The sequence below is a fragment of the Procambarus clarkii genome, chromosome 28 (genome assembly GCF_040958095.1).
Source record: "Procambarus clarkii isolate CNS0578487 chromosome 28, FALCON_Pclarkii_2.0, whole genome shotgun sequence".
Lineage (NCBI taxonomy): Eukaryota > Metazoa > Arthropoda > Malacostraca > Decapoda > Cambaridae > Procambarus > Procambarus clarkii.
Window position 1 is genome coordinate 8,924,438 of NC_091177.1, and position 70,541 is coordinate 8,994,978.

At 40.5% G+C, this 70,541-nt stretch overlaps 13 protein-coding genes across 13 annotated transcripts in view; 6 read left to right on the forward strand and 7 right to left on the reverse strand.

Annotated features, from left to right (window-relative positions):
* Window positions 1–2,430, reverse strand: part of LOC123754939 (cuticle protein AMP1A) — a 3,090-nt gene extending 660 nt beyond the window's left edge. The window contains exons 1-2 of the mRNA XM_045737282.2: window positions 2,396–2,430; window positions 1–206 (exon numbers count right to left, since the gene is read on the reverse strand). The exon at window positions 1–206 is cut by the window's left edge and continues 24 nt beyond it. Coding sequence (XP_045593238.1) covers window positions 1–206; window positions 2,396–2,404 — 215 coding nt within the window. The 5' untranslated portion in view covers window positions 2,405–2,430. The remainder of the gene's footprint in view (window positions 207–2,395) is intronic.
* A 10,050-nt stretch (window positions 2,431–12,480) lies between these two features.
* Window positions 12,481–13,688, reverse strand: LOC138369383 (cuticle protein CP14.6-like). The gene is made up of 3 exons (XM_069332625.1): window positions 13,634–13,688; window positions 13,033–13,268; window positions 12,481–12,941 (listed from the first exon to the last, which is right to left on the reverse strand). The coding sequence occupies exons 1-3, from the start codon at window positions 13,640–13,642 to the stop codon at window positions 12,725–12,727; spliced, it is 462 nt and encodes a 153-aa protein (XP_069188726.1). The 5' UTR covers window positions 13,643–13,688; the 3' UTR covers window positions 12,481–12,724.
* Window positions 13,689–19,943: 6,255 nt separating this feature from the next.
* Window positions 19,944–21,387, reverse strand: LOC123754938 (cuticle protein CP14.6-like). Its single transcript, XM_045737281.2, has 3 exons — window positions 21,357–21,387; window positions 20,405–20,640; window positions 19,944–20,281 (listed from the first exon to the last, which is right to left on the reverse strand). Exons 1-3 carry the CDS (start codon window positions 21,363–21,365, stop codon window positions 20,068–20,070), a joined length of 459 nt encoding a protein of 152 aa, XP_045593237.1. The 5' UTR covers window positions 21,366–21,387; the 3' UTR covers window positions 19,944–20,067.
* A 5,273-nt stretch (window positions 21,388–26,660) lies between these two features.
* Window positions 26,661–27,476, forward strand: LOC138369384 (cuticle protein CP14.6-like). The gene is made up of 3 exons (XM_069332627.1): window positions 26,661–26,689; window positions 26,786–27,021; window positions 27,128–27,476. Exons 1-3 carry the CDS (start codon window positions 26,681–26,683, stop codon window positions 27,342–27,344), a joined length of 462 nt encoding a protein of 153 aa, XP_069188728.1. The 5' UTR covers window positions 26,661–26,680; the 3' UTR covers window positions 27,345–27,476.
* A 9,796-nt stretch (window positions 27,477–37,272) lies between these two features.
* LOC138369385 (cuticle protein CP14.6-like) lies at window positions 37,273–38,382 on the forward strand. Its single transcript, XM_069332628.1, has 3 exons — window positions 37,273–37,368; window positions 37,611–37,846; window positions 38,037–38,382. Exons 1-3 carry the CDS (start codon window positions 37,360–37,362, stop codon window positions 38,239–38,241), a joined length of 450 nt encoding a protein of 149 aa, XP_069188729.1. The 5' UTR covers window positions 37,273–37,359; the 3' UTR covers window positions 38,242–38,382.
* Window positions 38,383–41,349: 2,967 nt separating this feature from the next.
* On the forward strand, window positions 41,350–42,361 carry LOC123755175 (cuticle protein CP14.6-like). The gene is made up of 3 exons (XM_045737653.2): window positions 41,350–41,383; window positions 41,624–41,859; window positions 42,016–42,361. Exons 1-3 carry the CDS (start codon window positions 41,375–41,377, stop codon window positions 42,218–42,220), a joined length of 450 nt encoding a protein of 149 aa, XP_045593609.1. The 5' UTR covers window positions 41,350–41,374; the 3' UTR covers window positions 42,221–42,361.
* Window positions 42,362–47,169: 4,808 nt separating this feature from the next.
* On the forward strand, window positions 47,170–48,169 carry LOC138369386 (cuticle protein CP14.6-like). Its single transcript, XM_069332629.1, has 3 exons — window positions 47,170–47,269; window positions 47,512–47,747; window positions 47,904–48,169. The coding sequence occupies exons 1-3, from the start codon at window positions 47,261–47,263 to the stop codon at window positions 48,106–48,108; spliced, it is 450 nt and encodes a 149-aa protein (XP_069188730.1). The 5' UTR covers window positions 47,170–47,260; the 3' UTR covers window positions 48,109–48,169.
* A 3,903-nt stretch (window positions 48,170–52,072) lies between these two features.
* LOC123754943 (cuticle protein CP14.6) lies at window positions 52,073–53,492 on the reverse strand. The gene is made up of 3 exons (XM_045737286.2): window positions 53,458–53,492; window positions 52,574–52,809; window positions 52,073–52,414 (listed from the first exon to the last, which is right to left on the reverse strand). Exons 1-3 carry the CDS (start codon window positions 53,464–53,466, stop codon window positions 52,201–52,203), a joined length of 459 nt encoding a protein of 152 aa, XP_045593242.1. The 5' UTR covers window positions 53,467–53,492; the 3' UTR covers window positions 52,073–52,200.
* A 1,744-nt stretch (window positions 53,493–55,236) lies between these two features.
* Window positions 55,237–57,064, forward strand: LOC123754942 (cuticle protein CP14.6-like). Its single transcript, XM_045737285.2, has 3 exons — window positions 55,237–55,269; window positions 55,470–55,705; window positions 55,809–57,064. The coding sequence occupies exons 1-3, from the start codon at window positions 55,261–55,263 to the stop codon at window positions 56,023–56,025; spliced, it is 462 nt and encodes a 153-aa protein (XP_045593241.1). The 5' UTR covers window positions 55,237–55,260; the 3' UTR covers window positions 56,026–57,064.
* A 583-nt stretch (window positions 57,065–57,647) lies between these two features.
* Window positions 57,648–58,701, reverse strand: LOC138369527 (cuticle protein CP14.6-like). The gene is made up of 3 exons (XM_069332872.1): window positions 58,678–58,701; window positions 58,101–58,333; window positions 57,648–57,982 (listed from the first exon to the last, which is right to left on the reverse strand). Exons 1-3 carry the CDS (start codon window positions 58,684–58,686, stop codon window positions 57,766–57,768), a joined length of 459 nt encoding a protein of 152 aa, XP_069188973.1. The 5' UTR covers window positions 58,687–58,701; the 3' UTR covers window positions 57,648–57,765.
* A 1,354-nt stretch (window positions 58,702–60,055) lies between these two features.
* The window catches only part of LOC123755178 (cuticle protein CP14.6-like), a 17,917-nt gene continuing 7,431 nt past the window's right edge, over window positions 60,056–70,541 (forward strand). The window contains exon 1 of the mRNA XM_069332632.1: window positions 60,056–60,074. Coding sequence (XP_069188733.1) covers window positions 60,072–60,074 — 3 coding nt within the window. The 5' untranslated portion in view covers window positions 60,056–60,071. The remainder of the gene's footprint in view (window positions 60,075–70,541) is intronic.
* LOC138369387 (cuticle protein CP14.6-like) lies at window positions 62,142–63,192 on the reverse strand. The gene is given in 4 exon segments (XM_069332630.1): window positions 62,142–62,331; window positions 62,333–62,477; window positions 62,596–62,828; window positions 63,174–63,192. Coding segments are annotated over 4 exon segments (459 nt in total). The 5' UTR covers window positions 63,183–63,192; the 3' UTR covers window positions 62,142–62,259.
* Window positions 68,163–69,121, reverse strand: LOC138369388 (cuticle protein AMP1A-like). The gene is given in 4 exon segments (XM_069332631.1): window positions 68,163–68,463; window positions 68,582–68,640; window positions 68,642–68,815; window positions 69,097–69,121. Coding segments are annotated over 4 exon segments (459 nt in total). The 5' UTR covers window positions 69,106–69,121; the 3' UTR covers window positions 68,163–68,246.

Here is a 70,541-nt window from a genome sequence, read left to right on the forward strand (position 1 = left end):
GCGCCCTCGGAACCCGGAGAACCAGACTGGGACAGGATAATGCCGTTACCAGTCTCCACGTCGAAATTGTATCTCCCATCGTCCTCCTGGATACGATCGTCCTTCAGAATAGGGACCTCTTCGCTTGAGCCCGCGTAGCGTGCCTGGGGGGCGGCGTACCCCTGGGGGGCGGCGGTGGCCACAGTGGCCAGCACGGCGAGAATAACCTACGTGGAATTAATAGATAGTTTTCAACAAAGATTTACAAACAATGTTTAAAATCAAAAAGCACCATTAATTAACAACCAAAGCCATAGCCGTTTTTAATTTTTTGAAAATAGTTTCAAAGAACTATTACTACATAAACTTTAACTTTACTACATAAAGAATGTAAAAACGCGAACTTGAAGACAAGAATTAGTCACCTTGAGACAGTCACTGGTTTGACAACCTTTATGCACTTAAAAGTTACATTCCTCTTCAGTTGATAAATAAATTTGACAGGCGAAATTTTCCATTGCTGTTTTATACGAAAAATTGTCAATTTAACCAAATTTATTCATAGATTCAGAACCACTTTTGGAATCTGATCACAGACTTGAAAAAATTTAGCTTTAGGATAAGGATTGATGTGAATGGATTGGATCATTATATTACTAAATTATATTTTGTCTTGGCTTGATATTTCAGTTCGGAATGAAAATTTCAATTAACAAGATGAAAGGAACATTACGGGAGTATTTATGTTTATATTTCTATCTTATGAGATAGAAGGGAATTTCAGAGAGATATTATAAACATGATAGTTTAATATGTATCCTTGTAAACAAAACAATGCAAGCGCCAGAAAACAAATAAATAGTCACAAAGTGGCAGCAAACAGTTAAGACACATGGAGGCAGAAAACAGTTAAGACACATAGACACAGCAAACAGTTAACACACATGGAGGCAGCAAACAGTTAAGATATATAGAGGCAGCAAACAGTTAAGATACATGGAGGCAGAAAACAGTTAAGACACATAGACACAGCAAACAGTTAACACACATGGAGGCAGCAAACAGTTAAGACACATAGACACAGCAAACAGTTAAGATACATGGAGGCAGCAAACAGTTAAGACACATGGACACAGCAAACAGTTAAGACACATGGAGGCAGCAAACAGTTAAGATACATGGAGGCAGCAAACAGTTAAGACACATGGACACAGCAAACAGTTAAGACACATGGAGGCAGCAAACAGTTAAGACACATGGAGGCAGCAAACAGTTAAGACACATGGACACAGTAAACAGTTAAGACACATGGAGGCAGCAAACAGTTAAGACACATGGACACAGCAAACAGTTAAGACACATGGAGGCAGCAAACAGTTAAGACACATGGACACAGTAAACAGTTAAGACACATGGAGGCAGCAAACAGTTAAGACACATGGACACAACAAACAGTTAAGACACATGGAGGCAGCAAACAGTTAAGACACATGGAGGCAGCAAACAGTTAAGACACATGGAGGCAGCAAACAGTTAAGACACATGGAGGCAGCAAACAGTTAAGACACATGGAGGCAGCAAACAGTTAAGACACATGGAGGCAGCAAACAGTTAAGACACATGGAGGCAGCAAACAGTTAAGACACATGGAGGCAGCAAACAGTTAAGACACATGGACACAGCAGACAGTTAAGACACATGGAGGCAGCAAACAGTTAAGACACATGGAGGCAGCAAACAGTTAAGACACATGGAGGCAGCAAACAGTTAAGACACATGGAGGCAGCAAACAGTTAAGACACATGGAGGCAGCAAACAGTTAAGACACATGGACACAGCAAACAGTTAAGACACATGGACACAACAAACAGTTAAGACACATGGAGGCAGCAAACAGTTAAGACACATGGAGGCAGCAAACAGTTAAGACACATGGAGGCAGCAAACAGTTAAGACACATGGAGGCAGCAAACATTTAAGACACATGGACACAGCAAACAGTTAAGACACATGGACACAGCAAACAGTTAAGACACATGGAGGCAGCAAACATTAGAAAGACACATGGAGGCAGCAAACAGTTAAGACACATGGACACAGCAAACACTTAAGAAACATGGACACAGCAAACAGTTAAGACACATGGAGGCAGCAAACATTAGAAAGACACATGGAGGCAGCAAACAGTTAAGACACATGGACACAGCAAACAGTTAAGAAACATGGACACAGCAAACAGTTAAGACACATGGAGGCAGCAAACAATTATGACACAGAGAGGCAGCAAACATATGTTAAGACACAGAGAAGTGGGCAAACAAGAGTTAATAAACAGTGGGAAAATATTGTTATTTTCCAGCTGAGATAATTCCCTTCCAAGCCATATACTCCCCGCCACAGTACAGCGATAACTCACAAGCTTCATGACGGCTTCTGCAAGAGGAAACTGATGGGTGCAGGACCTGCCAGGGCATATATATATATAGAGCCTCCCCCAGCTTACCCACCCACTCTCATTCCTCAGTTTCCCCCCTTCCCCCTTTAGGTAAACTTTTGCTCTACATTTCCTATCGACCTTTGATTTTTCAAGGTCTTGTGCAAGCCTCGCCAACTCATATTATCTTCCCTTCCATTTTGAATAATATTTCTATTGCAACACTATGCCTCCCCGTGATCAGAAAATGTCACTAGTTGGAGCAACTCCTGTATCGCTGTTTTTGTGGCTTCAGGCAAATTAGCGCACTCATATTATGAAACTATCCCTACCACCTCTATTGCAGTCCATTGTATGTCTTTGTGTTAATTCTCAGTAGTTTTGGAGCTCAAATTAAACGTATTATATTGGAGATAAAATGCTTACTGCTCCAATATATAGGTTTATATTTTGTAATAAAATACACGCCCACTCACACACACACACACACACACACACACACACACACACACACACACACACACACACACACACACACACACACACACACACACACACACACACACACATACACACACACACACACGGAGGCCTCGTAGCCTGGTGGATAGCGCGCAGGACTCGTAATTCTGTGGCGCGTGTTCGATTTCCGCACGAGGCAGAAACAAATGGGCAAAGTTTCTTTCATTCTGAATGCCCCTGTTACCTAACAGTAAGTAGGTACCTGGGAGTTAGTCAGCTGTTACGGGCTGCTTCCCGGGGGGAAGGGGGTAGTTAGTAGAGTAGTTAGTAAACAGTTGATTGACAGTTGAGAGGCGGGCCGAAAGAGCAAAGCTCAACCCCCGCAAGCACAACTAGGTGAATACACACACACACACACACACACACACACACACACACACACACACACACACACACACAAGACTCAGGAACCTGTACACCTGTTGATTGACGGTTGAGAGGCGGGACCAAAGAGCCAGAGCTCAACACCCGCAAGCACAATTAGGTGAGTACACACACACACACACACACGCACACACACACACACACACACACACACACACACACACACACACACACACACACACACACACACACACACACACACACACACACACACACACACACACACACACACACACACACACAACCGAACATGTCCCCAAATTCCCATATCAAAAGGATATCATCAGCGGCTTATGCTAGGTTGGCCAACATAAGAACTGCCTTTAGAAACTTGTGTAAGGAATCGTTCAGGACCCTGTATACCACTTATGTCAGATCAATCCTTGAATATGCAGCTCCAGCCTGTAGTTCATACCTAGTTAAACACAAGACAAAGTTAGAGAAGATTCAGCGGTATGCCAGACTCGTCCCGGAACTGAGATGTATGAGCTACGAGGAAAAGCTGAAGGAGCTGAACCTCACGTCCCTGGAAAACAGAAGAGTAAGGGAGACATGATCACCACCTACAAAATTCTTAGGGGAATTGACAGAGTGGGCAAAGATAAACTCTGCAGCACGGGAGGAACACGAAAAAGAGGGCACAGGGGAAACTTAGTTCCCAAGTGAACCACAGAGATATTAGAAAGAATTTTTTCAGTGTTAGAGTAGTTAACAAATGGAATGCACTAGGAAGTGACGTGGTGGAGGGTGACTCCATACACAGTTTCAAATGTTTGTATGAAAGAGCTCAGTAGGCTTAGGAATCTGTACACTAGTTGATTGAGGGTTGAGAGGCAGGACCAAAGAGACAAAGCTCAACCCCCACAGGCACAACTAGGTGAGTACACACACACACATACACACAAACACACAGGCACAGTGAAGTTAACGACATCATCAAGAGGAGCCTCACCACAACTGGAAGCCGAGCAGAGAGAAAGCCCGGTTACCTAACGCCCAATACCTCTGCTGCTCTTATACCATCGCTCAGATGGTATCTCAATGAACTCAGTGAAGAATGGAAAGCAGTTGGTACGGGACTACACGTGCGTATCAACCCTGGCTAACACCTACATTGACTTCAGTGCTGCACAACCGGGTGGCGCTGCCACTCACAGGGAATAAGCCAAATCCCGTAAGTACAAAGAACTGGATCACCACTACAATTTTGTCCCCATTGCTTATGAGACACTCGTCGCCTGGGGTAAGAGTGCACCAGTTTTTTTAAGGAACTGGGTTCTAGGCTAATTGAAACAACAAGAGACCCTTGACCTTTCAGCTTTCTTTTCCAGCGCCTCAGCGTGGCGATACAGAGGGGAAATGCACACTGCATCAAGATTCCTGCCCGCCATCTGAGGAGTTGGAGGAACTCGACAACTTATGATAATCATCTTTGTACCTTACATATAACTATTTTTTTTTGTAATGAAGTTTAAATTAAATAATACTTACATATATAATGGGATGGTAGGAGAAGACAATATGTGCCAGAGCACGTGGGAGCTTGATAAGGCTCCTCCGGGTGCTGCATATCATCTTCGAGGCTTGAGTGTCCCTACAAACAACCTGAGGTCGTATATATATATATATATATATATATATATATATATATATATATATATATATATATATATATATATATATATATATACATATATATATATATACATATATATATATATATATATATATATATATATATATATATATATATATATATATATATATATATATATATATATATATATATATATATATATATATATATATATAAGTCAAGAACGAACCCAACTGTACTACCGCAAGGTTCTAGAGAGGGGACGGAGGGAATTATCAGGGGATAATTTGAAGGGGTCAGAATTATTATTTGGGATGGGACGGAGGGAAATGAATGGTGCCTAACCAGTTGGACGGTCTGGGAATTGAACACCGTCCTGCATGAAACGTCGCAGCACTAGAGAGGATGATACAACAAATATTCGCGGCTCACCTAGACGAGAGAATATTGGGTTTTGAAGAAGTACCAGCTTTGCCTCATGGAAGGTGGAATCATTACTGTCAATTTTATTGAAGGTGTGTGACAAAATGACAGCAAACGTTTCCAGATGGACCTGACCTATTTTATGAGAAGAGCAGAGTGATGAATCCAGGAATATAACCTAAAAATTGCCTAAAGTAACGAGAATAGAGGCAGGTGACTTCAAACCGTATGTATAGTACTCACTAACAGAGGAGGTGGTAAGAGACCTCTCGAATAGTACACAATTAAGAAGCGATGACAGAAACAGCTTGGGAAAATGACAGAAGACCCCTGCGATACTACATCAAGTAGCGATAAGCGACAGGATTTTGCTTGGAAAGTACAAAATGAGAGGATCGAACCTCAAGAACTTGGAGAGATTAAATAGACCAATTAGTAGATATTGTATTGAACCTGACGTCACAATATGAACCTGGATATGTTGGCCTTCAGCGTTATACATCAATCACACGGGAAGTGTTTAATCTGCCACCTCCGCCATGGATCCCTAACTCGCAGAAACACGCGGCCAAACTGTAGAAAATGTAAAGGTTTGTTATGATTAAAGGTTTTGAGAACCTGTTCTCATAACTCTGGAGAAAGGAAGGAAGAGAGGAGACGCGAATGAGGCACATGATTGTTAGGGAGATTTACAGGTTGGAGAGAGAAGAGGTATTAAAAACTTGGCAAAAATATACAACTAGATGAGATGCAAGAAAGTAAGAAATAATTCTCCAGTGTTAAGAGTAGTGAACACGTATAATTAGCATTAGGTGGAGACAGTATAGGTTAACACCGCACCCAACTCATTTTTTTTTACAACAGATTTGATAAGATGCAAGAACATAGACTGAGTGCACAAACATGCGACATCAAAATCTTGAAGAGTGGATACAACAAACAATTATAGAGTTACTGAACATTGAGTCGACGACACACAATACTGGAATGGTGGATCTAAGAGTTATTAGGTGAGTACAAACACGCGCACGAGCCAAAAGATATTTCACATCCCGTAAAAAGTGCGACAGAACTGGAGGTACACCTGACGCGCCTGACGCACACAATGCTTCAGTAAGCAAAACACAACGTTCATCAGACATGAAAGTCAGTCAAGTGCTTGGAAGTCTCCTCACGACCAGTCACAGCCTCCCGCGATTCATTCGTACTCCATCTCCAATTCAAGAGTAGCAATCTGTAACATTCCTGCTAATAACCTTTAATATTCAAGTTCATGGCATACAGGTTTATATTTTACTGTTGCACAGAATACTTGCTCGACGATGACATGTCAGTTATATGAAACCTTGGCTTGTAACACCCAAAAGTATTAACTAAGATGAGCGCTGATCACCTGAGGTGGTCATAAGTGGTGTCTGAGGGTAATTCACTATCCGTCTTAAGTAACATCTATTTTCTGTCTTAAGGCTGCCTCGAGGACATATTGTCAAGGTGTTCCGTCACAATATTCCAGCTGAACCTATATCAACACAGCTAAGAAGCACATAAGGCCAACTTTCATAGAGAAAATTGTACTCCTAGATATAATATATATATATATATATATATATATATATATATATATATATATATATATATATATATATATATATATGTCGTACCTAGTAGCCAGAACGCACTTCTTAGCCTACTATGCAAGGCCCAATTTGCCTAATAAGCCAAGTTTTCATGAATTAATTGTTTTTCGACTACCTAACCTACCTAACCAAACCTAACCTAACTTTTTCGGCTACCTAACCTAACCTAACCTAAAAAGATAGGTTAGGTTAGGTTAGGTAGGGTTGGTTAGGTTCGGTCATATATCTACGTTAATTTTAACTCCAATAAAAAAAAATTGACCTCATACATAATGAAATTGGTAGCTTTATCATTTCATAAGAAAAAAATTAGAGAAAATATATTCATTCAGGAAAACTTGGCTTATTAGGCAAATCGGGCCTTGCATAGTAGGCCGAGAAGTGCATTCTGGCTACTAGGTACGACATATATATATATATATATATATATATATATATATATATATATATATATATATATATATATATATATATATATATATATATATATGCGAACAAGCCTGAATGGTCCCCAGGACTATATGCGACTGAAAACTCACACCCCAGAAGTGACTCGAACCCATACTCCCAGGAGCAACGCAACTGGTAACGACAGGACGCCTTAATCCGCTTGACCATCACGACCGGACATAAGGAAGTGATAGCCGAAGCTATTTGAACCACTTCCCTGCCGGCACTCGGATGGTAATCTTGGGCATAGCATTTTATCAAATCACCTCATTCTTTGGGGCACACGTGAGGAACACAAATGCGAACAAGCCTGAATGGTCCCCAGGACTATATGCGACTGAAAACTTACACCTCAGAAGTAACTCGAACCCATACTCCCAGGAGCAACGCAACTGGTAACTACAGGACGCCTCCTTAATCCGCTTGACCATCACGACCGGAGTCACTTCTGTTTTTCGAGTCACTTCTGGGGTGTGAGTTTTCAGTCCCATATAGTCCTGGGGGCCATTCAGGCTTGTTCGCATTTGTGTTCCTCACGAGTGCCCCAAAGAATGAGGTAATTTGATAAAATGCTATGCCCAAGATTACCATCCGAGTGGCGGCTGGGAAGTGGTTCAAATAGCTTCGGCTATCACTTCCTAATGTCCGGTTAAGGCGTCCTGTAGTTACCAGTTGCGTTGTTCCTGGGAGTATGGGTTCGAGTCACTTCTGGGGTGTGAGTTTTCAGTCATATATATATATATATATATATATATATATATATATATATATATATATATATATATATATATATATATATATATATATATATATATACCCTGGAAACACAAACCGTAACTGTCTCGTTTTTCGCTTGATACAACCTGTAATAAAGTTGTTACATCTTGGCTTAAAGTGTTTATGACGTATTAGAACGTTGTTACAACTTGCTATATTGGTTGTTATAACTGGTTAGGAGGTGTTAAAACTTGTTCGAACGTTGTACCAACGTCGTAGTTTCGGTGTGTGTTTGGCGGGTATATATTTAAATTTACTAACAATCTTTCATATGTGCATTGTTTCTCTAAGCACTGGTATACTAGTTAATAATCTGTCTGCTCTTATATATACCGAAGAGCTCCTCGCATTGTTATTCCTAATTTTTTGAATGAAGAGTAAGAAAATCTTGATTCCATTGTATTCGAACTTTGCTACCCAGGTCGTTTTTGAGACTTACCGTAGCTAAGCACAACGTACATACTACAAGAAAATATACACTGAGAAAATTTACCAAAAAATGTATCGTTTACAATATTTTTGTCCATGATTCGAAAACACTTATGAGAAAATACTGAGGCCATGCAACGGGATCGAACCCGCATCCCTGGACACCCCAGGGAGAGTGCCTGAAGAGTGCAAGGGAGTGAGGTCGATCCCAATGTACGCCCTCAATGTTGTCTGAGTATGATGCATATATTATAGTCAAACTTCACAAAATTCATAATATAGAATTTCTCAAAATAAATATTATGATAGAGTTGGACCACTATCTCATGCTTTATGTATCTATGTGCATGTAGATTATTTTAGCAAGTAGTCTTTTATTTATAATTGTAAGAGCGTTATAAATAATTTTTTTATCTGATTTGATACAAATCACTAAAGTACTACAAAAATATTAATAATAGATTATACTTGCCTGATATTTTTTTTATTTCTTAAAAAAAAAAATCTTAGTAAGAAGATTTCTGGACACCTATTGCCCTCACGTAACTTGTGGTAGCCTTTATGTGCAATATAGCTATCCTTTATGTGCCAATATGGCCATACTGAAGGCTCGCACTAGTAACCTATTCTATTAAATAAAGAAAATATGATGTGAATATTAGGGTGAAGCAGAAGCCTTCTTGCTCAAGAGTGATTGTCTGCCCCTCAGGCAAGGTCATATTCGGCAGGTGGACTGGGCCATGAGGCCGGCGGACTGGGCCATGAGGCAGACGGACTGGGCCATGAGGCAGACGGACTGGGCCATGAGGCAGACGGACTGGGCCATGAGGCCGGCGGACTGGGCCATGAGGCAGGTGGACTGGGTCATGAGGCAGGTGGACTGGGTCATGAGGCAGGTGGACTGGGTCATGAGGCCGGCGGACTGGGCCATGAGGCAGGTGGACTGGGTCATGAGGCCGGCGGACTGGGCCATGAGGCCGGCGGACTGGGTCATGAGGCCGGCGGACTGGGCCATGAGGCAGACGGACTGGGCCATGAGGCAAAAGAGACACTCTGCGTTTTCTCATGTAGACAAAGAGAAGGAGGAACACCTGTTGGTACCTGGGACAGTCTGTCCCATGTCTGGGCCATGAGATGACAGACATGGGACAGTCTGTCCCATGTCTGTGCAACTCCCCCTCCACCCCTGGGACTGTCTGTCCCAAGGAGGGGGGGGGGAGTTGCACAGACAGCGGCGCAGCGGCTGTGATGACGTCATGCTTGTTTACTGATTGGGGAGTTCTGTTTTACTCGTTCGGCTTTCGGTTAGCAATTTTTCACCCGCTGTAGTTTGTTTTGTGATTCCTACCTTTCTGGTTGCCAGACCTGGTAGATGGCAGATATAGACAGCTTCCAACTACAAGGGGTTCCTATAAACCATTGCTCCTCGTGCCTTTCTGAGGGAGGCCAGGTTCTGGTGCTGGTCCCCGATAGGCCTAGAACTCCATCGATTGACTAAGATTGATTGATGACGATTAAGCCACTTAAAAGGTGGCACGGGCATGAATAGCCCGTAAGTGGTGGCCCTTTTAAGCCATTACCAGTATCATTAGCTGATACTGGAGATCTGTGGAGGTGCGACTGCACCCTGCGTGACGGGAGATGTCTCCCCCGTGCATCGATTGACTGTTTGTTGTTGTTATAGATTCAGCTACTCGGAACAAGTTAAAAGTAGCACGGGCTGTGGTGAGCCCGTAACGTACCTTGCGCAGGAGCGGGGCAAGTAGCACGGGCTATGGTGAGCCCGTAGTGGACTTACCTGGCACAAAAGCGGTGCTTTCGGATTGACTGTTGCCACGGTCTATAATATATACACATCAGCCCGGTATAACTCCGGGTCTCACTCCGGGTGGTTCCTTGGGAACAGATTAACAGGAGGGGCAGATTTTCAGATTTTGTAGCGTTGGCCGTCTAATCATGGGTGGCATGTGGTTCCTTTTCTTTGATATCTTAGATATCTATAATGCGTGTCAATACTTAATCTGGAACTCTGTTATCTGAACTTACTTTGTATTTGCTATATTGCCATACTGGCTTATCGCTTTGCTATGATGATAACTTACTTAAATTGGCCTTCATTGAGTAATGTAGTGTTATTTATTTAGGGAGACTTGAAGGGTGTTATTATTTAGTAAGCAACACACTTTAAGCCTCACGTGTGTAAAGAACGTAATGCTGGAAGGCGTCAAGTTTTATGGTTACCACGCTAGAAATATTTATGTAGGAAAATAAAGTAATGCAGCGTTTTATATTTTGTAACAATAAAAAATTTGTTTAATAAAAAGTTGTTTTATAAATCAGTGAATTCATTTAAATTAGCCAATCTATGTGTTTTAGTAGAATTTTATGGGCATTTTATGACAAATTCCTTCATCGAGAAATGTAAGTTTATGCCATGGGAGAGTAAAGAAGCCCCCTTTGAACTGTCGTGACTTTGTAACATATTATTAAGAATATAAGTGTCACTGAGGGCCAATATGTCCTCCCTTTTTAGCCAGTATGTTAATGATGCATTATTAAAACTGGTTAAAGATTGATTATGCCACTTACAGGTCTTGCCGCTGTTTTAATATTTAATCATTAAAGATGACGTTGATTTCTTAAGGAATGTGCTTGATACAATAATTTCAGTATTATTGTTTGCTAATATATTCCTGGCCGTTGAGCAGAGCCCCTTACTCCTTTTATTATATGTACGACCCCTGAACGTATTCTCTCTTCCTTTATTAAATTGCCTGAAAGATGAGTTGATTAGGCAGTGAACGGGTGCTCCCTTTACATGTAGTCTCTCTCCCATGTTTGTACTCAAAGAAAATTAAATCGTTTAGTAAATTGGTTGTTGGACGACAGCTGTAGTAGGGCATACATCAGAGAGGAGATACCATACTCTCGGAAGTATAACTTCCGGGAGTATGAGGTTCAAAGACTTTTACAAAATTGTGAATATCTCGTAGGTCTACCTGCCCTTTGATTTTAAAGTAAACGGGACTAGCCAAAATATGTGATCAATTATTAATAATAGTTTAATTTTGAAATTCAATATTTCTGCTAAATTTGCCATTTTTAGGTAAAAATAGCTGTGCACGCGAGAGATCGCTCAGCTGGACAAGTAACAATTGGTGTGGCATCAAACATATTATTATGAACTGGTTTGAGAGCTCAGTAAAGAAGACAAGACACTTTGTATTCTTCAGCCACGAGAACTCCATCAGTAAACAATGCAACACAGGAATCCCTCACGAACCAACTTTATGGTCTATTTTCTTCTTAATTGATGCTGGTGGAAAAGTGTTATCATGAGGAATATACACCAAGAGCTTCTCGGTGTATATATACAAAAAAGTTTACTTTAGTTCAATTTTTTTCAAAACTAAAGCATACCTACTGGTTGATCAATTAACTCTTTTGATGGTCTTAATTATCCTCCAGAGGTTAATAGGACTTAAGACAAAAAGTTTTATTGATCTACGAGAAGATTTGCAAGAAGATGCTACTGATTCAGATGTAGACGAAGCAGGAAATGTATACACATTACTTATAGTGGCGTAAAGTATAATTTAGGTGGTGTGGATGTGAAGGAGAAGAGCCACATAACCACTTAAGAAGTGCTCCCCATAGGTTCAAGTGGCGAGGTAAGCAGCAGTTGACTGCCTTATTTTTTTCGCAATCTTAGCTCCAGACGTCTCCCGGGACCCAGTGGAAGGGCGTCTCAGTGCTCAGAGTTTCTTAAATTTATATAGCAAGAAATATTTTTGTTTTTTCAATAAGAAAAATGGCAACTATTCTTATCTAGGTGGAAATAAGGACGATTAATATTTAAGTTTAATTAGTCTCTTCCGCATATTTGCATGTTGTTTGAATGTATCTTTAAATTTATATAAATCTAGTGACAAAATTAAAATGAAAATCAAATTTGTCTCATATATTTATTTAACTAAACAGTGATAATATATCACACGTAAATAAATATTCAGTCACACTCGAATATCTGCACAAAGTTCACTCATAACTTGTATTCGTGGAGATATTTTCCGATCATTCTTGCGGTTATATTTACTGAGGAGTACCATAACTGCCGGAGAGTCCAGAGGACTTGCCGCGGGCGGCGGCGGCGTCCTCTTCGGCAGCCTTAGCGATCTGGTCCAGCACGAACTGAGGGATTGGGTGGGGGAAGGCAGGAGCCACTGGCAGCAGGTCAGACTGGGGCTGGTAGCCGTTCTCGTCGGCGACGAACTTCACAACGACGTCAGTGCCATCAGGAGCAGTGTAGCTGTGGGAAAGATAACATGCATCCAGTAAAAATAACAGCTTTCCTACATAAGACGATAACAATGGAATCAGTTTGTTTAACAAATACTCACGAATATTGACCAGCCTTGGCTACGGCTCCTCCGGGGCCGCTGGGGGAGCCAGACTGGGATACCACGATGCCGTTGCCAGTCTCCACGTCCAGTTTGTAGGAGCCTTCATTCCCAGGTACAAAATCGTGCCTGATAATGGGCACCTCCTCGCTGGAGCCACCGTAGCGGGTAGGAGCCTGAGGGGCTGCGTACTGGGGGGCGGCGGCGGCCACGGCCACAACGACGGCGAGAATTACCTGTGTTCAATATCGGTCATTGGAATATGTCTGAAACCAAACTTTAATTTTTGAACAAATATTGTTTGACGTGTTCTGCTAAATATACTACACTATGTAACATAATTTATTTATAATATTAGCAAACTTTGCCTCTTTTATTAAACATTCAGGTAGTGACGTACGTTATTTGTATAAAAGTACCAGCAAAGAAAATATTTTATTCATGAAGTTTACATATCAAAACCGAATTATTGCTTCGAACAAAACATAATTTCTTATTTGTATATGAGTTCCAATAAATATTTTTCATATTTCACTTATCACTCATTTCTACATTTATTAATTCCCATCGACATAGCCATTTCCCCCCCGTCAGTACTCACGGTGTTCATGTTGGTGTGTGCTGCAGGCCACTGATGCACTGCCTCTCCCAGCCGCTGTATTTATAGCAGTCATGCAACCTGCAGACACTGTTGCCACATGCACTTCACAGGCCAACCTTCTGCGTCAGATACAATTAATTACATCATATTTCAAGTTCGCAAAAGAGTTTCTATATTTCTCTTTTTTTTTTTTTTTTAGCATGTGAGCGAATGTTTGGATTCGTTCATAGACGATGAGTCACAATAACGTGGCTGAAGATATAATGACCAAACCACAACATATCAGAAAATGAAGAAATGATCTTTCGGGCCTCCCTGGACCATTATCACACGACTTGATGATGGTCCAGGACGGACCGAAACGTTGTCGTTTCTTCGTTTTCTGATGTGTAGTTTAGTCATCTTGTACAAGTGTACATCCTTATGATACATGAACAGTGGAGGTAATAGGTAAGTTAAGTACAATGCATAACGCCACTAACATGCAGAGCATCTCGGACATAATGTAAAATAAATAGGGATAATAATTTACAAGCTAAATGGGTAACAATTACACCTAACTGAGAAAAGAAAACCTTTTGAATTGTGAAGAAAATTCAGAAAAATGATTGACAAATTTTCACATGGTATTTGGAGACTAAGGTTCTTACAAGAGTACAAAAATAGTAAGTATTTGTATAATTGAAAAGGGGATTCAATAGATATTATTATTTTTTTATTTAGACATTGTTCTTTTTAGTAACAGTGCAAATCCAGTAAATAATATTCATAACAGCATTAAACACAAGCTGACTTGGAGGATGAGAGGAAGTAAGTAGAGTTAATTTAGGTAGCTCTTGGTTTCTCTTTTAAAGTGGACGAAAGAAGTACAGTCTTTAATCGCATTAATCTACTAAGATATATAAACATTGAGTATATATTATTGAGTATATATTATATCAATATAAAAGATCATTTAATCCTAATAACTTACTTGCAACAGACAAATTAGTGAGACATCAAAGGTGTCGAGGTCTCTGAGGAGGTCAACTCAGGTATCATTCTGGCAGTATGAATTAATAATAAATATTAAGTTCCTTTCTAATAGACATAGTCAGTATAGTACTGTGTTGGATTCTACCCCCTTTTTTCCCAAACCCTTTCAAATTATTTACAGTTCTTACATTGGAGAAGTTCTTGTTTGCTAACTCGCTGACTCTTGTCAGTTATCATCAATGCCCCTCGTTCTGCTGTTCTTTATCTACTTTTTTGAAATCATAAAGATTGTTAGATTACATAATTAAATCACAAAATGTGATATATCTACGAGGAAGTCTTATGAACTGTGTGATGAGCTCCGGTTCAATCACATTTTCCTCTCAGCTCAGGAATGAGAGTTACTTTATAGTATTGATCCTTTTTAATTTTAATTTGAGCTGTTATAGATAGGGTTTCCATGCGGGGGCTGCGCACCCAAGAGTGAATCGCACAACAGTTGTACATGGTACCAGGAAAAATTCTTGATTACACGTCTAAAAATTGGGTTGGCGTGTCAATTGGTGACATCAATTAAAAAAATTCTTGATAAGGCCAATGAAGTTAAACTTATTATACTATTATATTTTATGAACTCTGGCAATAAAGATGAAGATATGTCTACTCACAGGTATTTCTCCTTTACTGATACGTGAATCTTTTTCCGCTACTTTCTGTACTAATGTGCGGATTTTCACACTGGCGTCTGTCGGCCCTGTTCTGTATTGATCTAGATTAAAATCCAATAGCAATTATTCTGAACAGTTTTAGAGTGCCAAGTTCAGTTTTTCCATAGAATGAAATTTTTCTCTTCGTTTAATTATTCTTCCTCGTTAGTTTTGGCTCCTCAGCCCATATTGACATTCAGGAAACAATTTCCAATCTAGGTTTTGTGTTTGTGTGTACATGTGTGCGTGAAACTATGTACATGTACTCACTTAGACGTGGTCATTAGCCCCACCTTTCCAACCACTGATCGATTAATGTAATAATTATTTTTCTGGTGGTCATATTTTATTTTCATTTTGTTTATTGAATTTACCTCAACAATCAAGTCATTCACCTCTTACGCCCATAACATTCTTACTGCATGTCTCCTGCTCATTTCGGACTCTTGTTTTCACGTTTCCACTAATTTTTCTATGCATCATTTTAAACATAACATTTTTCGAGTAGTTATGTATTAATAGATGTTTACATCTTTGTCTCTATACGTATGTATATATGCGCAAGTGCATATGTGTGTACATGTATGTTTGTGTGTACTACGTACCACCGTGTACGGGTCTGACCCTGTGTTTACGGGGAGGACTGTGAGTAGCCAGGCCGTGCCAGAGTCTGTGGCACTACGGGAGGTGCCATTACCGCACTCCAAATGTAGAGGAGAAAAACGTTGTCAGCAGGCCAGTGGCCCAGCAAAGGAGAGGGTATTGTTGCCTAAGAGTGATTGTCTCACCCCCCGGCAAGGTCGTTCTTCCGTATGTTCAGTCTCCGGTGGTGGGTGGGTCGTCGTGCAATATGCCACGCCTTAGGTACGTCTGTCTGTCTCTACTCACCTAGTTGTACTCACCTAGTTGTGCTTGCGGGGGTTGAGCTCTGGCTCTTTGGTACTGTCAATCAACTGCTGTACAGATTCCTGAGCATACTGGGCTCTATCATATCTACATTTGAAACTGTGCATAGAGTCAGCCTCTACCACATCACTGCCTAATGCATTCCATCTGCTAACTACTCTGACATTGAAAAAGTTCTTTCTAACGCCCCTGTGGCTCATTTGGGTACTCAGTTTCCACCTGTGTCCCCTTGTTCACGTATCACCCGTATTAAACAGTTTTCCTTTGTCTACCATGTAAATTCCTCTGAGAATTTTGTAGGTAGTGATCATGTCTCCCCTTTCTCTTCTGTCTTCCAGTGTCGAGAGGTGCATTTCCCACAGTCTTTCCTCGTAACTCATGCCTCTTAGTTCTGGGACTAGCCTAGTGGCATACCTCTGAACTTTTTCAAGCGTCGCCTTGTGCTTGATAAGGTATGGGCTCCATGCTGGGGAGGATTGGTCCAGAATTGGTCTTACATATGTGGTATATAAGGTTCTGAATGATTCCTTACACAGGTTCCTTACGGCAGTTCTGATGTTCGCCAGCGTCGCATACGCTGCAGATGTTATTCTTTTGATGTGAGCTTCAGGAGACAGGTTTGGTGTGATATCAACTCCCAGATCTTTCTCTCAGTCCGTTTCATGAAGGCCTATCTCCCCCATTCGGTATCCTGTGTCTGGCCTCCTGTTTCCATTGCCTAGTTTCATTACCTTACATTTACTCGGGTTGAACCTTAATAGCCATTTGTTGGACCATTCATTTAGTCTGTCTAGGTCATCTTGTAGCCTCATACTATCTTCCTCCGTCTTAATCCTCCTCATAATTTTTGCATCATCAGCAAACAATGAGAGGAATGATTCTATACCATCTGGAAGATCATGTACATATATAAGAAACAGTATGGGTTCAAGGACTGACCCCCTGGTGACATCTCGCTAATCTGAGACCTCGCCCCTCACAGTGACTCGCTGTCTTCTGATACTTAGGTACTTCCTTATCCAATGGAGTACTTTCCCTTTCACTCCTGCCTGCATCTCCAGCTTTCGCACTAATCTCTGGTGTGAAACTGTGTCAAAGGTTTTCTGGCAATCCAAAAATATGCAGTCTGCCCACCTCTCTCTTTTTTGCCTGATGCTTGTTGCCTGTTTGTAGAATCTGCCTGTCTGTCTGTCTGTCTGTCTGTCTGTCTGTCTGTCTGTCTGTCTGTCTGTCTGTCTGTCTGTCTGTCTGTCTGTCTGTCTGTCTGTCTGTCTGTCTGTCTGTCTGTCTCTCTCTCTCTCTCTCTCTCTCTCTCTCTCTCTCTCTCTCTCTCTCTCTCTCTCTCTCTCTCTCTCTCTCTCTCTCTCTCTCTCTCTCTCTCTCTCTCTCTCTCTCTCTCTCTCTCTCTCTCTCTCTCTCTCTCTCTCTCTCTCTCTCTCTCTCTCTCTCTCTCTCTCTCTCTTTCTCTTTCTCTCCAGTGATATATTTACTTTCTGAGGGTGGCTACTTTCATAACTCACAAAAGAGGATCACGAGTTCAATCTCCTGGTGAAATTGAAATAGTTAGGCACGTTTCCTTTCCTTTTACGACTCGTTGTTTCAAACAGGTGTAAATAGGTACTCTAGAGGTAGACAACTTCTGTTGGGCTGCTTCCTGGGGAAGGTCAGTAGTTCTACCTAAGGAAGGTGGGTGACCTCGAGATATATATATATATATATATATATATATATATATATATATATATATATATATATATATATATATATATATATAGATATATATATATATATATATATATATATATATATATATATATATATATATATATATATATATATATATATATATATATATATATAAACATAATATCCAGATAATCTGACCACCAAGCAACCACTAAACCTTAATTCATACAGCATTAGCCATTCTAAGCTGACCAAGCATTACTATCATAACTTGCCCTATCTCGAGTAACAAATCACACGTACTTATTCATGACATATAAACACCCCAGAGTGCTGGCAGCACACACAATAACAACAGCGGTAGCATGACGCATACAGGTGTCGAAATAGTGTGATTTGTTGACATTCTCAGCCCAATGCCTTATGACAAACTTGTTGACGTGCCATATTTATATACTTTCGTGCACTATGTATCATCATTTTATATGTATTATTGTGTCTAATTTGTTATCGTGCAATATGTATAATTGTGCAGTGTGTTTGCGTTCCAGGCTAATGTGTCTGTATTCACGACTTTGCTGTTCAACGGTAGTTTAATATCCTTATCTTATTGACATCTTGCACTCCCTGTGTTGCTGCCTTGGCCTCCATGTGTTGTTACCTTAGCCTCCATGTGTTGCTACCTTGGCCTCCATGTGTCACTACCTTGGTCTCCATGTGTTGCTACCTTGGCCTGCATGTGTCGCTACTTTGGCCTCTATGTGTTGCTACCTTGGCCTCCATGTGTCACTACCTTGGTCTCCATGTGTTGCTACCTTGGCCTGCATGTGTTGCTACCTTGGCATCCAAGTGTTGCTACCTTGGCCTCTATGTGTTGCTACCTTGGCCTGCATGTGTTGCTACCTTGGCCTGCATGTGTTGCTACCTTGGCCTGCATGTGTTGCTACCTTGGCCTGCATGTGTTGCTACCTTGGCCTGCATGTGTTGCTACCTTGGCCTGCATGTGTTGCTACCTTGGCCTGCATGTCTTGCTACCTTGGCCTCCATGTATTTAACGATATGTTGATGTGCTATTCCTATGTTAAATATGCAATTTAATTTTAATTTGTTATATTTTTGAAAACAGTTCATGGAAAGGTCAGTGTGAAGCATTAGTGGTGTATTTTCCACATTCCAAAAACATGGGAAAAAGTTATCACGTCAAAGGTTGGCTGACAAGTGTATGGAATTTCTTACGTTAAAAATCAGATTTGAAAAGTTAACTTTTTAAGTTGTAAGTTTTGAAAATTTTGCATTTTTTCTTAGTTTTGAAAACGTTTTGAAAACTTACATGATTTAAAATTATAATAGTTTTATTAACTCAGTTTCTTACGTCGAAGAATTGGTTGAACTTGTAAGGTTATCACGTCTTCTCCTGGGGCTGTGAGAGGCAATATGACTCGGCAAAGGTTGAGGCTGTGGGAACTGAGGTGAGCGCAGCCGCACGCTCTCCGTTCCAAAATATATAAATATATATATATATATATATATATATATATATATATATATATATATATATATATATATATATATATATATATATATATATATAAATATATATATATTGTCCTGGGGACCATTCAGGCTTGTTCGCATATATATATATATATATATATATATATATATATATATATATATATATATATATATATATATATATATATATATATATATATATATATATAAATATATATATATACATATATATATATATATTTGACCACAAGCGCTTTTCAAAAGCCAACATATAAAAAAGCAAATAACACATTAACCTTTAAAATATTAATTTCCCTTTTAGAGGTGATGTTTGTTAGAAACTGTCTTAGGATGGAAAAAAATGAAAACAAAGACGGCTTAAAGAAAATGTAGAACTAAAAAGTCCGCATCAGAATAATGAATGGGGGAAACATCACTATTGCAAGCAGCAGTTTTAAATATATCTGTATATTCATGTACCGCTGATACATACGATTTTGCTTTTAGTAAATAAAACAGAATTGCATTTACGTGCATACAGTTTAATTTTTGAAATAGAAATGATTAAACATCTTTGTTTTAATAAATACAACTTTAACAGATGACACATTAGGTGGATGACGCTTCATAATTTAAGAGTTATGTTTACTGTGGAACACCGTAGCTGGCAGAGGGACCCGACTTGCCGCGAGCGGCGGCAGCGTCTTCCTGAGCGGCGAAGGCGATCTGGTCCAGCACGAACTGGGGGATTGGGTGGGGGAACTCAGGAGCCACTGGCAGCAGGTCAGACTGGGGCTGGTAGCCGTTCTCGTCGGCGACGAACTTAACAACGACGGGAGTGCCGTCAGGAGCAGTGTAGCTGTGGGAAAGAAAATATATTGCCGCAACAAGGTAAATAAATAAATACTTCTATTTCATCTAAAGAAGAATATGACAGGAAAATGCCAACATGTATGTAGATATGTATACATATAATACTCACGAATACTGTCCGGTCTTGACCACAGCGCCCTCTGGGCCACTGGGAGCGCCAGCCTGGGATACAACGATGCCGTTGGCAGTCTCCACATCAAGCTTGTAAGCGCCGGCGTCCCCAGGTACAAAATCGTGCCTCAGAATGGCCACCTCTTCACTTGACTCTGAATAGCGAGTAGGTGCCTGAGGGGCGGCGTACTGGGGGGCGGCGCTGGCCACGGCCACAACGACGGCGAGGATAACCTGTGTGCGAGGATAATATATTTAATATACTTGAAAATGCCGGTACCAACCAAACAGATCAAAATATATATATTTCATCTTTGTTTAATTTTGACTTTTCAAAATTACTCTTGTAAACAATTAAGAGTACATATAATATTGCAACCCATCCTTCTGAAATGATAGTACTTATAGTAACTATTAATACTTATAGTAACTAACTATATAGGTTGAAAATGGCATGAAGTGATGGACCACCGGTAAACCACTTTTTGTGTTATTAATTAGGCCTATGATATCACGTATTTGGATAAGGATTGCTAGGAGACAAGGATTGTTAGATTAGGTCTTATGTGTATGTTATGTTTAAAAGTTTCGGTTTGTCCAAATTCAATAATTCAAAAGTCAACTTTCTGGTGGTCCATCATTATATATTTTTATTTTCACTAAATAACTATTATTAATACTCTCATTTTAGGAGGATGAGTTGTGATAGTGCATGTAATTATTTAAAATATAAATATATAATTGAATTATTTCTGGAGGAAAAATAAACATTTATCGTGATATATTTCTTGCTTCCTGGTGTATATACATTGATAATATATTTTAATCCTGAGCTATGTTCAACACTAAAGTACACTTGCTGGTAAGTCAATGAGGTATTGGGGTGACCTGAATGACCTTCCCGCGGTTGATAGGCCTCATGCCCAACACCAAACCATCTGAACACTCACAATCTTCATGTTGCCTGATGATGTTAGACCTGAATGTGATGCCGACGTCCTCTGCTGCCTATATATATACCACCATTTGGTCACTCAGTTGCCGGATAGGATTATTCTGTCAATTTGTAGTCCAGTTTCTACTTGACCCATAATTATCTGGCTGTGATTATTACTCAGCTTTTTATTACACATAATTGCAGTAGAATTTAAGCTAAACGAATATCTTTAACATTTATTACTGTTAGAGTTTTTTTTCTGTAGTAACATGGTGCATGTCCAAGTGAGCCAGGACTCGTTTAGAAGTTGACATTCTCTAAACGCCATATTCTTCAACCGGATGATACCAGTGAATATTATTTTGGCCAAGATATACACAAACCATGGAAATACATTTCCCAAGAACCATGTGCTTAGTGCTATTTGTCAATATATCTTTGTTTATTTGGACGATTTCATGTTGCTCCTTTTTTGGCAATGATAAAACCTAGCAAGAAGTAATTTTTCAGACAATTTTTGAATATAAATTTGCAAATCATATATTCAAGTTTGAGATTAGCAACAATTAAAATGTAAATTTTTTTGCAGACTGAGCGTTATTATTAGGGTGGAGTGTATAGATGTTGTTAACACACGAGTGTTGAAGTTATTTTCCATACAACTGAGATATTTGCCAGCCTGTGATCATAACTACTTGGTCACACACATGGAAACAGTTAACCCGTCATCAAAATAAGCAACATCTTATTGTAGTAGAAAATGTCTGCAATATTTATTTCTCACATCAGGTTAAACAATGTTTAACTATATCAAAATTGCAGGAAAACGTTTTATCCATCTGTAATGAAAAGTAGAAGAGGCTATTTAATTTAGTAAGTAAAAGTAATTACAGCTTGGCAGTTGTATTTCACTGAACATATAACGATATTCATAAAAGCTAATTTTATAAGAACTAAAAATATGTGTGACTTCAGTATTATTAGTATTGTTATAATTCAGAAATTCAGTTGGAACCATAAAAAGAATTCGAACCTGCACCCCGGGTACTCCCAACCACACGCCTTAAACCACTGAACCACGATGCGGTATAAGTAATGTAACCAGGGATTCAACTGAATCCTCTAGTAGGGTCTTCGAGGCATTAACCTGATAACAAATCCTAGGTGCAGGTTCGAATCCTCCTCATGGTTTCAACTGATTTTTACACTGATACATCACGTTAATATGATTTATTTGCTTATTTGAAACGAGCGTAGGGGGGTTAGGGAGTGGAGCTCCAATACCACACCAGAGTGAACGCGAGTAATGTGTGAAACCTTGATTTGGAGACATGTCGATGCCTTAGGATCCTTAGAGGAATCAGTTGAATCCCAGGTTAGGTTACTTAGCGCGTATCGTGGTCCAGTGGTTTTAGGCGTGTGCTTGGGTGTATCCAGGGTGCAGGTTCGAATCCTCCCTCATGGCTCCAACTGATTTCCTCATTAATGCATCATGTTAATGTGATTTCCTTGTGCATTTATAATATTAATTTAATATTATTATTATTCGTTTGAATGGTGTATGTTAAACTGTTATTTATATTAATTTTAATATTGAAAAGATGTTAATGCTAGAAAAAGTACTGTAAATAATGATGATAATTATACAAGAATAACAAGTATTATTATACCTTAAATTTGTTAGAAAATTACTGATGCTTCCAATAGTATTTAAAAAGTGGCAAGAACTTAGCCAAGCCTTCCCAAATAACAGACACACACAAATAACAGTGTGTGTGTGAGAGAGAGAGTAGATAGATAAATGCAATGCCAGCATGCGTACGCAGGCGTAAAAAAATTAAATACATGTGTTAAATAAAAAAAACTGTCATAGCATGTGAGTTATCACATTGAAGCCAGTACCCATTATAATTGAAGGGTAGTATAAACCTGCTCTATTTAGTGGGGCAAATGTAAGCCACACACCTGTTGAACAAGGTGGTCGTTGTTGCTCAAGAGTGACCGTATCCCCCCTGGGGAAGGTCGCCATGATCGGCGGCTCGGTGAAGGTGTGTCTGCTCTAGTTCGAGCAGACATCTTGAGACATCTTGCGCTCCTTCTCGCATCCTAAGTCTGTTGTTTATATTCTCACGCTTCCTTAAAGCTGCTGGTTGGGTCTCTTACCAGCTGTGGGTCCCTTACACATTTATCTTTGCGTATGAGTTCTGTGTACTATTCTGACTTGTCTTGTATTGGTGTTGAAGTCCTCTGAAGAGAGTGTGAAGAAGAGGGTCAAGTGGATTTGAAGGTGTTAAATATTGGCCCACTAGGCCAACCTTGTGCAGTCTTGTGATTAGTTTGGCCTTGCGGCTGCATTGGATCCTCGTGTGGGTTCGTGTACAAAATAATAAAAATAGTTTTCCACGCACAAAAACTTGGTAAGTTAATTTTTCTTTCCTTTTCGTGGATGGTACTCAACAATAAATGTAAAACCCTTAGTGCCCTTGTTCATTTTGCTCTTATTTTAAGACGAGGAAAATTTTGAAACATCACTAAGTCTTGGCAGTTAATTTTTTCCCTTTTAATGTTGTTTCATATACGTTAAATATTCGATTAAATACCTCCAATCCATATGAAAATGACCTTGTCTTGAAGACTGTCTACGTATATTTTAGGTTTTATAATTATACATGCATCATGTAAATGCTTTTGTTACAACTTTCATCTTTTTATGTCGGTCTTAGAAAGAGTAGCAGAACCAAGAGCGTGAGCTTCATTAATATTATCTAGTCCCTGTACGACCAGAGACATATTTGAGCTTATGTGGGGATGAGTCTATAAGAAAATGCTCACATTGTTCATACACACTTGCATAAATATATAACTGATCACTCATATACACACACGCGTATGTATATACGCGTGAAATATATGTTTATTTCTTAGTGATTTATACACTAATGAATTGTCCTCCTAATAGAATTTCGCCTTTTGACGTATACTCTACCTAAGGCCAAAAATTGTACTAGAAAATGGTAACGGCTCGTGAAATTGACATATTCTTTAGATTTTGTTTTGGATCCTCTGGTCAGTGCTTTTTCCGCCGGCTTGAGCCGGCGGAAAAACAAATGGGCAGTTTCCTTCGCCTGATGCTCCTGTTACCTAGCAGTAAATATGTACCTGGGAGTTAGACAGCTGCTACGGGCTGCTTCCTAGGTGTGTGTGTGTGTGTGTGTGTGTGTGTGTGAAGAAAAAAAATAGTTAGTAGTTAGTAACAGTTGACTGATTGACAGTTGAGAAGCGGCGCTAACAGATGGAATGCATTAGGCAGTGATGTGGTGGAGGCTGACTCCATAGACAGTTTCAAATGTAGATATGATAGAGTCCAGTAGGCTTAGGAATCTTTACACCAGTTGATTGACAGTTGAAAGGCGGGACCAAAGATCCAGAGCTCAACCCCCGCAAACACAACTAGGTGAGTACGTGTACATACATACATATATATATATATATATATATATATATATATATATATATATATATATATATATATATATATATATATATATATATATATATATATATATATATATGTCGTACCTAGTAGCCAGAACGCACTTCTCAGCCTACTATGCAAGGCCCAATTTGCCTAATAAGCCAAGTTTTTATGAATTATTTGTTTTTCGACTACCTAACCTACCTAACCTAACCTAACCTAACTTTTTCGGCTACCTAACCTAACTTTTTCGGCTACCTAACCTAACCTAACCTATAGAGATAGGTTAGGTTAGGTTAGGTAGGGTTGGTTAGGTTCGGTCATATATCTACATTAATTTCAACTCCAATAAAAAAAAAATTGACCTCATACATAATGAAATGGGTAGTTTTATCATTTCATAAGAAAAAAATTGAGAAAATATATTAATTCAGGAAAACTTGGCTAATTAGGCAAATCGGGCCTTGCATAGTAGGCTGAGAAGTGCGTTCTGGCTACTAGGTACGACATATATATATATATATATATATATATATATATATATATATATATATATATATATATATATGTCGTACCTAGTAGCCAGAACGCACTTATCAGCCTACTATGCAAGGCCCGATTTGCCTAATAAGCCAAGTTTTCATGAATTAATTGCTTTTCGACTACCTAACCAACCTAACCTAACCTAACCTAACTTTTTCGGCTACCTAACCTAACCTAACCTATAAAGATAGGTTAGGTTAGGTTAGGTAGGGTTGGTTAGGTTCGGTCATATATCTATGTTAATTTTAACTCCAATAAAAAAAAATTGACCTCTTTCATAATGAAATGGGTTGCTTTATCATTTCATAAGAAAAAAATTAGAGAAAATATATTAATTCATGAAAACTTGGCTTATTAGGCAAATCGGGCCTTGCATTGTAGGCTGAAAAGTGAGTTCTGGCTACTAGGTACGACATATATATATATATATATATATATATATATATATATGTCGTACCTAATAGCCAGAACGCACTTCTATGCCTACTATTCAAGGCCCGATTTGCCTAATAAGCCAAGTTTTCATGAATTAATTGTTTTTCGACAACCTAACCTACCTAACCTAACCTAACCTACCTTTTTCGGCTACCTAACCTAAACTTACCTATAAAGATAGGTTAGGTTAGGTTAGGTAGGGTTGGTTAGGTTCGGTCATATATCTACGTTATTTTTAACTCCAATAAAAAAAAATTGACCTCATACATAATGAAATGGGTAGCTTTATCATTTCATAAGAAAAAAATTAGAGAAAATATATTAATTCATGAAAACTTGGCTTATTAGGCAAATCGGGCCTTGAATAGTAGGCATAGAAGTGCGTTCTGGCTATTAGGTACGACATATATATATATATATATATATATATATATATATATATATATATATATATATATATATATGTATATATATATATATATATATATATATATATATATATATATATATATATATATATATATATATATATATATATATATATATATATAGCAAATTTTGAAACCAGTTTTCATGACCAAAAGGATTAATTCAAAGACTATATAGATTCGATCAAATTCAATAACACAAATACACAAACACATATTCAAAGATTTATCAATTATCAACACCTGATACAAGAATATGACCTCTGAAGGTCACCACCTTCATGATTTAATGGACCTGACTCTCATCGCTGGGGCAAAAACATAATCACACACTTGGCATCACTGCCTGAGAAACTGGAGCACATATTGGCGGCCGGCAACTGTTTACTCAAATGACTGTATATATACGGAGGTCCAGGGAGGTGCCAGCATCACAGTTCGGCAGTGTCAGACAACATGAAGTTTGTGAGTGTCTGCTGGACTATTTTCAATAATTTCATAATTAAATCTATAGTATGTAGATTTTGAACATCTTTGAACAATTCTGGTTTTCACGTACAGATTATTTTCGCCGTCGTTGTGGCCGTGGCCAGCGCCGCCCCCCAGTACGCCGCCCCTCAGGCACCTACCCGCTATGCAGAGTCAAGTGAAGAGGTGGCCATTCTGAGGCACGATTTTGTACCTGGGGACGCCGGCGCCTACAAGCTTGATGTGGAGACTGCCAACGGCATCGTTGTATCCCAAGCTGGCGCTCCCAGTGGCCCAGAGGGTGCTGTGGTCAAGAGCGGACAATATTCGTAAGTATTATAACGCAGACATTTGGAAAAATAAAATATAAAGTCATTGTCCTTGATAATACAAACGTGTGATGCTGGAGAGTGAAAAATTACTTCCTCTCCACAGCTACACTGCTCCTGACGGCACTCCCGTCCTTGTGAAGTTCGTCGCCGACGAGAACGGCTACCAGCCTCAGTCTGACCTGCTGCCAGTGGCTCCTGAGTTCCCCCACCCAATTCCCCAGTTCGTGCTGGACCAGATCGCCTTCGCTGCTGCAGAAGACGCTGCCGCCGCCCGCGGCAAGTCCTCTGGTCCCTCCGCCAGCTACGGCCCTCCTCAGTAAACAACTGCAAGCATTGATGCATCGTCTTGCATCATTTATCTTATATCTGCTGCAATCCAGTGATTTCATCATTATTTATTATGTTTGTTTTATATATACATAAACATATCACAATAAAAATATCAAATAATATGTTTTCGTATTAAGAATCCCCCTGAGAGATTGTGAAATCATGCCTTAGAGGGAAGAAATAGGTCTAAGACAGGATTGTTTCTTTTGAGTATAACATTTCGTGAATATATAGTATGATCTGTTATTAGTTGTTTATGGAAAGTTAATGTGATATTTTACCAGTGAAAATTACAAAGAAGTATACTTTAATTTCGATAACTAGATTATTGATGTACAGATTTTAATAGTTTCTAAACTTTTAATTTTGATATATTTGTACATAAATTTTGCAACCTGTCTTCAGGCCAGGCTCGGTCACTTCTACTGACGTATTCATCAATTTTAACTATCGTATTTATATTTTGAATTTTCTTAATTATTAGAAGCCATTTATACATAATAGAATATACTGAATAGTAAGACTTAACTTAGATTAGGTAGATAGGTTCTGTTTACAATTACTGGATGAAGCATTTACTGAGATCAGTATAATTATCGGGAAGAAACGCTAAGCCTTACCTCCCTTGTAACTAGTTGTACTCAGTTGTACATGCTATATACGTCAGTCTGGCAACCTTCAAGAATCTTGTGTTCAGGTTCCAAATATAATTGTGCTCTGTCATATCTAGATTCGAAGAAGAGACGGCGTCTGCCTTTCTCAATTCATTTCTTGTATTTCATTTGGTCAATATACTAACACAAGAAGAATTCTTTGTATGTGTTTGTTGTACTAATGGGTAAATTATTTAAGCCTGTGTCTCCTTGTTCGCTTACAACCCATGCGAAAAAGTTTGTAATTGTGTGCCCTGTCAATTCCTTTAGAGTATCCATTTGGGTACAGTTTTTCATCAAATTCTGGCACATGCACGGGGCTTGCTGGGTTCTCAAATGTGATAAAGGTTGCAGGAATCCAGAAGCATAGATCACTAAGAACTATAAATGATCCAACCAGGATTCGAACCCATGACGTCCAGGATCACACCCGAACGTTCACAGTACGTGACCACAGTATCACTGATCGTCTTGAATCCTGGTTGAGTCATTTAGAGTTCTTTGTATGGCTTCCGCGTTCCTGCAGCCTTTGTTACATTTGTAGACTGAGCGCGGCCCGTGTATGTGTCGTAATTTGATGATAAACTGTACCGAAACTGATCCAAGAGTGTCGTCGGGGGTTGATAAGTCGTGAAGCTAAGTTGTTACACAAACTATGTAACAACGTTCTCGGATGTTTATTATTTTTCTAATTATCAATTATTCTGGATCTCCCTAAAAATGGCTACCCCGCCTCTCTCAGCTGTACTGTGAGGTAGATAGGTAATGTAGATGCATATGTGTAGTCCCTCACAATCTGGGCGTTTGTGACTGTTGTCAGGTCTGCACAACTGAGGTTCCCTTTGTGCTGAATACCCAGTTGTAACTAAACTTCTCTTGATGATGTCACTGACTGCTTCATGTTTAGCAATCTTTCCCTGTGATTTACGGCAGATGAAACCGTGGCGCCGTATTGATCTGCCGACGCATAGCTGCATATACACCGCTGTTGGGTGGAGATAGTGGAGGCAAGACGTTGGGCATCACCAATACTTAGGACCCGAGCGGAATTATAGATAGCCAACAGGAAGTCCCCAGCATGGAGGATCATGCACAGCTAGGGGTCGTGCTTTGTCCTTCCCTGAAGCTGCCTCCAACATGGCTCTGACAATGTTCTCCACGATGGGGATATCCCATTTTGCCTGTTTGCAGTCGTTTGGAAAAGTTATTCGCAGTTGAGTGTTGACAAGAGTGTCCCACTGGACAGGTCCTTCAGTGAATTTGGGATCATGAATCCCAATGGAGTCTCTTAGGTACTCTGATAAGATATCATTCAACAATTCTCCGGTAGCACTGATAGAGGATAAGAATACAGGCAATGCTATCTGAGTTGCCTTGGGTACCCCTATACCCCAGAGTCTAACTGGGATCGTTGCTTTGTCGCATTGGTCAACTCTTAGGAAGAGGTTTAACATTATATGGCTATTGATTTTAGGAGTTTTTCATATTCTGTTAATTATAGACTGTCAAAGGAGCGAACACACTTTACAAAATAGGTAAGCCTGGGCAAAGCCAGGCACCTTGTGAGGAGGTACAAAGCATCGTGGGCTCTCAAAGCCCCCTATTCTATTTTACATCCTCCTCAGGTCGTTTAGCCTTTCTTCGAGGATTATATCAATGGCACTCGAGCCTAGCAGCACACTATTGGAAAGAGTAATCACTGGGAATCTTGGCAAAACGATTCTTACTGCATCTATGACTGGTTGGCTAGATGAGATAATTTCACTCTGATTTCGGGTGAGTCCTCACTCCTCTCCCTTAGATTTCATTAGCTGTAGATCCCTTAAAAGGGATTCCTGTGCCCCTGCCAGGGTGCCATCGTCTAGGAATCCGATGTTGAGTTCCCTGGTCAATCTGCTTGTGACCTCTTTAGCAGCCATGCAAAAAAGGCAAGGGGCATGTGGGTCTCAATACTGGACACCATCTGCGTAAGCAATTTCATGTTTCCCAAACAACAATATCGATTCCCTACTGTAACCTGCTGAAACGAAGGGAAGTTTGTTCGAACAGCTTCCAGTACTACCTCTCTTTTTACCTGGTTGAAAGAAGAATGCTCCTAAGAAGAAGGGTTTAATTATATCTTAAATTGACGTATTATGTCAACACACATGTTTCATATATATATATATATATATATATATATATATATATATATATATATATATATATATATATATATATATATATATATATATATTGTGACGGTAACGCGTTGGTGTTCGGCTGTTTAAGGCTAGGGGTATGGCCTCGTCACATAGTTATAAAAAAAATAGAAAAACTGGAACTTCGTCTGTGGTAAGGTAAGGAGAAGACACACAAAACACAAGTAAAACTTTAACAATGAAATTTTAATGACGTTAAATAAATCAAAACATGAAAATAATGCACAAACAAATTCTTATAATAAAATCAATGAATCAAAATAATAAGAATTCTTAAATGACAAAATGAAAAGTTACGTTAAGGCAAAATAACAAGAAGTGCAATACAACAGTAAGTGGGAGGTGCTGGAATATTGGCTTAAAGCCACCACCTCTCTCAGTACACTCTAGAGTCTAGCTGGGAGGTGTGCTGGCTACGAAAGCACGGAACATTCTGAGGACTGATGTTGGGGCGACCCCAGACATCAGGTAGTATTGGGGGGCGAGTGCAGGTGCAGCCAGACCGGCGACCAATCAGCGGAGCCGTAGCGATCAACGGGTAGTTTGGTGATTTGGGTCCGAACAGGTGGCTGGTTGCATACGTTTCTGCTCACCCTGGCAAGCCTTGCTGGTGCTGGTGTTGTTGTCGTTGTTGGACATTTCTTCCATAGTCTTTTTATATAATTGTGAAGACGTAATTTTGGAGGGAAGAGCAGGCTCAATCTCTTGAAGGAGATTATCGTCACAACTCTCCCCCGAAGCCTGCGGTTCTGGAAGAAGTACGTCGTTATGTGGTGGAGTAATGGATGGAGTTGCTTCTACTTCATAAACTCTGGAGAGATCATGGGCTAAGATGTTGTCAGACTCTTGGTATAGCGTGTCTCCAGGTTGAATTTCTGCAGGTAGCAAGCCCATAGTAGAAGACGTTGAGATGAGAAGTGGGCGTGCTGCAGGAGGTGTAGGGTGGTGTGGTCCGTATTGATGGTGGACCGAGCACTTTTCAGGTGTGGAGTGAAGTGCTGAAGCTTCAGGATGAGGAAGAGTAGCTCCTTGCCAATTATTCCGTAGATCCTTGTAGCAGTAGTCGCTGACAGGTGTATTCTTCTCGCCTCGTTGCTGCATCACGACACCACCCACGTCGGTACCATTGGCGTCGACATGGAGGATGAAGGGCTTATCTGACGAGGTGAGAGTGGAATTAGAAGAGGGCATAGGAGCACGATTATTATCCTGAAAGCATTTGGGAAGATCATTAAGGATTTTGGAATTAGAAAGCGCCGACTCCTTGTCAGTGCTTTCGGGAGAAGAAGCCGGGATGGTCTCACTGTGGATGTAGGGTTCTGTGAATGTGGAATAGTTAATCAAGACAGTGGGAGGAGTACCATTATATTGCTTCAGGAGGTTGACGTGGCACAGCTGGGTCTTCCGCCGCCTATCAGGAGTCTCTATCACATAATTATTATTATTCCTGCACTCTTTGACGCAGTAGGGTCCTGAAAATCTGTTTTGTAAAGGTGAACCTGGGATAGGGAAATAAGCAAGGACGAAGTCTCCCGGCTTGAATTTTCTTACTTTGCTGGTCTGGTCGTAATGAGTCTTCATTCTCACCTGGGCTTTCAATAGATTATCATGAGCAAAGCGGTGGACTCTCTCTAGAATGTGTTGAAGGTTTTGAAGAAACTGGGGCACATTCTGATGCTCACTGAAGGTGGCATCTCTGAGAGAGTCTTTGAAAGCCTTAAGGGGAGTACGGCACTTACGGCCGTAGAGCATCTCATAAGGAGATACTCCTAGGGACTCATTGGGGAGACTTCTGAAAATACACATTATTAGGTCAATCTGCTTATCCCAATCCTTTGAGGTTTCACTACAAAACTTTTTCAAGAGTGCTTTGATGGTCTGATGACTACGTTCAAGAGAACCCTGTGAAGCAGGATGATAGGGGCTGGACAATACCTGTTTGATGTTGAACTCCTCCAGTGTCCTTTTGAAGAGATCACTGGTGAAGTTGGTGCCACAGTCACTTTGAATCTCCCTGGGAAATCCGTATTGAGTGAAGATCTTCAGTAGATGTTTGATAACCGTAGCAGCCGTGATGTTCTTCACTGGAACTGCTATGGGAAATCTGGTGGTAGGACACAGGATGGTTAGGATGTAGGCGTTACCTGAACTGGTCCGAGGTAAAGGACCAACACAGTCTATTATGAGTCTGTGGAAAGGTTCCGCAGGCACCTGTATGGGAATCAGTGGTGCTCTGGGAATGGAGACGTTCGGTTTGCCTGCCATCTGACATGTATGACACTGTTTTACGTACTGTTTGACGTTGTTTACCATACCTGGCCAGTAGTAGTCTTGACGAATCCCATGGTAAGTCTTGTTGAAGCCGTAGTGGGAGAATGATCCGTGGGCCAGGTGTAGAATAGTGGGCCGCAGGCTGGTGGGAATCACAAGTTGTTCGGTGTTGGCCCAATCGTCCTCCTCCTTCAGTTTACTGGGTCTATATCGGCGGTAGAGCAAGTCGTTCTCTAGGAAGAACCCAGGAATACTGTCGGGTTGAGTCTCAGCCTGGAAAAACAATGGTGTTAAAGTAAGATCTTCCCTCTGCAACTTACGGAACTCCAACTTGGTCAGATGCGGGGGTAGTTTCTGAGGGTCTTGAGGGACAGCGGTAGCAGTAGAGTCAGCTGGCTGTGGACGTGCGGCTTGTGCACGGGTGGTCACGAGAACCGGAGGAGAAACTTCATCACTCTCTTGAACCTCTGCTGGAACATACTCAAGAATAGGGTTACTTGGCACAGAGTTACACACCTGGGGTTTGTCCATGACGATCAGGTTGGTTGGTTGCAGGTCTTCTGCCAAGTCGTTGCCTAGGAGAAGTTGCACTCCAGGCATGGGAAAAGGCTTTTCCCTGACGGCGACTTGGACTTCCCCGTTCACGTAGGGACAATCCAGGTGGACTCTGGCGAGAGGGTATGGAGTAGTAGCAGTGAGGTCAGTGATGAAGACCGTTTCCCCGGTGTAGACTATGTTGGGCACAGCCGACTTCAAGATGATCGATTGTAGAGCCGCTGTGTCCCTCAAGATCTTCAATTTGAAACGTCCCTCCGGATTTGAACCGTTGGCAGAGACAGTTCCAGTATACAGGTGGTTACTGAAAAGAGAAAGATCATTAACATCAACACCAACATTCATCACAGGCTTACCGGACTTAGGAGGAGTTGGTTTGGGTCGTTGTTGGTCAGTGGTTCCCTTGTATTGAGACTTACCACACTTGTCTATGGTATGTCCATAGAGTCTACAATATTTGCAGTACAGTTGTGAACCAGCTTGATCGGGGCTCACCTTCTCGTAACTGTACCACGACTTCTTACTGGAGGATGGTTCAGGTGTCAGCCGGTGGATGAGGCTGTAAGTGTCAGCCGACTTAGCACACTTCAGGTAGTCGGTTTCTTCTTTATCTGCTAAGTAGAGGCGGACAGGAGGCGGCACACGTCTCAAGAATTCTTCAACAAGCATCAGGTTGACGAGTTCTGTAAAAGTAGAGACATGTGCTGCTTCCAGCCATTTCATGAAATACCTCCGTTTCGTGTTAGCAAACTCAAGGAAGGTAGTGGTACTTGCCTTCAGGTGGTCACGGAATTTCCTTCTATAACTTTCAGTAGAGAGGAGGTAGGCGTCCAACACTGCTTGTTTCAGAGTGTAGTAGTCATTCTCAGACGCCAAAGTACTGAGTGTGACTGCAGCTCTACCTGTAAGATGGACTCTGAGAAGTGTGGCCCATTGGTCGACAGGCCAACTGAGTTGATTAGCAAGGGTTTCAAAGGTGGTAAAGAACACATCAACTTCTGCTTCTACAAAGGATGGCATTAACTTACTTGCATGTGATATATTAAAACTGACGGGAAGATTGGCAGTAGCTTGTTGGCGTTGAGTGAAGTGTGAAGTTTCCAAGGCGATTTCACGTTGACGACACTCTAGAGCCAGAGTTGCTTGTTGCTTGTCATGTTCGCGTTGTATTTCCAACTCGCGTTGTTTTGTTTCAAGCTGTACTCTCTCACGTTCATGGAGCAAGGCGACCTCACGTTCGTGTTCTTCTCTCCTCAAAGCAGCTTCGCGTTCTTGTTCGTCTCTCCTCAAAGCGGCTTCGCGTTCGTGTTCTTCCCTTCGTATGGCAGCTGCTTCTCTTTGCTGCTCACGTTCAATCTTGGCCAGCTCTAGTTTAAGTTTCATCGTAGCCAAGTCAGTTTTCTCTGCAATATAGTAAGTTTCATGAGTTTCAGAGTCTATCTTACCTTGCTCTAAATAGTAATCCAGCAACAGGTTGTGTAGGTCATTTTTGTTGGCTTGGTAGGGAACTTCTAGTTGATACTCATGTGCAAGAGTTTGTAGTTCAGTCCTCTTGGCACGACTCAAAGTCCCTATTTCACCTGCTGGATTTGCACGGAAAGTTTGGAGACGAAACATGGTGAAATTAGCAAATAAAGGTACACGAATGTTCAATAATGAAATGTCAGAAACAGGACAACGTGGCAACTGGTACCTATCCTGTGTGATCTTTAACAATTAACGTTAAGTGAAAGATATTAAATGATTAAATTAAATCAAGGGCGCAGGAAATCTTGTACCCGGTACTCATGTAAGAGAATAAGGGCAAGAAAATCCTACTAACAAATGAAACAAAGTTTCGAAAACAAATGAAACAGTTAAATGCTTCAAAAGTAAAATTGGTAGTCCAAGGATGTAGGCATACCTTGCCAAGTCTCTATAGGACATAAAGCAAGTTTTTCCCACTGAATTTAATATGATACTTACAGAATTAGCGAACTTTTGTGCTCTGAAAAAATAAGCTAATTCCCTACCGTTGTATGTATCATCATCTCTGACTGACGTGTAGGGGTGCGAGGTGTCAACTGGTGACGAGAACTGCTGCTGAGGTCCCAATTCAGCAACTAAAGTTCGAGCTAGAGGAACTATGGTCCTCTTTGTCCTCCTACAGTCAGATTGCAGAAGATTGGGTACTCTTGACCCGGGGCAGACCACAGTACCAGGGTACCAATATGATGATCTGTCAGAATGAGAAATATTCAAGGGACATAGATGGTAAATACGAGTAATAACAAGGAGGGAGAGATGACCAATTAAGAGTATGACTGAGGCCTACAGTCACCACGTAATCCAAAGTTGTCTCACCTTCACTATATGTTACTCTCGTAATGCACAATACACCGCACCTTATAAAAAATGAAATTGAATGAAAAATAGTAAAGCTACGTTAACAGAGTTAAATACGCTTACCATAAATTACCACTTGGCACCAGTACCTGAGTGAAGATCCCGGACAGGCCCCCATAAAACTTGTGACGGTAACGCGTTGGTGTTCGGCTGTTTAAGGCTAGGGGTATGGCCTCGTCACATAGTTATAAAAAAAATAGAAAAACTGGAACTTCGTCTGTGGTAAGGTAAGGAGAAGACACACAAAACACAAGTAAAACTTTAACAATGAAATTTTAATGACGTTAAATAAATCAAAACATGAAAATAATGCACAAACAAATTCTTATAATAAAATCAATGAATCAAAATAATAAGAATTCTTAAATGACAAAATGAAAAGTTACGTTAAGGCAAAATAACAAGAAGTGCAATACAACAGTAAGTGGGAGGTGCTGGAATATTGGCTTAAAGCCACCACCTCTCTCAGTACACTCTAGAGTCTAGCTGGGAGGTGTGCTGGCTACGAAAGCACGGAACATTCTGAGGACTGATGTTGGGGCGACCCCAGACATCAGGTAGTATTGGGGGGCGAGTGCAGGTGCAGCCAGACCGGCGACCAATCAGCGGAGCCGTAGCGATCAACGGGTAGTTTGGTGATTTGGGTCCGAACAGGTGGCTGGTTGCATACGTTTCTGCTCACCCTGGCAAGCCTTGCTGGTGCTGGTGTTGTTGTCGTTGTTGGACATTTCTTCCATAGTCTTTTTATATAATTGTGAAGACGTAATTTTGGAGGGAAGAGCAGGCTCAATCTCTTGAAGGAGATTATCGTCACAATATATATATATATATATATATATACAGTATGACAATGTCAGCTCACGAGGGAAGAATTAAAACAGGAATTTATATATAAATATATATAAAGTCGACCAACTCAGAACTCTACTGAATTTACTGGGAGATTCCGGAAGCCTCGAACCGGAGCAATATCATTGGTTTTACAGTCGACCCGACCACACTCTGGCATTAGGTACTTGCGTTCACATTCTTACGCTCTATATTTAATGCGGGGCTTAAGCCCAAACCGGAGCCCAATCCCCTGGTTGGGCACCAGTTCGTGCCCTCCAGAACTTCCCAGTGAATTCAGGAGAGTTCTGGGAGCGTCGAATTTTGAACCACTGTGACCTAGTCGATTGAGGCAGGTGTCTGGGAATCACCATAACGCGAGTTCAAGTCCCTCGAATGCCTCAAAATTATTGTCATTGACATATCACTCTTTGTGATTTCATTGCGATCTGATGTGGGACGTAATATGTGAACGCCATTACTGTAGGTTAGAGTGTGGTCGGGTTGACAATAAATCCTTGGCTAGGCTTTACAGACGAAAAATATACTTATATATTTGTAAAAACATATAAATATATATGATATATAAGTATTACAATAAACTGCGATTACGCCTAAAACAAGACGTTTTATAAATGTCAGTATACCATGTAAATTAGGCTAAACCCAAATTATATATAATTGAGCAATACTGGTATTTTTTCAATGTAACATCAACTACAAGTGTTTATCACTGAATAGCAGTCCTCGGCGTGTTAATGATCTTTAGTTTCGTAACCAAATTTAAACGCATGTTTACAGGTCATTCAAATGCAGATATTCTAAATAGAAGTATAACTGCTATACGATAAACAAACCATGACTCTAAGCATTTGTACCAGTTAGACAGTTTCTGACCCTACAATGTAAACATCATCAAGCTCCGCATATGGTAGCAACAGAAGCCTAATGACATACTTGAAGTTATTACCAAGGATTTATAAGGTACTGTAGAACTGGATTTTATATTTTGAAGGTAAAGCACATTCGGCAACTGCTTGGCGGTCTGGCAGAGTATATATAGGCAAGTCGACGCTGGTGTCTGCACTACATTCATCACTACGCCCAACAACATGAAGTTTGTACGTACTGACCTCTTGTAGCCTTAGTTGTATAGAATATGTCTTTAACATAATGGATATGTAAATTGTTCTTGAGTTTACAAACCACTTTATAGAAATTCTTTGTTAAATAATTAACTTAACGAGATATTAAAAAATATGAAAAAAAGATTGACATCGAAGGCATCAAATAGTATGTCAGAATTCTAATAAAAGTCACATAGTGAAGGAGTAAATACCCTAAATATTATCTTTCAACACAGGTTATCCTCGCCGTCGTTGTGGCCGTGGCCAGCGCCGCCCCCCAGTACGCCGCCCCTCAGGCACCTACCCGCTATTCAGAGTCAAGTGAAGAGGTGGCCATTCTGAGGCACGATTTTGTACCTGGGGACGCCGGCGCCTACAAGCTTGATGTGGAGACTGCCAACGGCATCGTTGTATCCCAAGCTGGCGCTCCCAGTGGCCCAGAGGGCGCTGTGGTCAAGACCGGACAGTATTCGTGAGTATTCCAATGATATTGTAATATTTGTGGACTATATGAGATGTTATTGATTTCGATAATTGTTTACACTTAAAATTTGCTAAATCTTTATATAGATTAAGCACTCTAAATTTGCTAAATCTTTAGCAAATTTAAAGTGTGTAATCAAATGCAATTTGAAACACAAAATAAAAGCTTTTCCCCACAGCTACACTGCTCCTGACGGCACTCCTGTCGTTGTGAAGTTCGTCGCCGACGAGAACGGCTACCAGCCCCAGTCTGACCTGCTGCCAGTGGCTCCTGAGTTCCCCCACCCAATCCCCCAGTTCGTGCTGGACCAGATCGCCTTCGCCGCTCAGGAGGACGCTGCCCGCGCCCGTGCTCCTTCTGCCAGCTATGGCGCCCCTCAGTAAAAGTAGCAACAAAGGAAACCTGTCGATCCGACAACCAAATATCAAACGTTACACGATAATTCCTTCTGATCACCAAGAGTAATTTATTACTTAAATATTATTTATGTCTTGGGTATGTAAATAAAACTGATACAATTATGACATTTTGTTTTATGACCATAGAAGAGTTTTCTATATTACCGTTTTTATTATTGTATTATTATAGCAAAAAATATAAATACTTACCACAACCTGTCAGGTTGTGAGTTTACAGTTGTTACTCACACCCACTGTAAACTTAATACTGCCTTACGACCATTTTCATTACCTATCCAAAAAAGGTTTTGTACCACCTGGTCTTCATGAAAAGACCGAGCTTCATTTTTTTTTCATTTAAATATATTTTATGTCCTGTCTAAGTTCTGTCAAAATTCTGAAGGCTAACATCTCCTACCGATGACTCCTGAAGTCTGCACACTAATTTAGTTACCGCGGTTTATCTCGAGTCTCACTGGTCATATGAGCGATCACAGCGCCCTCACTACAGGTCACATGAGCGATCACAGCGCCCTCAATACAGGTCACAAGAGCGATCACAGCGCCCTCACTACAGGTCACAAGAGCGAGCACAGCGCCCTCACTACAGGTCACATGAGCGATCACAGCGCCCTCACTACAGGTCACAAGAGCGATCACAGCGCCCTCACTACAGGTCACAAAAGCGATCACAGCGCCCTCACTACAGGTCACATGAGCGAGCACAGCGCCCTCACTACAGGTCACATGAGCGAGCACAGCGCCCTCACTACAGGTCACATGAGCGATCACAGCGCCCTCACTACAGGTCACAAGAGCGAGCACAGCGCCCTCACTACAGGTCACAAAAGCGATCACAGCGCCCTCACTAAGGTCACAAGAGCGAGCACAGCGCCCTCACTAAGGTCACAAGAGCGAGCACAGCGCCCTCATTACAGGTCACAAGAGCGAGCACAGCGCCCTCACTACAGGTCACAAGAGCGATCACAGCGCCCTCACCAAAGGTCACAAGAGCGATCACAGCGCCCTCACCAAAGGTCACAAAGACCACACTGACAATTTACTCTTTTTCTCTGCCCCAACAATTTCACGTCTTGTATGCTTCAAAATGTCGTTGTTTCTACTTAACTGTCCATTTTACTTTCATATTGGAGACCAGCAAACACCTCTTTTTTTCCCCCCTTGAACATTCCATTGTAGTGTATGTTGTGATAAACTGTACAAGCCCGGGGAATGAAAGTCTTCACGCTGCGATTCATGTTTCCCAAAGCCAAAGTCGAGGATGTCAGCTGGGTCACCCATCCAGAGATGGTGTTAAGGTGACTGACCAAATGGGTCATAACAATTATCATTGTCATGATAATTCCCAGTCATATTAAAAATGTTTTTTTCACTCAGCTTTGTATTTTACTGTTATGATGTAAAGAGCATTCACGTACTAAAAATCTTCGGAAATCAATTACTAAGTGTAAAAAAGGGTACTATTTACCATATGAATGAGTTATTGGCAAGGATAACCTTCATTACAGTGCACGCTTTCGAACAGTGCACGGACAGTGCCGGACAGTGCACGCGACACATGCTCGACGAGTACTGGGATATGTCGGTCCGGTCACACAGTGCTCTCCAGCACCTCGCCTTCTCTACCTGTCACAACGTCACAAAATTGATTTACTAAATTATCCGAACCTAACCTAACTGACGACTCCCCGAGAATGTTGCGACGCTCTGTGATTCACAGTACGGCATATTTTGACGTTGGCGTTTGATGCGTTAATATACGATGTATTATTCGAGAGGACAGGTTGGAGAGAGCGACTTATATCCCAACTATTGAGTCTACATCATCACTAATGCAGGAGTAAAATAAAGCGCCATCTTTTTCCCGAAAGAAAGTCCCGAAAGGGTAAGATTAATAATTCTAACAAGAATCATCTCAATATTTCTTACGTTTTTCTTCACTGTCGTGTGTAATTGAAAAATTAACTCTCCATAGTTCATTTTTTACATTTTTATTTAAGGTCTGATGCCTAGAAGCATTTCGCCTGATTCTCACATTTTCAAAGACATTTTTATGTACTCAAATTCATGATAATATTTGATTTTGGGTGAGGTGATAGGATTCAAATGATTTGGGTGAGATGACAGGAAACAAATCAATGGGAAAAGACAGAACACGAAACAATGGATATAAATAAGGTATACAATTTATCTGCTTGCTTCTGTGCTGGTTTGGGGTCTTGAAGAGGGTAGAATGTAATTTTGCGTTACTTGGATGTTTATTGCTAGTTTTGACTTTTTGATGTGTAGGGCCTCGCTGATGTCGAGCCTCCTGTTCGCGTTGTATCTGTCGATAATATCTGTGTTGTTTGTAAGATTTCTCTGGTGATGGTCTGGTTATGTGAAGACATTATATGCTCCTTGATGAAACCACTATTGTTTATGCATTGTTAATCGCCTAGAAAGACACATTGTTGTCTTGCGTATTTACTGAGATCTTTGGGGCTGACAGTCCCCAAGTGGGCATGTGAAAGTCGTCTATACCTTCACATGCCCACTTGGGCATGTTTTATATAAACACATATAAATATATATGATATATAAGTATTACAATAAACTGCGATTACACCTAAAACGAAATGTTTTATAAATGTCAGTACACCATGTAGACAAAACCCAAATTATATATAATTGAGCAATACTGGTATTTTTTCAATGTAACATCGAGTGCAAGTGTTCAACACTGAATAGCAGTCCTCGGCGTGTTAATGATCTTTAGTTTCGTAGCCAAATTTAAACACATGTTTACAGGTCATTCAAGTACAGATACTCTAAATTTAATATAAATATTATATGATAAACAAACCATGACTAAGCGTTTGTACCAATGAGACGGTTTTGGGTACTACTATGTAAACATCATCATGATCCACAAGTGGAAGCAACAGAAGCCTATTATGTACTTGATGTCATTACCAAGGATTTATAAGGTCATGTAGAACTGGATTTTATATTTTGAAGGTAAAGCACACTCGGCAACTGCTTGGCGGTCTGGCAGAGTATATATAGGCAAGTCGACGCTGGTGTCTGCACTACATTCATCACTACGCCCAACAACATGAAGTTTGTACGTACTGACCTCTTGTAGCCTTAGTTGTATAGATTATGTCTTTAACATAATGGATATGTAAATTGTTCTTGAGTTTACAAACCACCTTACAGAAATTCATTGTTAAATAATTAACTTAACGAGGTATTAAAAAATATGAAAAAAATTGACATTGAAGGCATCAAATAGTATGTCAGAATTCTAATAAAAGTCACATAGTGAAGGAGCAAATACCAAAAATATTATCTTTCAACACAGGTTATCCTCTCCGTCGTTGTGGCCGTGGCCAGCGCCGCCCCCCAGTACGCCGCCCCTCAGGCACCTACCCGCTATTCAGAGTCAAGTGAAGAGGTGGCCATTCTGAGGCACGATTTTGTACCTGGGGACGCCGGCGCCTACAAGCTTGATGTGGAGACTGCCAACGGCATCGTTGTATCCCAAGCTGGCGCTCCCAGTGGCCCAGAAGGCGCTGTGGTCAAGACCGGACAGTATTCGTGAGTATTCGAATGTAATTGTAAAATTTGAGGACTATATGTGATGGTATTGCTTTCGATAAAAGTTTACACTTTAAATTTGCTAAATCTTTAGCAAATTTAAAGTGTGTAATCAAATGCAATTTGAAATACAAAAATAAAATAATTTCCCCACAGCTACACTGCTCCTGACGGCACTCCCGTTGTTGTGAAGTTCGTTGCCGACGAGAACGGCTACCAGCCCCAGTCTGACCTGCTGCCAGTGGCTCCTGAGTTCCCCCACCCAATCCCTCAGTTCGTGCTGGACCAGATCGCCTTCGCCGCTCAGGAGGACGCTGCCCGCGCCCGTGCTCCTTCTGCCAGCTATGGCGCCCCGCAGTAGAAGTAGCAACAAGGGAAACCTGTCGATCAGACAACCAAATATGAAACGTTACACGATTTTTTCTTCTGATCACCTAGAGTAATTTATTACTTAAACAATATTTATATCTTGGGTATGTGAATAAAACTGATATAGTTCTGACATTTTGTTTTATGACCAAAGAAGAGCTCTCTATATTACCTTGTTTATTATCTTATTATTATAGCGGAAATATAAATACTTATTACAACCTGTCAGGTAGTGAGTTTACAGTTGTTACTCGCAACCATTGTAAACTCAATACTGCCTTACGAACATTTTCATTAATCATCCTAAAAGGTTTTGTACCAACTGGTCTTCAAGAAAAACCGAGCGTCGTTTTTTTACCACAGGTCACAAGAGCAAGCACAGCGCCCTCACTACATGTCACAAAGACCACACTGACAATTTACTCATTTTCTCTGCCGCGACAATTTCACGTTTAGGATGCTTAAAAATGTCGTTGTTTCTACTTAAGTATCCATTTTGCTGCATATTGGAGACCAGCAAACACCTCTTTTTTTCCCCCCCTCCTTGAACATTCCATTGTAGTGTATAGTGTGATAAACTATACAAGCCCGGGGAATGAAAGTCTTCACGCTGCGATTCATGTTTCCCGAAGCCAAAGTCGAGGATGTCAGCTGGGTCACCCATCCAGAGATGGTGTTAAGGTGACTGACCAAATGGGTCATAATAATTATCATTGTCATGATAATTCCCAGTCATATTAAAAATGTTTTTTTTCACTCAGCTTTGTATTTTATTGTTATTATGATGCGAGTATTCATGTACTACTAATCTTCGGAAATCAATTACTAAACGACACAAGCAGGTACTATTTACCAATTGAATGAGTTATTGGCAATGACAACCTTTAGGACAGTGCACGCTGTCGGACAGTGCACGCTTTCGGACAGTGCCGGACAGTGCACGCTTTCGAACAGTGCCGGACAGTGCACGCGACACATGCTCGACGAGTACTGGGATATGTCGGTCCGGTCACACAGTGCTCGCCAGCACCTCGCCTTCTCTACCTGTCACAACGTCACAAAATTTATTTACTAAATTGCCCGAACCTAACCTAACTGACGACGCCCCGAGAATGTTGCGACGCTCTGTGATTCACAGTACGGCATATTTTGACGTTGGGGTTTCATACGTTAAAATACGATGTTATATTCGATAGGACAGGTTGGAGAGAGCGACTTCTATCCAAACAATCGAGTGTACATCATCACTAATACAAGAGGTAATTATAGCGCAATCTTTTTCTTAAAGTCCTAAAACATTTTAGCGATAGGATTATCACTATATTTTTCCACAATTCATGTGACCTTTAATATTTTGAAGACCGTCTCTTAACGTTTATTTTGAGCTCTGACAAAGCTGCCTGATTTTTTATGTGATGTAATGTTGAAAGGGCTGATTAGATTCTGTAATGATCAATTATCAATTTGTTTAATTAAAAAAAAAACACAGAATATGGTGAAAATAAGAATTGTGCAGCAAAACTTTTCTGTGAATCAAGTCGGGCCCTGAACAAACATGATTCCTAAACAAGGTTGGTCTCTGAATAAAGATGGTCCCTAAACAAAACTGGTCCCTGAACAAGTCAGATCCCTGATCAAGGCTGGTTCCTGAACATATTAGGTCCCTGGTCATGCAAGGTCCCTGAACATAGAAGAAAGAACTATGAAACAAAGCAGAGCGATCTAGACCACCTTTCCATGAAAAAAATAAAAGACGAAACAAATGAGATACATTCACCATATACAAGTCCAAATACTTGGGCTCAACGGTAGAGCGACGGCCTCGCTTCATGCAGGTCGGCGTTCAATCCCCGACCGTCCAAGTAGTTGGGCACCATTCCTTCCCTCCCTGTCCCATCCCAAATCCTTAGCCTGACCTCCTTCCCAGTGCTATATAGATAGTCGTAATGGTTTGGCGCTTTCCCGAAAATTCCCTTCCCTTCACCATATACAAGATACTTCGAGACCTTCACTTAGCGGACAAAACCAAGAGGAAACCGTAATATTCATGGCATTCCGGTGAGGTATTGTGATGCAAGAAAGCACTTATTATTATTATAAGAAGGCAATAGTGTCAGAAATTGCAATAGGGGACCCCGTGATTGAAGGCAAGATACGGAAACTAACGTTCACCCTTCAAGCACATTCGAGTTCATTTGGGAGAGAATATTATTAAACTTTCTTGCCACATGGCTCATGTTGAAGACACTCGCTACACATGCTTCAACACATAATCTTAAGACATACTACATACATATCATTCTTCATAATCTGAAGAAATCGCACGCCACAGAGTGGCATATTTTAAGTTAACTAGCCTAACTAGCGCTCTAGACCTCAACGCCACGGCAAGGTAAAATCAATGCAACCTGGTGTAGGGCTCTAGCTTAGGAATACTAAATGAGCGGGTTCGAATCCTCCTCATGGATCATAGTGATTTTATCTCTGACACAGTCACCTTATTGTGGTTTCATTGTGCATTTAATGAGAAGTGTTAGAGGAGAAGTACAGAGAAGCAGAGTACGTGGGGAGCATGCTTGAAACCCTGTTTGGGCTTGAGTTGTAAGCCTTGGGAATTTTAAAGGATTCAGTGGGATCCCCAGTTGCATTGCTTTTTACCATGTCGCTGGGCGGTGGTCTAGGATGCTAGCTAGGGAGTATCAAGTGAGCAGGTTCAAATCCTCCTTAGGCCTCCTACTGATTTTCTCATTGATACATCACGTTAATGTGATTTAATTGTGCAATATCCTCTATATAATGCCCATTCACCCACTTATACACTTCGATCACGGACCTCTACCTCTTCGCCTACAGAAATAGAAAGTAAAACTAGTTTGTTCAATCTCTCTTCGTATCGAAGGTTTTTAATTTGCAGGATTGACGTTGTCCTCCTACCATGTTGTGAATCATTTATTATTCTATTTTTTTCAAGATGTTTAACTCTACCTGACTAACGATCAATTGAATATGCTAAACAAGGGTTAACAAATATCTTTCTCACATTCTTTAAGCACCCTGGCATTGTTCTCCCTTGGAGAATAATGGGAAGCTGCACTTTCTGGATATAACAGTCACAGAAAGGAGCGGAGGTTTTCACACTGCAGTCTACACTAAGGAAACAAACATACGAATGTGCCTCAATGCTAATAGTGACTGCCCAGACAGGTACAAGAGGAGTGTTGTCAACGCTTACGTCGACCGTGCTCTCAGCCATAGCTCGGGATGGAAGGAAGTCGATGAAGAACTCTGTAGGGTAAGGCAGGTCGTAGTCATCAACGGCTTCTCTAACGGTTTCATTGAAGACATCATAATAAGAAAGGTGAAATGTCATGCAACCTCTGAAGAGTCAACCAACACAATACTTGTACCCCCAACTAGACTATTTTACAGGAACTTCTTTTTGACGGCTCATAAAACGGAGGAAAGGGTCCTGAAAGATATTGTTGACAGGAATGTTATCCCTACAGACAAAAAAAATACAATTGATAATTTATTATAAAACCAATAAACGGCCGGTCTACTCATGAAAAATTCCCCTGACACCAAGTAGAACGCTTTGAAGGAAACCAACGTCGTCTATGCCTTTAAATGCCCACTTGGGGGACTGTAAGCCCCAAAGAACTCAGTTTATAGGCAAGACAATAACGTCTCTTTCCAGGCTACTAACAATGCATAAACAACAGGGCTCCATCAAGGAACATATAATCTCCTCTCACAACCAGACCATCACCAGAGAAATCTTAACAAACAACACAGAAATCATCAATAAGTACAGCGATAGCAGGCGGCTCGACATCAGCGAGGCACTACACATAAAAAATTCAACACCAGCATCCAACAGCCAAATAATGCACAACAATATTCTACCCACTTGAAGGCACCGTATGGGCCAATAGGCCCTCTCCAGTTACTTCCATTCTCAAGTACCCACCTCACCCAATACCCACCTTACCCAAAACCAATAAGAAGCAGTAGTTATGTCAAATGTTTCATACACAGTGTATCAAGTGTGTGATACATACACAGTGTATCAAGTGTGTGTGTAACCAATTGGAAAAGACAGAACGCGAAACAATAGGTATAAATGAGGTATACATTTTATCTGCTTGCTTCTGTGCTGATTTGGGGTCTTGAAGTGGGTAGAATGTAATTTTGCGTTAATTGGCTGTTTATTGCTGGTTTTAACTTTTTGATGTGTAGGGCCTTGCTGATGTCGAACCTCCTGTTATCGTTGTATCTGTCGATAATATCTGTGTTGCTTGTTAAGATTTCTCTGGTGATGGTCTGGTAGTGTGAAGAGATTATATGCTCCTTGATGGAACCACTATTGTTTATGCATTGTTAATCGCCTAGAAAGAGACATTGTTGTCTTGTGTATGTACTGAGATCTATGGGGCTGACAGTCCTCAAGTGGGCATGTGAAGGTCGTCTATGCCTTCACATGCCCACTTGGGCATGTTTTATATAAACACATAAAAATATATATGATATATTATTATTACAATAAACTGCGATTACACCTAAAACGAGACGTTTTATAAATGCCAGTATACCATGTAGACAAAACCCAAATTAAATATAATTAGCAATACTAGTATTTTTTCAATGTAAGATCGAGTGCAAGTGTTCAACACTAAATAGCAGTCTGTGCGTGTTAATAATCTTTAGTTTCGTAGCCAAATTTAAACTCATGTTTACAGGTCATTCAAGTACAGATATTCTAAACATAAGTAAATATTATATGATAAACAAACTATGACTAATGAGACGGTTTTGGGTACTACTATGTAAACATCATCAAGATCCACAAATGGTAGCAACAGAAGCCTAATGATGTACTTGATGTCATTACCAAGGATTTATAAGGTCATGTAGAACTGGATTTTATATTTTGAAGGTAAAGCACACTCGGCAACTGCTTGGCAGTCTGGCACAGTATATATAGGCAAGTCGACGCTGGTGTCTGCACTACATCATCACTACGCCCAACAACATGAAGTTTGTACGTACTGACCTCTTGTAGCCTTAGTTGTATAGAATATGTCTTTAACATAATGGATATGAAAATTGTTGTAGAGTTTATAAACCACTCAAAAGAAATTCTTTGTTAAATAATTAACTTAACGAGATATTAAAATTATATGAGAAATAGATTGACATCGAAGGTATGAAATAGTATGTCAGAATTCTAATAAAGTCACATAGTGAAGTAGCAAATACCATAAATATTATCTTTCAACACAGGTTATCCTCTCCGTCGTTGTGGCCGTGGCCAGCGCCGCCCCCCAGTACGCCGCCCCTCAGGCACCTACCCGCTATTCAGAGTCAAGTGAAGAGGTGGCCATTCTGAGGCACGATTTTGTACCTGGGGACGCCGGCGCCTACAAGCTTGATGTGGAGACTGCCAACGGCATCGTTGTATCCCAAGCTGGCGCTCCCAGTGGCCCAGAGGGCGCTGTGGTCAAGACCGGACAGTATTCGTGAGTATTCGAATGTAATTATAAAATTTGAGGACTATATGTGATGGTATTGCTTTCGATAATAGTTTACACTTGAAATTTGCTAAATCTTTAGCAAATTTAAAGTGTGTATTCAAACGCAATTTGAAACACAAAAATAAAATAATTTCCCCACAGCTACACTGCTCCTGACGGCACTCCCGTTGTGGTGAAGTTCGTCGCCGACGAGAACGGCTACCAGCCCCAGTCTGACCTGCTGCCAGTGGCTCCTGAGTTCCCCCACCCAATCCCTCAGTTCGTGCTGGACCAGATCGCCTTCGCGGCTCAGGAGGACGCTGCCCGCGCCCGTGCTCCTTCTGCCAGCTATGGCGCCCCTCAGTAAAAGTAGCAACAAGGGAAACCTGTCGATCAGACAACCAAATATCAAACGTTGCACGATAACTCCTTCTAATCATCTCGAGTAATTTATTACTTAAATATTATTTATGTCTTGGGTATGTGAATAAAACTGATATAGTTCTAACATTTTGTTTTTTAACCAAAGAAGAGTTTTCTATATTACCTTGTTTATTATCTTATTATTCTACCAGAAAATATAAATACTTATCACAACCTGTTAGGTTGTGAGTTTACAGTTGTTACTCACAACCATTGTAAACTCAATGCTGCCTTACGATCATTAATCATCCTAAGAGGTTTTGTACCAACTGGGCTTCAAGAAAAGACCGAGCGTCGTTTTTTTTACCACAGGTCACAAGAGCAAGCACAGCGCCCTCATTACAGGTCACAAGAGCGATCACAGCGTCCTCACTATAGGTCACAAGAGCGAGCACAGCGCACTCACTACAGGTCACAAGAGCAAGCACAGCGCCCCCACTACAGGTCACAAGAGCGAGCACAGAACACTCACTACAGGTCACAAGAGCAAGCACAGCGCCCCCACTACAGGTCACAAGAGCGAGCACAGCACCTTCACTACAGGTCACAAAGACCACACTGACAATTTACACATTTTCTCTGCCGCGACAATTTCACTTTTAGGATGCTTCCAAATGTCGTTGTTTCTACTTAATTATCCATTTTGCTGCATATTGGAGACCAGCAAACAAATCTTTTTTCCCCCTTGAACATTCCATTGTAGTGTATAGTGTGATAAACTATACAAGCCCGGGGAATGAAAGTCTTCTCGCTGCGAATCATATTTCCCGAAGCCAAAGTCGAGGATGTCAGCTGGGTCACCCATCCAGAGATGGTGTTAAGGTGACTGACCAAATGGGTCATAACAATTATCATTGTCATGATAATTCCCAGTCATATTAAAAATGTTTTTTTTCACTCAGCTTTGTATTTTATTGTTATTATGATGCGAGTATTCATGTACTACTAATCTTCGGAAATCAATTACTAAACGAAACAAAAGATACTATTTACCAATTGAATGAGTTATTGGCAAGGAAAACCATCAGGACAGTGCACGCTGTCGGACAGTGCTCGGACAGTGCTGAACAGTGCATGGAGTCGAACAGTGCACGGACAGTGCCGACCAGTGCATGCTGTCGGACAGTGCACGCGACACATCAAGTTCAAGCATGTTTCTTGAAACAAGAAAAAAATACATCTCAAAGGGATAGAGTAGCTTAGGCTATTTCTACTTCTCAACGGTGGGTAGAAATATGTTGGCCCGGTCACACAGTGCTACTGCCACAACGTCACAAAATTGAACTACTAAATTGCCCGAACATAACCTAACTAACGACTCCCCCAGAATGTTACGACGCGCTTTGATTCACAGTACGGCATATTCCGACGTTTGGGCTTGATACGTTAAAATACCATGTATTATTCAAGATAAAAACAGCGCCATCTTTTTCTTAATGTCCTAAAACATTTTGACTATAGAATTATCATTACATTTATTCATAATATAAGTGGCCGGTAATATTTGAAGACCGTCTCTTAACCTTTATTTTGAGCTCTGACAGATCTGACTTATTTTTTATGTGATGTAATGCTGTAAGGACTAATTAGATTCCATAATGATCAATTATCAATTTATTAATTAAAGAAAAACAGAATCTGGTGAAAGTAATAATTGTGCAGCAAAACGTCTCTGTGAATCATGTCGGGCCCTGAACAAACATGGTTCCTAAACAAGGCTGGTCTCTGAATAAAGTTGGTCTTTAAACAAAACTGGTCCCTGAACAAGCCAGATCCCTGATCAAGGCTGGTCCCTGAACATCTTAGGTCCCTGGTCATACTAGGTCCCTGAACATCTTAGGTCCCTGAACATGTTAGGTCCCTGTACATAGAGGAAAGAACTATGAAACAAAGCAGAGCGATCTTGACCCCCTTCTATGATTTTTTTTTAAGACGAGACAAAGGAGATATATTCACCTTTTACAAGATGCTTCGAGACCTTCACTTAGCGGACAAAACCGAGAGGAAACCATAATATTCTTGGCATCCAGGTGAGCTATTGGGATGCAAGAAAGCACTTATTATTAGTGTCAGAAGGCAATAGGGTCAGACATTGCAATAGGTGACCATAGGCAATAGGTGGTTGCAAGGCAAGATACGGAAACTGACGTTCACCCTTCAAGCACATTCATTTGGGAGAGAATGTTATTAAACTTTCTTGACATATGGCTCATGTTGAAGACACTCACTACACATGCTCTAACACATAATCTTAAGACATACCACATACACATCCTTCATAATCTTTAGAAATCGCACGCCACAGATTGATATATTTTAAGTTAGCTAGCTTAGCTAGCGCCCTAGACCACCACGCCAGGGTAAGGTAAAAGCAATGTAACCTCGTGTAGGACTCTAGCTTAGTAGTAGTAAATGAACGGGGTTCGAATCCTCCTCATGGATCATACTGACTTTCTCATTGATACAATCCCGGTATTGTGAATCAATTGTGCATTTGATGAGAAGCGTTAGAGGAGAAGTACAGGACCATTAGACAGAGTGCGTGGGAAGCAATGCTTAAAACCTTGATTGGGCTTAAGTTGAAAGCCTCATGAATCCTAGAGGATTCAGTGGAATCCCCAGTTCCATTTCTTTTTACCATGTCATTGGGTGGTGGTCTAGGACGCTAGCTTGGGAATATCAAGTGAGCGGGTTCAAATCCTCCTCAGGCCTCCTACTGATTTTCTAATTGATACATCACCTTAATGTGATTGCACTGTGCAATATCCCCTATGTAATGCCCATTCACCCACTTGTACACTTCGATCACGTACCTCTAACTTTTCGCCTACAGAAATAGAATGTAAAACTTGTTTTTTTTTTAATTCTCTCTTCATATCGAAGGTTTTTAATTTGCAGGATTAACTTTGTCTTCCTACCATGTTGTGAATCATTTATTATTCTATTTTTTCAAGATGTTTAACTCCGTATGACTAATGACCAATTGAATATGCTAGACAAGAGTTAACATGGGTCTTCTTCACATTCTTTAAGCACCCTGGCAAACACCTTGTTCTGCCCTTTTTTTTTGGCTCTTATGATTCATTTTGATTAATAACTACCACCAGTGCAATCACTAAACTAGTCAACCTGTTGAACAAATCCACAAGGGCCGTGACGAGGATTCGAACCTGCGTCCGGGAGCATCCCCAGCCCGTCCTCCAAACAAAGATCCAAAAGTGATTCCATGCATCCGCCAAACCCCCTGTTTATGAATGAAAAGCGGTTTACACACGACTCACAACTGCTGACGTTCGAACATATCCGGAACTAGTACTTCACTGACGAATTTTGTTCGAATCGCAACGCTATAAATGCTTCACCCACGTACTACAAATACAAATAATCGCCAACAGAACCTAAACACCTGACCTAACCTATCCTATGCCTATATATACACAATATGGCAATATATTATAATATTAATTTATACTTGAGAAAATTCCCGTTTTGAATGAACAGCATGTTAAAATTTATGAATGCGTCTGTGGGGTCGACCACTGGATGTAATGGACTTGAGTTGAGGACGGGTTGGCATCCCAGACACTGCCTTAATCGACTGACCTACGACAGGGTAACCTGTTCTCTTCACCACCAATATATACTTGTTTAGCTGAAGGCATACTGTTATTTTGTTTAGTAAATACAGGAACACAATATTTATTTAAAATAGTACTCGTCTATTGGTGTTCTAGATTGACTTCCACATTCTTAATACTATTACACAAAGCTTTCTTTTTGCATATCGAGATCTTTAGACCCATGGTTATCCACTAGGGGTCATTGTTATTTATTACTCGATCTAATCCATTTGTTACGAATCAGTGTTGAATCAGATTTTAAGGAATCCACAGAATCAAAACTGTAAATATTGTTTTTATAAATGTATTTATATATGAGCTAGTATGTACAGCATAAAGAATAAATAACGAGAAATATCAGTAATGCAGACGTTACGTGGTCAATTTATACGAAAACATTCGTTGAGTGTAAGTGTTTACAGTGGAGGACCGTAGCTAGCAGAAGGACCCGACTTGCCGCGAGCGGCGGCAGCGTCCTCCTGAGCGGCGAAGGCGATCTGGTCCAGCACGAACTGGGGGATTGGGTGGGGGAACTCAGGAGCCACTGGCAGCAGGTCAGACTGGGGCTGGTAGCCGTTCTCGTCGGCGACGAACTTCACAACGACGGGAGTGCCGTCAGGTGCAGTGTAGCTGGGAACAAAATTGGGTTTTATTTTCATGTATAGGGCATATTTATTATCAAGGAAAAAAGAGAGGAATTAATTTTTCACTCACCAGCATCACACGTTTGTATGATCAAGGACGATGATTTTACTAGAAATTGTCAAATGTTTGTGTAATAATACTCACGAATACTGTCCGGTCTTGACCACAGCGCCCTCAGGGCCACTGGGAGCGCCAGCTTGGGATACAACGATGCCGTTGGCAGTCTCCACATCAAGCTTGTAGGCGCCGGCGTCCCCAGGTACAAAATCGTGCCTCAGAATGGCCACCTCTTCACTTGACTCTGAATAGCGGGTAGGTGCCTGAGGGGCGGCGTACTGGGGGGCGGCGCTGGCCACGGCCACAACGACGGCGAGAACCATCTGTGTTGAAAGGGAACTTTGAGTATGCGTTATTGATTGTATATTTGATAGCTTATTTGAGAATTTGATGGAAAAGAAAGATGAACGTATCGGCCGATCAAGGCCGTTGGCAATACCAAACATTCTGGTGTTGACAACGGCCCTGATCGGCCGAAACGTTCATCTTTCTTTTCCATTTCTCTGTGGATTTTCCGCATACACAAATGGTCAGTGTTTCGTGATCGTCAATTGTAAATATATATATATATATATATATATATATATATATATATATATATATATATATATATATATATATATATATATATATATATATATATATATATATATACATATATATATATATATATATGCGGAAAATCCAGAGAAATATGAAATGAGGTGAACGTTTCGGCTTGTTAAAGCCTTTGTCAACACCAGACTGACCAAGACTGTCAGTCTGGTGTTGACAAAGGCTTTAACAAGCCGAAACGTTCACCTCATTTCATATTTCTCTGTGGATTTTCCGCATATATATACATATATATGCGGAAATGTATTACATATTTGCATTTTAATGCTTCTGGTATATTATATATAAGTACCAAATCTATATGTGTTATAAACATTTATGAATGTTTCTACAGTAATTATGCGATGGGCACGTACAAACTTCATGTTGCAGAGTGCTGTAAGGATCTGGTGCAGACTGCACTGTCGACCGACCTATATATACCTGCCTCGAGCACCAAGCAGCTGCCGCTCGCTCATTAGATTTACTATCCAGTTTTCAATGACCTTGTAACTCCTTGGTAATCACAGCGGGTCTGTCATTTGGCGTCTGAGGTCAAAACTAGTCGTCCTCGTCGGTCTTTAGATTTGTCTTGATGTTGAGCATCAAGGCTGTGTGCCACGGGAGAGTTGATGCCGCTTTGTTAGCCTAGTGACCAACCAGCAGGCATGCTGTAGTCTGTAGTCCTGGAGATATTTTAGGAACAAACACAGTCCTAAATAGTTTTAGGACTTGAGTAAACTTTCACTGTGTATTCTCTGAGAAGTGCAATATACCTTTCAATGTATATTTGTGCTTTAAACTGAATCTGCTTTGTGTGACATGCACTAGATTTGTGGGAGTTAGACACGGTGTATATACACAGAGGGTTTTTGTTTTTGTCTAAATTATGTTCAGGTTTAATGTATACTTGCTTTTGGGTCAGTGAGCAATTATGTTGGCATTAAGAACCTTCTCACGGTAAGTATGTTTCAAGCCCAACAACAAACCAAACCTGAACTCAAACCTTTCGAAACAGATCATCTAGCATGTCTAGTTTATAATATTATCACTTCACTGTAGAATAGTAACAGTATCTGTTTGGCTTGTGCAGATGGTGGAGAGGTTCTGGTTATTGGTCTATCGACCGTGTTGTGAAAATACTACTTGTTCACAAATACCCAACCAAAATCACGGAAATATTACAAGAAAAAATTAACAGAGGTGTTGCCTACACGTACTACTTTGCAAAGGCATTTGACAAATGTGAACATGGAGTGATAGCCCGTAAAATGAGATTAATGGGAATAACAAGTTAGGTAGAGCGATGGATATTAGAATTCCTGTCAAACAGAACGCAAAGAGTAACAGTTAAACAAACAAAATTAAATTCAAACACAGTGAAAAGCTGTTCTAGGGTATTATCCTAGTACCACTGCCATTTTTCATTCTCATATTATATACAGGCAGAAATACCAAGTCACAGTTTCATGCCATCCTTTAAGGATGAATCAAAAGTAGGCATGACAGGCATGACACTTGCTTCTGCACAAGACACTGAAACACTTCAAGCCGATATCAGTAAAGCATTAAATTGGGCAACGGAAAATAACATGATATTTAACAATGATGAATTCCAGATACTTAGGGATGGACAAATTTAAGAACTAAAACGAAATACAGAGTACGAGACAGAATCAGATCTCCGCATAGGAGAAAAACGATATCAGATGACCGTAATGTTTAGTAATTTAACAAAGCATATATAGCATTGTCAAAAAAGTGATAGTATGGATTATGAGAACCACCAAATCCAGGGATTCCTTTACGTTTTAAATTACTCAATTCCGCTTTCAAAGTGTTATCATAAATATTCCTGGTTGGTGGACTATTGTAGAAAGGCAGCTTGCGAATACCTTCTTGTGTCCATGACAAGGAAGTACAGCGAAATAGTGTAAACAGCCTTCACTCCCAGAGTATCGAGACTTAGTGGCGGAAATATGACCTTTGAAGGTCAGCACCTTCTTGATTTATTAAACTCCATTCTGTCACTAGAGCTAAAGCTATAATCAGATACTTAGTATCAATGCCAGAGAAACTGAGAGCATAAACCTGACGTCGGCAACTGTTTACTCAAATGACTGTATATATAGAAAGCTCCAGAGAGGTGCCAGCAACACAGTGCTGCAGTGTCAGACAACATGAAGTTTGTGAGTAGTTTGCTGGATTTGTTCCAGACAAAGCAAATTTGATATATAAACAAAAACATAATAAAGACAATAAAACTACATTATTTTGGTGATTATTTTTAAAACTTTGTATACATTCGATTCAATTATTTAATGAATTAAATCATTCTTCTAAAGTTCATATTGAACATCTTTAGCCAATTATGGTTTTCAACACACAGATCATCTTCGCCGTCGTTGTGGCCGTGGCCAGCGCCGCCCCCCAGTACGCCGCCCCTCAGGCACCTACCCGCTATGCAGAGTCAAGTGAAGAGGTGGCCATTCTGAGGCACGACTTTGTACCTGGGGACGCCGGCGCCTACAAGCTTGACGTGGAGACTGCCAACGGCATCGTTTTATCCCAGGCTGGCTCTCCTGACGGTCCAGAGGGCGCTGTTGTCAAGGCTGGGCAGTATTCGTTAGTATCTCAATGCTAATTTTAATAATTTGTTTTTGTGATATTTTTTCCTTGATAATAAATATGCCCTATACATGAATATAAAACCCAATTTTGTTCCCAGCTACACTGCTCCTGACGGCACTCCCGTCGTTGTAAAGTTCGTCGCCGACGAGAACGGCTACCAGCCCCAGTCTGACCTGCTGCCAGTGGCTCCTGAGTTCCCCCACCCAATCCCCCAGTTCGTGCTGGACCAGATCACTAAAGCTGCTGAGGAAGACGCTGCCGCCGCTCGCGGGAAGTCTTCTGCTCCCTCCGCCAGCTACGGTGCTCCAAACTAAACAGCTGCGTGCAATGATATTCCATATGACTGCAAGTATGCTCATGGTCCCAATGCACCATAGTGTCATCTCATTATTTATTATCTTTACTCTTTTTAAATTAAACTCGTGTTATAAATATATACGATAATATTTAATATTTCCATGGGTAATTATCAATGACTGATTATGGCTAAAATTGCAACCCGTGCAGCCGGTGGTTGAATAATTCAAACAATAACTGGGACGTCTATAATATGCCTTGCCACCAGTTATTTTGTTTGTCATCTTGCTCCCCATACCAATTCGGGTGGGGTTAAGGATTTTACTCTATATATATATCCACGCCCCAGAAGGATTCGAATCCATGGCGTACGTGGTTCCTTAAACCACTCGACCACCGTGACTGTACAAAAGTCATTGGTAGCCGAAGCTACATCCTGAACGACCCGACAGCACACGTTGAATAGCTTGGATTACCAATGACTATAGTGCTGTCGGGACGTTGGGGATATACCCTCGGCTACCAATGACTTTTGAGCAGTCATTGGGTCGAGTGCTTAAAGTACCAGGTACCCCAAGGTGCATAGTGCTCCTGGCTGTCTGGGTTCAAATCCTTTTGGGGTGAGAAAGTCTGAAGTCGAAAATTGGTGCCACAACAGAGGTTTTATGATTGATCAGCCTACATTCTGGCCTGTGTTATGGTGTTCACAACCTTACGCCCAGCCATTGGAACACAATGAAATCACTTTAGTGCAAGTTACCTTATTGTGCCAAGTATTTTCTCCAACCTGTTTAGATAGTACCTGTTGCGACGATCGTCCATAGTCACGAAGGTTGTGAGCACTATTACCCAGAGGCCATATTACAGGCGGGCCAATTGTAAAACCCTGATTGTGGCCTTCAGAGCTTCCTAGGGAATTCAGTAGAGTTCCGGGATGATTGACTATTTTTCCTGGCGTGACTGAGTGGGTTAAGGTGAGCATCTGTGAGTCACCAGAACGGTGGCAGAAGTCACCTCATTACTTCAAAGGATTTTCTCAATAAATAATATCCACAACTTAATAATTGGTAAATGAAATTATAATTTAGGTATGGTCAGCAAGAGATGTGGTTGTTGAATATTATTTAATTGGGGCAAGATTTACAAGGTTTCATAAAGATAATCTTGGTGGTTTAGGTCCTTACATCACTACATGAGTGCCGGTACCACTGTCCTCTGTATCATCTACGGTTTTCACAAATTGTTTCCATGAAACTCTGTTAACATCACTAATATTTAAATCTGAAAATTAAGTAAATGCTGTTTGGTGAAGCGTCAGGATCACGAGTCGAAAAGAGCCTCTGAAGCCCTTTCCACCTATCCCTCCCACAGTATTGGTATGGGGTGCATAATAAAGAAATGATATGTAATATAACAATAGAAACGAAAGATATGGAGATATACTTTCTGATGAACACTTTTCTGCGATACTTTTTAGTTACACTGATAAATCATGTCCGTGTTTGTGTAATATTTAATGAGCGTGCGGTAAGTAGTCCATCCTATATTCCAGACGTCTGACTCGACCATCTGTGTCTTTTGTTTACCTTAAAGAATATTGGACAATCTCTAAAGGATACACAAGTAAAATTATGCTGTATAATGTTTTGCAATTTTATTTTGATTATATATAATATATACAAAATAATAAATAATCAAAAATTACTTTCAAACATAGAAAGATCTATAACTTTTCCGGAAAAACGGCTATTGACATGTTACTGGGGAGGACCATAGCTGGCGGAGGGACCAGAGGACTTGCCGCGGGCGGCGGCAGCGTCTTCTGCAGCAGCGAAGGCGATCTGGTCCAGCACGAACTGGGGGATTGGGTGGGGGAAGGCAGGAGCCACTGGCAGCAGGTCAGACTGGGGCTGGTAGCCGTTCTCGTCGGCGACGAACTTAACGAGGACGGGAGTGCCGTCAGGAGCAGTGTAGCTGAGGGGAAGATAACATTCCTGAGTATAAAACTGTTTTTTTATATTATTTTAGAAAGTCTTCCACACATGGACAACACAGTATACTCTCATTTAATTATAATCAATCATGAACTTACGAGTAAGAGCCAGAGCTGGCGATAGCACCAGAGGCTCCTGGAGCGCCAGCTTCTGACACCACGATGCCGTTGCCAGTCTCCACGTCAAGTTTGTAGCCGCCATAATCCCCCTGCACAAAATCGTGTCTGATAATGGGCACCTCCTCGCTGGAGCCACCGTAGCGGGTAGGAGCCTGAGGGGCGCCGTACTGGGGGGCGGCGGCGGCCACGGCCACAACGACGGCGAGAATTACCTGTGTGTTGAGTTGAACAATCAAGAGCAATCATCACAGAAGATTCCTTCCTTTGCATCAACATGTCTGTTTTCTTACTTTATTTGAAGAATTGGATCTAGATTTATGATTTTCAATACTTAAAAGTATGTTAAAAGTACCAGGGATTAATCAATAACAATTGATTGACCTCTAGTATTTTTTATTAAATTTTAACAAAATATTAATATATGTTTTGTGAGTTAATATTAGGATGTTTAATAACCAACACACACACGCACATCAATATATGACTTGTGTTTTATGAACTCTTTCACTTCATATCCGCTCCATGAACAATTTCATTTATATCAAGGAACACTTACAGACTTCATGTTGGCTGCTGACTGTGCAGAGGAACCCTGACCATCAGTTTATATAGCAGAACCCGGTCAAGCAGTTGCCAGTTGTGCTTCACCTACATCTCAGACCAGGTTTTTCAGTGACCTTGTATATCGTCTGTAATGATTTTCCAGCCTAGTCATTAGTTTTTTATACGATAGTAGAATGTACTTCTGGGAAAGGTAGCTCAGTACTCGACGCTCAAGTGAAGTTAGTCTGTCACAAAGAGTAGTTGTTCAGTTTGAATACTTTTTTTCAAATTGTTATATCAATACAATTTTTATTTGTCACTATCAATATTTGTGTGCGTGATGTCGGAGAGTACGTGGGTACTTACCTATGTGTGACTATATGGAATTGAGGTCTAGCTCTCTATACCCCGCCTACCAGCCTTGTTGTACCTGTTGTGTCAAAGCTTCAGTAGTCTAACAATCACTATCTTTGTCGAACCTTTCCTTAAAGTTGTGAATGGAGGTGGCTTATCTTGAGATGATTTCGGGGCTTTTAGTGTCCCCGCTGCCCGGTCCTCGACCAGGCCTCCACCCCTAGGAAGCAGCCCGTGACAGCTGACTAACACCCAGGTACCTATTTTACTGCTAGGTAAAAGGGGCATAGTGTGAAAAAAACTCTGCCCATTGTTTCTCGCCGGCGCCCGGGATTGGACCCGGGACCACAGGATCACTCATCCAGTATTCTGTCCGCTCAGCCACCGGCTCCCTGCTCCCTCCCAGCTATCCATAAACTTTTAGACAACTAGGCTTTACCTCGGTAACTGTGGTCTTCTGGGGAGGGGCGGGGGAGGGAAGTGCAATCATCCTTTGGCAGAGTGCAGCTGCTCATTATGTCATACTGACAACTGAAAGGTTGATAAACGTTTCGTGCGTGTGTGCACGCGCGTGGACGTCGGTAAGATCACATCGATGCCATTTTCAGTTTTCACATCAAGTCTCTATGATCATTAGTAAAGTTTAACGATTAATGAAAAGAAGTGAGTAGAAAACATTCGAGAATTATATTTCCATGAGTGAAAATAGCTTAATGTCTACAATTAATAAATGTTAATAAATTGATACAAATGAATTTTAAACGATGAATATAAGTGAATGAAATGCAGGAAATGGTGTATTATGAATGTATAAATAGTATTAAATACTGTTAATGAACATGTGTTTATATAAAAGAGCTGAGACATAGATTTAACCATAATAAAATAGAGAAACATTCCCCAGACATAATATTGGAACGTTTTAAAATATGTTGCGGAGTTTGGGCTGAGTTGTGAGTCTTGTAAACACCGAGTGTGGTATTAGTTAACGGGCTAGAGGTGTGAGGGATTGTCTCGTGATGATCCATTTACACGATTCCTTCACTATTACACATGGTAAGTTAGCGAGTATGTTACCGTATTCTTTTTTGGGATGTGATAATTATATTAGTGCGATATTTATATAATTTCAGATATGTAACAAAGTGCTTGTGAAAAAGTCATTTGTTTGTTTATATATGTTTAAACTATTTTCTTTTCTTTGCTCATTGCTTAGTATATAAATATATATGGGGCCTGAGGGCTGAATTGACAGCGCTCGGAATTCGTAGTCCTAAGAGTCCGGGTTCGATTCCCGGCGGAGACAAATGGGCAGAGTTTCTTTCACTCTGATGCTCCTGTTTACCTAACAATTAATAAGAGTTAAACAGCTGCTGTGGGCTGCTTCCTGGGTGTGTGTGTGTCTAGAAAAAAATAATCAGTTGATTAATTGGCAGTTGAAAGGCGGGCCCAAAGAGCCAGATCTCAACCCCCGCAAGCACAACTAGGAGAGTACAATTATGTGAGTATATATGCATTACTTTATTACAGTAAATTCTTTAACCAATAGCAATAAATTATATCACAAATAAATCATAAAACCGTGATATATCAATGATAAAATTATTTGATATAATGAGGTGACTTGAACCAGCGTTTTTGTGATTCCCAGACGCTCGACTTAACCCACTCAGCCACGATATGACAAGCCAGACAACCCGGAACTCTACTGAACTCATTGAGAAAGTCTGGAGCCACCAACTCGTGCCACAACCGGTGTTTTATGATTGATCCGCCTACATTCTGGCCTGTGTAAGGGTGTTCACAACCTTACGCCATCCAGAGGAACACAATGAAATCACGCTAGTTCAAGTTACCTTATTGTGTCAAAGCAATTTCTCCAACTCTTCCTCCTGTTTAGATAATACTTGTTGTCACGATTGTCAATAGTCACGCATTCGTATGAACTTAGCTTTTAGATAGTAGTATACTGACTAGTAAGGAATTAAAAAAAAATGAAGCTAAAACAAACATAAATATTTTTAGGCCTAGTCTAGCACAAATACGTACTACATTAGGCCTCAGATATCGTTTATTAGGCTTAAGAAGGTTACGTTAGATTAGTTTAGTTTGTCAAAGCAACACAAGTAATACATTTTTTTAGGTTTGTCCAGATCAATAGTGCCAATTTCTACGTTCTAATTTCGTTGTTCGTCGGTATATATACTATGGTCCTCATCGTTACTATAAGTACTACCAAAACAGGAGCATGGGCTGTTTTCTTATTTATATGTGGTGTCATTTTGATTTCTTTGTCTTGTGAAGGAGTTGCATAAGGCTGTGAGCACTATTACCCACAGGCCATAGTGCAGGCGGGCCAATTGTAAAACCCTGGCTGTGGCTTCCAAAGCTTCCCAGGGAATTCAGAAGAATTCTGAGTTGATTGATTATTTTTTTTCTATTGTGACCGAGTGGGTTGAGGCGAGCATTTGTGAATGACCAGAACTCTGGTTGAAGTCACCTCATTACCTCAAATGATTTTCTCAATAAATAATAGCTACAACTTAATAATTGGTAAATTAAATTATATTGTAATTTAGATGTGGTTGTTGAGTATTATTTAATTGGGACAACATGTACAAGGTTTCAATATAGATCATCTTGGTGGTTTATTTCTTCATATCACTACATGAGTGTAGGTACCACTGTCCTTCTGTGTGTCATCTACGGTTTCCACAGATTGTTTCCAAGAAACTCAGTTGACGTCACTAATAAATAAATCTGAAAATTAAGTAAATGCTGTTTGGTGAAGCGTCAGGATCACGTGTCGAAAAAGAGCCTCTGACGCCCTTTCGACTACCTCCCACAGTATGGGTATGGGGTGCATAATAAAGAAATGATATGAAATGTAAAAATAGTAACGAAAGATTTGGATATATCCTTTCTGATGAAGAGAGACTTTTCTGCGACACTTTTTAGTTACACTGATAAATCATGTCCGTGTTTGTGTAATATTTAATGAGTGTGCGGTAAGTAGTCCATCCTATATTCCAGACGTCTGACTCGACCATCTGTGTCTTTTGTTTACCTTAAAGAATATTGGACAATCTTAGAGATTGGATACACAAGTAAAATTATGCTGTATAATGTTTTGCAATTTTATTTTGATTATATATAATATATACAAAATAATAAATAATCAAAAATTACTTTCAAACATAGAAAGATCTATAACTTTTCCGGAAAAACGGCTATTGACATGTTACTGGGGAGGACCATAGCTGGCGGAGGGACCAGAGGACTTGCCGCGGGCGGCGGCAGCGTCTTCTGCAGCAAGCGAAGGCGATCTGGTCCAGCACGAACTGGGGGATTGGATGGGGGAAGGCAGGAGCCACTGGCAGCAGGTCAGACTGGGGCTGGTAGCCGTTCTCGTCGGCGACGAACTTAACGAGGACGGGAGTGCCGTCAGGAGCAGTGTAGCTGAGGGGAAGATAACATTCCTGAGTATAAAACTGTTTTTGTATATTATTTTAGAAAGTCTTCCACACATGGACAACACTGTAAACTCTCATTTAATAAAACTCAATCATGAACTTACGAGTAAGAGCCAGAGCTGGCGATGGCACCAGAGGCTCCTGGAGCGCCAGCTTCTGACACCACGATGCCGTTGCCAGTCTCCACGTCAAGTTTGTAGCCGCCGTAATCCCCCTGCACAAAATCGTGTCTGATAATGGGCACCTCCTCGCTGGAGCCACCGTAGCGGGTAGGAGCCTGAGGGGCGCCGTACTGGGGGGCGGCGGCGGCCACGGCCACAACGACGGCGAGAATTACCTGTGTGTTGAGTTGAACAATCAAGAGCAATCATCACAGAAGATTCCTTCCTTTGCATCAACATGTCTGTTTTCTTACTTTATTTGAAGAATTGGAACTAGATTTATGATTTTCAATACTTAAAAGTATGTTAAAAGTACCAGGGATTAATCAATAACAATTGATTGACCTCCAGTATTTTTTATTAATTTTTTACAAAATATTAATATATGTTTTTGTGAGTTAATATTAGGATGTTTAATAACCAACACACACACGCACATCAATATATGACTTGTGTTTTATGAACTCTTTCACTTCATATCCGCTCCATGAACAATTTCATTACTATCAAGGAACACTTACAGACTTCATGTTGGCTGCTGACTGTGCAGGGGAACCCTGACCATCAGTTTATATAGCAGAACCCGGTCAAGCAGTTGCCAGTTGTGCTTCACCTACATCTCAGACCAGGTTTTTCAGTGACCTTGTATATCGTCTGTAATGATTTTCCAACCAAGTCATTAGTTTTTTATACGATAGTAGAATGTACTTCTGGGAAAGGTAGCTCAGTACTCGACGCTCAAGTGAAATTAGTCTGTCACAAAGAGTAGTTGTTGAGTTTAATATTTTTTCTCAAATTTTTATATCAATCCAATGTTTTATTTGTCACTATCAATATTTGTGTGCGTGGATGTCGGAGAGTACGTGGGTACTTACCTATCTGTGACTATATGGAATTGAGGTCTAGCTCTCTATACCCCGCCTACCAGCCTTGTTGTACTCGTTGCGTTAAAGCTTCCCAAGTCTAACAATCACTATCTTTGTCGAACCTTTCCTTAAAGTTGTGGCTGGAGGCGGCTTCCACAACTTCTTCTCTAAGTGCATTCCACATGTTGATCACCCATACAGGGTACCAGTATTTCCTTACATTTCTTCGACTCATTTGCGATTCCAGGTTCCACTTGTGTCCTCTTGTCCTGCTGTCTCTCACCTTAACGAGGCTGTTCTTGTCCACCTTGTCTATTCCCATTAGTATCTTGTACGTTGTTACCATGTCTAATTTTTTTCTTCTTCCCTCCATGGTTGTGAGATCCATTTCAATCAGTCTATCCTCATAACTTAACCCTCTAAGCTCTGGCACTAATCTAGTCGCAATCCTTTGCACGTTTTCGATTTTAGTTTTATGTTTCACATGGTATGGATTCCAAGCAGGTGCTGCATATTCCAGTAATGATCTAACAAAATTTGTCTATATTTCTTTGAACGCATCCTAATTTAGGTTTCTAAACGATGTTCTAATGTTTGCCAGCGTCCCATATGCAGCCGATGTCAGCCTGCCTACGTGTGCCTCTGGTGTTATGGTTGGAATTATATCCACTCCTAAATCCCTTTCTCTCTCAGATTGCCGTATTTGCCTTACATTAATGATGTAGAGACCTTCTAGTCTTTATTTTCCCTTCCCCATCTTCACTGCCTTACACTTATTAGGATTGAACTCCAGCAACCATTTGTTTGTCCACTCCTGGAGTTTGTTATTGTCATTCTATAACATTTTGCAGTCCTCCTCTGTTTTCACATTCCTCGTTATTTTGGCATCGTCCGCAAATATTGACATGTAGGAGCTCACTTCCTCGGGTAGATCATTAATATAAATTAGGAGTAGTGGTGGTCCCAGGATCGATCCTAGGGGGACCCCATTAGTGTGGAGTCCCCCAAGCTCTGTTGCATCTGCACATTTCTGAGCAATAACTTCCATCATTTCATCTTTTGTCATCCCTTGCAGTTCCCTCTCCCACTGGACTTCATTCAGAAAATCCTCACGATTTGAAGTCTCCACGTCTGCAGCCTCTCATATTCCTTAGCTTGTTTCTTGGTCTATCCAGTTCCTTTAACTTCATGATGTACTGAAGCATGATTCAATTCAAATTCAAATTTAAATAAGTTTATTGAGGTATAAATACACACGAAGGGATGAGGTAGCAAAAGCTATTCTCAACGTGTTCATAGACATATATAGACATATCACAAACAATGAACATATTTCGGGACATTCTAAGTGATAAATGTATACATTTCTTTGAAGTACGATAATGTAGTAGTCACTTGCCCCCAGGGGCACCTCAGACTCTATCTTCTTCACATTCGCCTCATTTTGGGTGGACACCAAGGTGGATCAACTTCCCTTACTTTTGTTGGTTCTGTAATATGTTGTTAGTAGATGTAAGCGTAGGTGTTGATGTGTGTGTGTGGACGTTCTGCTCTTTGGTCCCGCCTCTCAACCGTCAATCTACTGGTGTACAAATTCCTGAGCTTCTCGAGCTCTATAATATCTACTTTTGAAACTGTGTATGAAGTTAGTCTCAACCACATCACTTCCTAGTGTATTCCATTTACTAACTACTCTGACACTGAAAAAGTTATTTCTAATGTCTCTGTGGCTCATTTGAGTACTCAGCTTCCACCTGTACCTAGTGGCATATCTCTGAACTTTTTCCAGCTTCGTCTTGAGCTTGACAAGTTACGGGCTCCATGCTGGGGCCGCATACTCCAGGATTGGTCTTACATATGTGGTATACAAAGTTCTGAAATATTCCGTGTACAGGTTCCTGAAGGCAGTTCTAATGTTAGCCAGCCTCGTATATGCCACTGATGTTATTCTTTTGATCTGGACTTCAGGAAACAGGTTTAGCGTGATATCAACTCCTAGATCTTTCTCTCTGTCCGTCTTGGTGTGTGCACGTGGTTGTTCATGTATGCGTGGTTGTTGGTGTGTCCGTGGACGTTGAGGCCTGCGTGGGTGTTGGTGTGTGCATCTTTGCATGCGTATGGTCGAACCCCACTTAGTGTACTGAGGAATGAATGTTAATTTCACATTACCGAGAGCCTCACACTATAAGATTTGAGTGAGGAACAGTATACAGTCAGCGATTGTCTTGGCGGCTCTCCGGCAAGCTGCCGGTGGCTATGACATGTAACTTTCAACCACCCAACAGTAATTGTGAAGCAGGACTTATATATAGATTTGCGTATGGTGTTCTACTGTAAACAAGTAGAATATGACTTTAAAGAGATATGTGCTTTTGTTTAAACGTTCTCTGCTGTTTGAAACCGTTCCCGGCCGTGTTCCCTTCAGTGCTAATAAAAATAGTATATCATATGTATACTCAAACGAAGGCCTTTCAAAACTTCATGATTGACGAATGAAGTTTATTATGAAGTTTATCTGGCTTCGAAATGATGTCATTAACACTGTACAAAATAAATATTAATTTAACCTTAAAGTTAGCTTACAAATCTCGTCTCGATTTCATTAATATACACAAACAGTTGAACCAGAGATGATAGGGATGTGAGGCGCAGTTATGCCACGATGCAAAGCTTCGAATATGATGTACGAAAAAAATGAGTCATTAATTAACTATTTATATAACGGACAATGCAGCAATCACAAACATTTTGTTAGTACAAAACCTCTCATTGGACTCGTTTCGTTAAGCCTTTGACTATTCAGTTCGTACATATGTAATTACTAAACCACTGTAACCTACAATTTAGGAAAACTTCACTGACAATCATTTAGTCAGTAACAAGGCTGACATGGACCTTCAACCAGTAGTAAGACTGACGTGGACATTTTACCTATAACAAGTCTGACATGACTGTTAGTTAAGAGCTAAGCTGACATTGACTTTTATCAATAAGCAAGTCTGACATGGAATTTTAGCCAATAACAAATCTAATTCGTACTTTTAGCCAGAAGCAAGTTTGACAAAGACCTTTAGTCAGTGGAGGCTAAGTAGTACAGTAAGGTTCGTTCACGACTCACAATCGGGAATGCCTATTACCAAATGCTCCTGTTCACCTAGCACTAAATAGGTACTCGGGAGTTAATCAACTGTTGTGGAGTCGCGTCCTGGGTAGGGTCAGTAGTTCGACCTTGGAGGGACCTCGATACAAGCTTAACGTATAATCATACTCAGACTGCCTGCCCTCGACAAAATGAATTATAATTATTAAAGTATACTAACGTTGAACATGTACCACTATGAGAGTGAGTGTCGAGTAGCCTACAGTATTGCTACATCCTCCAGCCGCCTCATACACTTTGACCCACAAAAAAAAAAAAAACTCTACGAGATAAAGGTTAGTGAAAGGCACAAACCTGTAACTCATTGGTTATTATTTTAAATAGTTATAGCAAGGGCAAAGCTGTCGGCTCAAAAATACATAGTTTTGGCGAGGAAAACATATATGTCTGGGATCCAAATATCGTGTCTTAGGGAATTCTAAAATCGACCTGCTGTTTATTTTACAAGATAACGTGAATACAGAAGTGAAACAGCGTATCGTTAAATTATGTGCAATATAACTTGGCACTTTAACTGTAAGAAGCTGCGAGTGCATGTATAGGGTAACCGAACTTAAGGGACTCCACAACTCTCATGCTGGGGAAAACAGAAACCGTGCAAGTAGGAGTAACTTAAAAATGACTAATGAACGAAACTTGAAGAGGTGAAATAATTCGGAAATTAAATATCATTTGAACTTGAAGAAAATGCCCACCATTTATAAAATACTTAATCACAGGAAAGTGAGGTTTCCAGGACAAAACGGATGTGACACGGTTGCATAATTTAATGACAGAATCCAGAGGCTTGAGATAAGAGTTTTCAAAATGGATCCGATTATCAGCTGGAGTGTTCTTTAACATAAATATCAAAAACTTAAATTTTATGAAATTCATTGTACAAAATTGTAAGTACCTCAAGGATTGATGAAACTGAAACTACTGGAAATCAAAACTGCAAAATAGGGAAATCAGCGAGGGCTTAAAATAAAGATCTAAATTAAGTGTGAAGACGAGTGCAAAGTGAAGTGAAGATCTTTTGTGATAAGTAAGAGAACGAATCAGGATACATTAGGTATTCAATAGATATATATAAATATGTTCAATGACCGAATATTCATAAAGTATGTTTATTACAGTAATATGGACCTGAAAATTTTCAGTAATTAGTATATTTTTTGTTTGTTAAATCTTAAAAAAAAATCGGCTGTTAACCGATTTTGTTAAATCAGCTATTAACAATGCAGCAATATTTTACTGCTAATATATTATACTTTTAAACTCCTGCTCTTTAAAATAACAAATACAAATTGAGGTCAAAATGTCAATAAATAAATACTATTGGTGTATATGTTGCTATCAGAACGTCTCTTGAAATACTTCAATGATGAACTCAAATAAACATTTCAACTCAGCGCATTTTGCTATTGTCAGCAGGCATAGAAAGTAAATGAAACAAATCGATATTAAATTCAAAACTAAATTTATTTACATCAACAAATAACTCTAGTGTATATAAATAGTTCAGTGAATCTCTCCAATCAAATATTTAACTGTTGACTAAAATCGTAGACGTCTCATTCATCACGTTACTGAGGAGGACCGTAGCTGGCGGAGGGACCAGAGGACTTGCCGCGGGCGGCAGCAGCGTCTTCCTCAGCGGCGAAGGCGATCTGGTCCAGAACGAACTGGGGGATTGGGTGGGGGAAGGCAGGAGCCACTGGCAGCAGGTCAGACTGGGGCTGGTAGCCGTTCTCATCGGCGACGAACTTAACGTGGACGGGAGTGCCGTCAGGAGCAGTGTAGCTGAGGGAAAGATAACATTCCTGAGCATAAAGCTGTTTTTATATATTATTTTAGAAAGTCGTCCAAACACGGACAACACTGTAAACTCTCATTTAATTAAAATAAATCACGAACTTACGAGTAAGAGCCAGAGCTGGCGATGGCACCAGAGGCTCCTGGAGCGCCAGCTTCTGACACCCACGATGCCGTTGCCAGTCTCCACGTCAAGTTTGTAGCCGCCATAATCCCCCTGCACAAAATTGTGCCTGATAATGGGCACCTCCTCGCTGGAGCCACCGTAGCGGGTAGGAGCCTGAGGGGCGCCGTACTGGGGGGCGGCGGCGGCCACGGCCACAACGACGGCGAGAATTACCTGTAAGACCCATAATATGAATTGACTGACGACTGTAGTGAACCTTTATTGACACGGAATTATTCTTAATTACACTATAAAAGAAAATTAAGCTGACAATTCATATGTATGTGATACGATGAGAGAGCATTATAAGCTCTGATCTGTATAATTGTATATTACATCTGCATTACCTGTATTATATTTTAAAAAGTCTAGTTGAATTTATATATATTTTGACCTTACATCTTGAAGTTTTGTCTTAAGACACGTAACACTCAAGCTGTTATCCATACACTTACAAATTTCATGTTGCTTGACTCTGAGCGTCTGATGCCGGAGAACTTGAGCGGCCGTATTTATAGTGCCAGCAGGTGGCACAGGTGCCAATTATGCTTTACTTACGGTATGGATCAAGTTTTTCCGCGACCATTTGTACGGCTGTTAGGGGTTCACAGCCTCGCCATTACAGTTCTTTTTATAAGCTATGAATGAAATGCATTTCTACTAAGAGAGGTCTAGAGTTAGCACTAACCTTGAACTATGGTAACTTTCTCTGATGTTAGCCTATGAACAATAACATTATTTCTTCCATAATCTTACTTTATTGGGCGCGATTTTGATTTAAGTACAGTTTATTTTAATACATGTTCACGAATTTTTTTTTACTTTCTTTCCTGGGCTACACTAGATAATATCTGATAATTTTCTCCATCAGATAATATCATAATGAGAAATTGTTCGTTTTGCATTAGATGCATCAAATTTGAACATTCTTGAACTACTGTTGCTATTTGCTTTGGAATGCAAATTGGGTGAGCAGTTGTGTATCACCTTGAACATTAAGGATATGGCGTAACAAAATACATCAACATCTGCGGTGAGTACCCAGACAGACAAGCTCCTTAATGATCAAGATAATTAACACTTGTAATGAATCCTCCTTACTTAAACTCCATTTCAATACTATAAAAACCTCTCTACTAGTGATTTGTATAATTATTTATGAACAGTTTTCTTATGTAACTAATTGGTGACATTTAACTTTCACCTTGTCATACTTTCATACTTTTTCAGAAGTCTTCCATTATTTTACTAAATCTAAGGTTCTTACACATGAAATGTTTCTGGAAACTGTAAACCTATAATCATATCTCTCCAAATGTTAACAAATGGCTTAGTACTTTCTCCTTATAATTATCTTACCTTACCCTTGCGGAAGTTGCTGGTCTGTCCGAGATGCATCCAGTCTGGGTTTTGTTGGACTGAGAGAAAACATGTTTACATCACTTGCAGCTTATAATTCTTTCAGCATCTAGATTGGGTCAGAAGGTCTCATTCTTCTATATTTTAAGAAAGGTTACTTTGGTCGGCGGCCTTTGATGTCTTCTTACGTATTGTTGTCTAACACCCTTCGGGTTCCGTGAGGTGGTTCCTGGTTCTCGCAGTCACAAGTCGTTCTGGTATGTACTTTACGGCCCTTCTGTACAGATGTCATTGGGAGAGAAAGTTGAGTCTTCTGTTCGATGGCTGGTTTTCAAAGGTCATGTGAAGCTGATAAGTTCTAATTCCATCGTTTAACGGAAAATTCGCAGCAAAACGAAAAGACCTGTGTTGAACACACACAAACACTGTATTTTCCTCGTGTTGGTATTTGACAGTTGGACTTGTAGAGGGTGTTGCTTAATGAGTGCTGGAAGTTGTTTGAATCTGTATAATAATTTTTATAGATTTCATGGATTATTGC

Bases quoted from the DNA above. Each gene is read 5' to 3' on its own strand.
- LOC138369384 (XM_069332627.1), top strand. The intron at 27,022-27,127 runs GTAAGTATTATA...TCCTCTCCACAG, and splicing joins GTCAAGAGCGGACAATATTC to CTACACTGCTCCTGACGGCA.
- LOC138369527 (XM_069332872.1), bottom strand. The intron at 57,983-58,100 runs GTAAGTTCATGA...TCTTCCCCTCAG, and splicing joins GCCAGCTCTGGCTCTTACTC to CTACACTGCTCCTGACGGCA.
- LOC123754938 (XM_045737281.2), bottom strand. The intron at 20,282-20,404 runs GTGAGTATTATA...TCTTTCCCACAG, and splicing joins GTCAAGACCGGACAGTATTC to CTACACTGCTCCTGACGGCA.
- LOC123754942 (XM_045737285.2), top strand. The intron at 55,706-55,808 runs GTTAGTATCTCA...TTTTGTTCCCAG, and splicing joins GTCAAGGCTGGGCAGTATTC to CTACACTGCTCCTGACGGCA.
- LOC123755175 (XM_045737653.2), top strand. The intron at 41,860-42,015 runs GTGAGTATTCGA...ATTTCCCCACAG, and splicing joins GTCAAGACCGGACAGTATTC to CTACACTGCTCCTGACGGCA.
- LOC138369385 (XM_069332628.1), top strand. The intron at 37,847-38,036 runs GTGAGTATTCCA...TTTTCCCCACAG, and splicing joins GTCAAGACCGGACAGTATTC to CTACACTGCTCCTGACGGCA.
- LOC123754943 (XM_045737286.2), bottom strand. The intron at 52,415-52,573 runs GTGAGTATTATT...TTTTGTTCCCAG, and splicing joins GTCAAGACCGGACAGTATTC to CTACACTGCACCTGACGGCA.
- LOC138369386 (XM_069332629.1), top strand. The intron at 47,748-47,903 runs GTGAGTATTCGA...ATTTCCCCACAG, and splicing joins GTCAAGACCGGACAGTATTC to CTACACTGCTCCTGACGGCA.
- LOC138369383 (XM_069332625.1), bottom strand. The intron at 12,942-13,032 runs GTGAGTATTTGT...TCTTTCCCACAG, and splicing joins GCCAAGGCTGGTCAATATTC to CTACACTGCTCCTGATGGCA.